The 65,682-nt window shown below is 44.1% G+C and overlaps 1 protein-coding gene and 2 long non-coding RNA genes across 3 annotated transcripts; 2 read left to right on the forward strand and 1 right to left on the reverse strand.

The window, feature by feature from the left end:
- Positions 1-9,093: 9,093 nt before the first annotated feature.
- LOC111872748 lies at positions 9,094-44,457 on the forward strand. The gene is made up of 3 exons (XR_002844290.2): positions 9,094-9,108; positions 41,894-42,117; positions 44,207-44,457. It is a non-coding gene; the product is annotated as an uncharacterized LOC111872748 (long non-coding RNA).
- LOC117282967 lies at positions 12,423-51,067 on the reverse strand. The gene is made up of 3 exons (XR_004513942.1): positions 50,842-51,067; positions 18,980-19,121; positions 12,423-13,134 (listed from the first exon to the last, which is right to left on the reverse strand). It is a non-coding gene; the product is annotated as an uncharacterized LOC117282967 (long non-coding RNA).
- A 5,910-nt stretch (positions 51,068-56,977) lies between these two features.
- Positions 56,978-59,079, forward strand: LOC111872660 (protein TsetseEP-like). Its single transcript, XM_023866761.2, has 3 exons — positions 56,978-57,080; positions 57,914-58,087; positions 58,601-59,079. The coding sequence occupies exons 1-3, from the start codon at positions 57,066-57,068 to the stop codon at positions 58,931-58,933; spliced, it is 522 nt and encodes a 173-aa protein (XP_023722529.1). The 5' UTR covers positions 56,978-57,065; the 3' UTR covers positions 58,934-59,079.
- Positions 59,080-65,682: the final 6,603 nt, after the last annotated feature.

Consider the following 65,682-nt stretch of genomic DNA (forward strand, 5'->3'; position numbering starts at 1 on the left):
CACCTCTGTCCGATCTGACCTCTTGTATTCCCACTAAATCTAACTTATATTTTCATACTTCGTTCGCGACTGTCATGAGCGAACCTGCCTTATGTAGATTTTTAACAGTGCCTCGACATGTAAAAAAATTCGCACTTGTTCGCAACCAGATTTTGGCCGTTATATCCGGGTCCGTTATGACCAGGGTTTACTGTATAACCCTCAAATGTACCCTGAACATGGAGGCAGTTTTTTTCATCCCTAACATGGTTATCTACCATATCCTTAAGATCACAGTATGATCCGTGGAACCAGATGAGCTACGGGACTCTTAGAACCTATCTCGATATTCATCGTGAAGGCAGGGCCTTTGTAAAAGACGGGCAGTCTGCAGGACCGTAACCTTCCGAATCAGATCAGCCATGCACTGCTCTGACGTACAGGTCACGTGTGTGAGTCAGTATGGAGGCACTGGGGCAGAAGTTCAGTTTTGAGTCAGTTCGAAATTCAGGAATTCTGCCTTTGGGATCCGACGCTGTACCTCCCAAATGCGGAGCAGACAGGGAGCGACATGAGGCTGTACGCCAAGAGATGTTATTACGTTCCATTCAGATAGCACGATACTGAAAATCGAACTCATACAGGGACACAACCGCTACCACATGAAGCCACGGGATCCCACAGACAGGGGGGTCAGTACTGTGGCATGGGTGGTTAGAACTTCTCAGATGGAGATTTCACTAGAATTATACTGCGTCGGTTGTTACTATTGTTATTGTTATTATCATCATCATCATCAGCAGCAACAACGATATAGCCGTAACGTAGTTGGTTTACGTACTACGCTACAAGNGCATCACCTTCTCATTGTATATATTAGAATTATACTGCGTCGGTTGTTACTATTGTTACTGTTATCATCATCATTATCATCATCATCAACGATATAGCCGTAACGTAGTTGGTTTACGTACTACGCTACAAGCCGGAAGAGCGCGGGTTCGAGTTCCGATGAGGGGATTGGACTTTTTCAATTGACTTTATGTTTTTTATTGATTCCAGTTAGCCTGTTGCTTTACTATAAGAGACATACATCACATATAAGTATAAGGGGAATTCCCCGCCAGGCATCCAATAGGAGAGTAGCGTTATGTCGGCACCTGTTAACACTCACTCTGTAGACATAATGAAGCTTGGAGACCGGGTGTCGTATCTTCGGACCCGTGACCTATGCTAGGTGTGTGGTGACGTCATGAATGTATGACAAAGAGGGAGATATGCTTGCATGATTTTGTACAGATTATTGGCAGTATTACCCGTTATAAATACGAACTCTGTTCACTGCACTTGCGCCATTGGACTGGTTGTTCAAGTTTCCGTTAAATGCCATAAGAAAAAGAAACGTGTTAAAAGTAAAGCTGCCCATATTCTTAACTAATTAAGCACTGAGCCATGAAGGCGTATGGGAGAGTACATGTATAGATGTATACGTTTTCTTGATTGCGACACAAGTAGGAGATGTGCAAGTAAATAAATAAAACAATTAATTTACTACGAAACCTGACACACGGCACGTGTCTCAGCGGTAGCAGTATAGTATCCCCTCTTCCATACCACCGAGTACAGAACATTCGGTTAGCCCCGTTGTACCCTACGTACCCACTAGATCGACTTGGGGTAGTTACACAAATATCACCAGAGCCGAAGAGATCGGCTCATCTCTAATGACAAAGTGTAGCATTTTTGCCAAAGATGGCATCACATGTTACATGCGGGTGTTTAGGGGAAACAATGGGGATTAACACAAAATAATTTTAAGGTGTTCTGAGAAACCGCATTTATTTGTAAGCATTCTTGGCATTTCTAGGTGGTAGTTCCATGGTAGGACCTGGCATTTAAAGGGTAAATAACCCTCCTTTACCTGCCTGTAAAGCGGTAGAGAATATAACTGGACAGCGGTCTTCTCTGTTATTTTTGTGTGTTTCTCTTCCATATTCAAGTAAGACTGACTGGGTTCTTTTACTGTGGAACGCCTGGAGTGACGGTCCGGCTTTGCTTGACACAGACCAGTTCTCGTCGCCAGGTAACTGCGATTCTCTGGCACACAGCACCCCCCCCCCACCCTACTGTATGGACCCAATATCGCAATAGCAGGATGCAAGAATGCGAGACTAGGGGTGAACAATTATTTTTGTTCTGGAGCCTGATGGGGCTGTTTCGAAGTGGCCAGGGACTGAACAGCCTCGTGAAATAATTCTGACCCTGCAAGTCGGCTTCAAGCGGTAAAGCTCTTGATATGTACTCGGGATGTGCCCAAATCAGATCGGCTGTCGTGAATGGTACTGCTCGTGGCTCTGCTCAGTGCTTGGGGTTAATTTCGGGATTGCGCCTCATGTTTTCCTGCGACAGCTTCCATTTCACCCTCACTGATCATACTGCCTTTCGAAGTAAAGTAGTCAGAGTCACTGAGAGCGATGTGAAATAAGCAGTAAATATGTAACTAACTATTATTTTTTTAATGCTAGTGGGGTGTGAGTAAGTCCCTTGTACTGCGGCCTCTTCTGGCCTATTGTACCAGTCCCAGATGATAGGCGAGGGTGATTGTGGAGCAATTGGTGGAATGAAGATTGACAGGGGAAACCGAAGTACTCGGAGAAAACCTGCCCCAGCGCCACTTCGTCCACCACAAACCCCACTTGACCAGACCCGGGATCGAACCCGAGCCGCCTCGGTGGGAAGTCAGCGACTAACCGGTTGAGCTATGACGCGGCCCTATGTAACTAAGTAACTAACTTCATGGAGCTGAGCCCTTCTTGAGAAGCCTCCAGTTGTGCAGCTACTCAGTAGCTTCCCAACATTTCATGGAAGCCGAAGTTTCATCATCGTGTTCACAAGAGCCCTCCACTGGTCTCTATCCTGATCCAGTCCATACAAACCCATCCTATCTCTCTAAGAGCCATTTTAATATTATACACCCATTTACATCTTGGTCTTCTTAGTGGTATTTTTCTTTTGGCTTTCCTACCAGTATCCTGCATGCATTCCTCTCCTCCCCTCTGCATGCTACGTGCCATGATAATCTCATCCTCCTTAGCTTAATTATTGCAATTATACTCGGCGAAGAGTGCAAGTTATGGAGCTCCCCTTTATGCAGTTTTCTCCAAAATCAGTAAATAATATATAAAGGTAAAGTTGTCCCTGTGCTTAACTAATTAAGCTATAGACCATGAAGGCGTATGGGGGAGTGAATGTATAGATCCAAGTTTTCTTTACCTCGGCACTATGTGAAGGTGAGTTGTCAGCTTCAGACCCCGGCAGCTTTACCCCCGGGGAAAGAGCCCCCACGGTGCCCAATGGGAACGAGGCTGGTTAGGTCCAGAACCGGTCTGGACGATGTGGAGAAGAGATAATTCTTGACTCTACCGGGACTCGAAATCCGATCCCTCAGTCATCCAGCCCGTACCGACTGCACTATCCCCTCGATTGGAGGTACTTAAGCAGCTACAAATTCCAATTTTTGCGACGGTTTCAGTAACTGAGCTATATTGTATCGAATTGTAGGACGATAGGTAAACAGTTCATTTGAATTTTGAAGGAAGTGGTCGTGGCGTAATTCAGATAATAACCCTGCACTATTCTAAGGGTCTAAGGAAGTCCGTGAAGAACCTCAGTCAGGATAGCCGGTGTGCGAGCCTAGATTCGAACCGATAACCTCCAAAATACAAGTTACATCTTTACTGTAAGGCGAACCTCCTCTACATCTTTACTGGAACTGACTGCACGTAGCTTTGAGAGAATGTGACGTCATGTAGTCCGGCAGAAAGGAACATACTGGCTTCAGCTTCACAGCACAAACGATTTATACCCTGAAGATGGACGCAACAGGTTCCTCTGAAATGTTTGTTTCTATCTACCAAATTACACTGCGTCACATCGCAGATAACAGTAACTGTCATATTTCAATATTACATGCATAACATTCGTATGTTGGATGCCCTGAATCCGGATGGCGTCCTTCAGTAACAGGACGAGAAGGCCTATAGGGTTGTGAGACGTTGAGACATCCTCATTTTCTGGATAATCGGCTCACAGATAGCGGTGAGGTTGTCAGCCCTACGCGCCGGCAGCCCTTTACCCTGGTACTCATTTGCTTTAGGGGCTGAGTCGACCACCAAGGCGGTAATGCGGCTGGAAGGATTAGGTCCTTTGAAAAATGTAGTGACCTTGTGGGGAATCGAAACCGCGACACTTCGGCTTGTAGCATAGTGCCTCAACCAAGTACGTTACCGCGAGCCACCGTTGAAGCAAGTAGTGCGCAAAATTAACCAAGTACGTTCCCGCGAGCCACCGTTGAAGCATGTAGTGCGCAGAATTAACCAAGTACGTTACCGCGAGCCACCGTTGAAGCAAGTAGTGCGCAAAATTAACCAAGTACGCTACCGCGAGCCACCGTTGAAGCAAGTAGTGCGCAGAATTAACCAAGTACGCTACCATGAGCCAGCGTTGAAGCATGTAGTGCGCAGAATTACCGCTCTACTTCAGAGGTTGAGCCCATTCATGCACAAGAAACGGAAGAAATAAGGAGAACATACTGTTACGTCACCGCTGGCGGAGAGGGGATGTCCTCCTTAGCGCGATACGTCACACAATACAACAGTATTTCAATTTGTGTTTTCGAGATCGGGAAGTGCGCCTACTAAAGGGATAGATCTAGGAAATTCATTCGAGGATTTCTCTGTGCTTTATAAGGAAAAAGCTTCTACGCTCTTGGCTATACCACGTTTTTCTTTCAGTAATTTCAGTTTGTAACATCAAAAGTGCAGGGACCGGTAATCTTCTGAAACATTTAAGCAATTCGTCTGCATTCCTTTTCCTTCCGCGCTTTATGAGTAACAATATAATAAGTAATACGAATCTTCAGTAGCTGCATTTTTGATGTGCTAGAAGAGAAATCGAGCCAGGATAACGGTATATAGTTTATTTTACACTGGGTACATTCAGTCTACAATCTGGTATACATCTCATTTGTACGTATAGTGCTGTGTTCCGCTGGCGACATCTCCAAGCCATGTCACATGTTGGTATAACTGCACAGGGTGTGACTCACAAGACAGGAAGCAGCAGTCACGTGTTGTCCACGTATAGACAGTCATGTTGCACGATCCAAGTTCACAGGGAGATTAGGAGCTGATTACAAACCAATCAGATTTCCTGTTTTGTGGGATATACAGTTCCCAAACTCTAATGAGTGCTACAATGTTAAATTTAACTCTCACCCTGAAGTAATTTGAAATAATCTGAGATAAAGCTGTCCCTGTGCTTAATTAGTAACTATGTCATGACGACATGGGGGAGTGGAGGTATGGCTCCACCATTCTTGACCTCAAAACTAGATGGGAGTGAATGGTGAGCTTCACTCCCTGCGATTTACCCCCGGCAAGGGGCCTCTGATACCCAATTTCATAAGAAGTCATTTGCTATGTAACCATAATATGGCAGGTACGGGTACTTTCAGAGGAGGAGACCAAGCAGGCATGTTCCTGACCCGGAGTTTTGGAAGAGAATGTAATTAAAAATTGAAGCAAAGACTCCAAATAATAATACAAAAAAAAATCAAAGTTTTAATCAACAAATACAGTCTTAAGTGACTTAAAATTAATTTTGTAAGCGATTTTTTCTGGCTTGCTTCTTCTAGAAGCTAGCTATAACTTCCGCCCCTTTTCGAAGAAGTGCAGGTGGTGCCCCGATTGTCTTCAGACACATACATATATTGATCTCTAATGAAGGTTCTCATTTATCGGAAAATTTTGTTTGTCGAGTTGCCTAATTACAGGCGTGCTAACTGTGACCAAGATCACAAAGGTGAATTTATGGAGTGTGGAATGGCAGTCCAGCTAACGCTGGAAATCACAGTAATCATGCTGGCTTAAATTAGACAGGAGGATCTTCCGAATAGAAAGCCGGAGCACTAGTTGCAACGTCATGGTGCCCCATTTGCTTGACATTACGCAATAGTTACATTTCTGTTAGCAAACTTGACCTGTAGACGACTCCTGCTCCATTTTCAGCACACTCCGTCCATGACTTGCTTATCAGTTCATTAGAACTTGCGTCGTGTCTTGCTTGGGCGTGGATTAGACAGAATTTTGAGTATCGAGTGTGTAACTGTAGCATTTTGGTTTTACAGCATACTCTCGCTAATCCGGATGTCGGATAATCCTGATCAAAACATGAAAAATGAGAAAGTCTGTTCATAGTTGAGTACGTAGTACAAAAGCCTGTCGCATTTAGGAGCGAGAGGAATTTCAGACCGTGTTGAGGGCAGCTGGAGAGCCTGAAATCATGCAAGAAAATATCAAAAATTGGCTTGAGTTGTATGAAGTAGACCCTGGGTCTCAGATTCTGAGAGAGGAAGAAATTTCTGCAGTGATACATTTTATTTATTTTCATCAGACTACCGATATTATTAAATTTCCAATTTATTTGTGTTCTGGGGGTTTTTTTTTTGTTCTTCTAGGGCTACGTTTTGCTTCATTCATCCGGATTATAGATTATCCGGATGATCTCTCCCCCAATTAATCCGGATTAGCGAGGGTTTAGTGTATTGCATTGCCTTGTATCGGCCTATTATTTACACCAGGAGAATATGTGGTTATTTTTAAGACAATTGTTTCATAACTAGACTATATTAGATATTCGGTTTGTTGATAATTGTCGAAAACTTGTATGTATCTGAAATACAGTACGGCGACAGATAACTACATCTGTCTTTACGTATGTGAAGTATTCACAGATAGAGACATTTAACTTGTTTACAAATTTTGCTGTGTGTGATCTCATTATATGCCTACTGTAGACTGTGCATCATGTTTGAGGGTAGCTCATACATTGATTGCACAACTTTGCAGAAGAAAGCCTTATGTCTGACGAGATCTATAATATAGCATCTTTGGTTCCTATGCCGTGTTGAAAACACGTGACCAAAATTAATAAAAGTTGTTGCGTTGATGGTTGAACTTGTACGGTAATATCTTACAAGTTCTTTACATAAACATTTAGCTTATACTTTTATTCAGAAATTTAATATGAAGACAGGTCATATGTCATTAGTAGACATTTGTTTAACATTTTTACTCACTGGTATCGATCTTTGATAGCCTGGGTTTGAGCCATTCTAAATACAATTTAATCAGTTTGCAGGTATGTATCTTAGTAACATTTTACGAGGAATAGCATTCGAAAAAAAAATATCGCTGTAGGAAACCTTATGGAAAGCGGCCTCCATAGTCTAGGGGTAACGTTCCCATCTCATGACTCAACGTACGCGGGTTCAAACCCGGCGGAGGTCGTGGAATTTTTAAGGGCGGAAAAATTCAGGGAACAAGTCCTCCGGGACGGAGGCACGTAAAAGATCCTCATGTCTCTAGGAGACCTCTGAGCAAAATTAGGTAACAAGTTTCCCGCCCAAGTAGTTTCCAATGCCTCTGGTAGATGGGGGAAATATCAGGTACCGAGGGCCGACCTCGTTGGCTGCACGGGGCTGATAGCACGCACCAGTATCGGTAGAGTATGGCGACAGTAGAAATTAAAGGACCAATAACTGGTCAAAGTGCATGGGGAAACCCTCCCCCTCTAATAATAATAATAATAATAATAATAATAAACCATATGGAATGAGGATGTCAAAAACTTTCTCTGTTGATTATTTGAGGTTATGTTTGGAATTACATTTCCAGTAACCGAAGAATCAAAGCCAAGAACATTGAGTTTTTTCGAAGCGAATGTAGCGTGGCCTGGAAGAATACACTGTATCACATGAAGTCATGCAATATTGAGCATTAATGGGAGCAGTAGCTGTTTAAGATGGAAGCTGAGTTATTTCCCTAGTCAACTGTCGTATGAATAGTTCACACATGGGCCGTTAGAATGCGGATCACGTCCTGCACCCCCCCTCCCCCCTGCGAAAGGCCACCTCGGCCAGCAGTCATCACATTTTATGAGCTGCTGCCTCGATCAATGCACTTTACATTTGTAACTTTCAGATGTATTTTCCAAAACTACGTAACAGTGTGTACTTTGTTCGACATATTGCATTTAAAATATAAATCACGCAGATGTTAGATATACCAATTGATAATTTCCGGGAAGCAAAAATTCACTTTCTTTATATAGTTTTAACAAGTACTGAGGATAAAGCTGTTCCCTAAGATTGTCTTCACGGCTCTCAGCCTCAGACCTGACTGACTTCCTCCCTCTGAACTCTGTCACTAGCTTTTTTTTTTTCTCCACTTCCCTATTTTATTTTGGTGGAGTTTTATCTCCACTCTGCCAATGACAGTGGCCGCGCGGTCTAAGGCATGAACTGTCTTCTCCCGCTCGAACGCTGGGATCTGGTTGCGTTTATTCTGTGTGTAGGTAGCGGTCTTGCGTCGGGCTGATCCCCGTCCAAGGAGTCCTACCTACTGCGTATGGGATTAAGAAATTTAAGTAATTAAGCACAGGGACAAATTTACGTTTAACTTTTACTCATTCTGTTTCGCTTCCCATAACGACGCGCAGTCTCCTGATAAATTCAGTGGCTCGTAACGTGAGCATCATTGCTTTAAAATCCGATTCGAACCAGGAAAGAGACACACATCACTTGAAGACTTACTTGTGGGATCTGGCGACGTATAGTTCGCCAATATGTCCGAGGAACTACTGATTCCATCATCATGGTCGAAAATGTTCTGAACTGGTGTATAATCGCGTCACGGAAGTGCAGAGCGGTGTCCTGGTGCTTTTTAGTGTCGGAGCTCCTCTCGGACTCGAGTTTTATAGACACTAATATCAAGCGAAATTCTTTTAGTTTGTTTAATATCCAGCCTGAGACATAGAGACGTTAGTATTCTGAAATACGTTTGTGTTTTTCATTCAGTTCTAGCTGTAATGTCCTGTTTATTACTCTGTGCCACTCCCTCCTTTCTGCTCTTTCACCCCTCTTTTCCTACACCCCCTTCCTCCTCCCATCTGACCCATTTACCTGTCCCATCGCGGCTGCTGGCCGGTGGGGCCGTTGGGGCCGGTGTACTTGTATTCCAACAGTGCTTCGAGATAGTACGGCTTTGCTGGCTTTCAAATTGTGTTCTGGTGAGTTTGCCCCACTTTTGTTTTGTNACGGGCCCCAATTTTCTGAATTTGTAGGCCTATATTTCTTTATAATCCCCCCCCCCTTTGCTGTGTCACTGTGTGTTCTTGCAGGGGTTTTCTGTTTATGGCACGAATTCCAGCTGTTGTTTTTGTTAAATTTGTTATTATCTTGTGAGTTTTATTTAAAAGTTGTTTGTTAGATTGGCTCTGATTGTCAGCGTTATCTACATTACCGGCTCTGACCGACTCTGACATCTGAGTAGCCGCTTTTTGACTCCCTGTAGCGAACGTAGTGTACACTTGTCGTAGAGTGACTGTAACGGTCATGCATAATGATATACATACTTCTATTTCAACCTGGAATTGCGTTCCGGACCGTAATGACACTTTTTTACTTAGCGCTGCACCTCCTGGGCGGCAAGTTCAATGTAATATTAGAGTCAATTTTACCGACCACGCAACATATTTTTATTATTATTACACTACATGTTTCGACCTCAAGAGGTCATCCTCAGGTGTACGAACACAGTTGTATAATTACACATAATAATAATAAAAATATGTTATGTGGTCGGTAAAATTGACTCCAATATTGATTAAATACACAACAGGATGCAAGAAACAATTAAAGTTCAGTGTAGCTAGTTTTTTCTCCAGTTGCTCCCTTAGCATATATTTTATCCTCAAGATGGAGATAGTACGATCCTCCGAAACGTCGGTTAGCTGCTACAGAGTATTCGGTGTCATATCCCACCAGAAAATTATCCAAATTCGGCTCCATGAGAACTTCCGTCCAGTCACCTATCTTTCCTTGAGCTCAATACAGTTAAGAAGATAAACATGTCAGCCAGTTGGGCGCGGTGCACTTGCGGGGCTTGACCACCGGTTGGGTGACAGGTGATATATCAGTAATAACAATTCCTACATTATGGGAAGATTTCTTTCTCCATTGTGGCACGTTTGCCTGTAATGTGTCTTGCAGGCCTTTGGGGAAGTTCTATTCGCTGCTCACAGTACTGCATTGTTTTGTGTAATTATACAGGCTAAGCCAGAAGTCCATGTGGACGAGAATATTCAAAGTCCTTGTACAGTAATTATGTACGTACTTCTCCGGGATAGCTCAGTCGGTATAGCGACTGGCTATGGGCTGGACGACCAAGGGGTCGGAGTTTGAGTCTCGGTAGCGTCAAAAATCTTCTCCACGTCGTCCAGACAAGTTTGTGGCCCAACCAGCCTTTTGTCTAATTGGGAACTTTTCTCGGGGGTAAAGCGGTCTCTGTAGCCACCTGTTTGCTCGCGGATTTTTATAACCTGAAGTGGAGGTGATAATTCCTCCGAAACGTCCGTTCACGCAAGATCTACATGGCGCCACATCCCAGAAGACGGCATTCTTCATAGTCACCGCCGTGAAAGCTCTTACTTAAAAGTTTTTTTTTTATATTTATATGATTCATCAAAATGATCCGCAGAACAAATCGTGGTTATAAAGAGAACCAAAGTTTCTGACCCATCAGACGTCGAGGTTCCTTTTCTTTTGCAGAAAAACATCGGTTGCTTCTTTCTGAAGATGATACACAAAGTTGCTCGTAACATGTGGACATGATTCACAGCTTTACCGCACGCAAGTAGTAACGTTGTCTATTCTATTACAAATATGGGCGGTTCAGTTTCCAACAGCGCCCCTAAGTATCTTGTATTACGCGTAGTTCCTAAATCTTGACGACTCTTCAAAATCACTTCAGCAAGGTCACAATCTGCTTTAGACCTCGAGTAACCTAAATATTGCTCATCTAACTGCAGAAACATTAGACCCTTTGTGTAACACGTTGTGTACTGCAACTACCACAGCACTTTGTTTAGACAGTATCCATTTTCTGTGCGTTACAGTTATGAACTCTGTTTAAAGAAACCAGTAATGAGATGCACTATACTGAAAATCATATCAGGTTATTATCTAGGTCACTAAATATAATAGAAGATTTGTCATTTTATACAGGGTGTACTGTTTTAAGAGGAACACAAACTGCAACAGTATATGCAAGTTTACAGGCGGTATCAGTATTGGTTTGTAAAGGGTTCTGACAGTGGTGTATAATACTAAGAATTACTGGGTTTTTGGACTTTGTCCATCGTCCGGTATTCTAGAAACTAGTAAACACAACTTTCGGAAACTGGATCTGTTTCCACCCTCAGGTGAGGGGGCACTGAAGTTAGCTTCTTCTGAGTGACCCAACAGAGTATGTCTGAGCACAGAAACAGATCCAATTTCCGAAACGCCGTTTTCTAGCTCCTGGAATACCGGACGATGTACGAAGTCCAAACCCCCAGTAATTATGGGTATCAGTATTGTTGATTTGTTATGCATGTCCTTGTCACTACAGGGATCGTTACATCATGCTGGTTTCTGCGGAAATGGCGACAGCAATAGTCTAGCAACCAGGGTCACGTTGACTTGAGTGTCACGAGAAAGTTAGGAGATTCCGTTAGATGATGCAGACAGCTACTAATTTCATTTCTTTACCCTAATACGGAATTGCTGTTCGGATTGATTTTTGAACAGCACACTCTGTATAACTAATTTTCTTTACATCGTATTTATTAAAACTAAGGAACATTTTATCGACTCAAAGAAATATCCGATTTCGACGGTCAAAAAGAGACGCGCATTGATGTCAGGTTATTGTGGATCAAACGGATACAGTCAATAAACTGGCCAAAATAATGAGACTTATTTTATAGGAGACTGATATTCGATTCTAGAGCTTAAATATTTCGAATACACTCGGATGTCGCCCTGCACAGTGACATCTCTGTGTGAGGAGACGTAGTGAAGATCTGCACGATGAATATCCCGTCTACATACTAGTCTAGAATGGAGTATATCCGATAGCATGCCGTCCTTCTGAACTTAACTGACATCTGCTGCCAGACGTGTAGTCTTCTCAGTGATGAGTAAGTTCCTGTCGGTTCCATTGTAACGGAAAAACTCAGGTCACTCTAGAATGACGCAATTCACCCGTAACGCTTGCAGGATACTCCACTTACAGCTTCTTATCAAAACAAAAGTCACTCTTTAGTATTATTTGCGTCCAGCCAGTAGAAGTCGAATAATCGAGTTCACCATACATAATTTGAACACACTGTATGTACCAGTATTGAAAACACGTTCGCCACAAAAACTAGTGCCGAATATAGGGTTCGTAAGAATTTTGCAGATCGACGGAACAGTATTCTCGCCACGTGGACACTTGCGTTCTTGTGCGTTTCTTAAAATGTGAACTAAGAGAAATGAAACAGAATGAATCAGGAGATAGTTCACATGAAGATAACGACGATATATTCTGTACAGACGCCTACATGAATAGTGTGTATTCAGCCGTTCCTTTAAAAGTTCGGTCATCACAACAATCGACGTTCACAGGTTTAGCAAACACAGCATTGAGCCTCAGAGTTCATTGTCAATGTGGCACTGTTCATTGCAACAGAGATTAGTGTTTGCTTCCAGAACACAGAGGCTCGTGCAATTGCCACAATAAATATCCAATTTACACAACAGATCATCAGAATATCAATAAACGCTGAAGGCGATTCGCAGTGATTTCCTCATCTTTATGTAATGTCCTTAAGTTTAATCTATGTACGACACAAGGAAATTGAATAATTTATGTCCGTTAGAATCTATTTGAAACCCACCACCATTCTGAAAGGTATAATTACAGCTAGTGCCGAAACTTCAAAATTCCAAGAAAGGCCTTCCGTAAACACTTCACGGCCTGCAGCGATTCTAAGACGGTGGCGCCTCTTGTGGCAACTATTTCATTTGCTGTCGAAGCTGAGCGCCACGGTCGTGGCTGGAAGAAATCCATTGTTGCTATGACTGCCCGTCTCGCCGTTAGTGGAGTGACGATCAACAATATCTCCGTTATTTCCCAGAGTGCAAAGCGGTTGGAGAGAGTTGCTCATACCGACCACAGGAAGCGCTGACGTTCGAACGCCTGCCGTTCCTAAATGGCCAGTTGTGGTCGTCTGCAACATAAGAATGCATAAATTATAGAGTGATGATAAATATTGTCATATAAGGCAATTGAACTGTTTCACAAAACACGAAAATTTGATCCAGATGTACATAATCATAATCTGAGTTTTCGTCCGGGGATTTCTTTCAAACACGGCTATTGCCGGTAACTCTTTGTGTGTGTATTTATTTCGAAGACAGAACTTCAATGCTTCACGAATTCCTTAAGTTTTGCCTTTATTTCTCTAAAACTTTATATACGAAAAATGGTTCTTTCTCTCTACTCTGTGGTTGCTACAACGTGTGACGCCTATACTCTCTGGTTGCTACAGCGTGTGAAGCCTATACTCTCTGGTTGCTACAGCGTGTGAAGCCTATACTCTCTGCTGACAGAATCAGAATTCGACGCAGCGTGTCACGCCTATCACCGACTGGAATATGCGTTTATTTACTATACACGCGATATTCGCAGAACAGTTTCTCATAATATTCCGGTATATTTCTCATTCGAGCTGCATGGCCGCTGCATTGTTACTACTGTTGCGAAGATACATATACACATATAAGATAAGTAATTTTTAATCATTTTTCCACCGAAGTGAGACGCAAGTTCCGTGAATGGTTTTCAGCGGTTTGTTTTCAAATCCGCTCAGGCTGTGTTTCCTCAAAGTAGAAAGAAATGTTTCATAACAGCGCTTAAAGTAATATTTTCCCCGTGTTGAGGCACGTCAGTGCACCTGCACCGTAGCCCAGCGAGTCGCAGAGGGCGACGAAAAGGGGACCCGGTGCTTGAGGGTGTAACTGAACCACTCTGTCACTGGGGGACGTAAATACAGAGATCTGTTCCCTCCAGATTTGGGGTCGGACGCAAGCCTGACGGCTTTCCTTCGTCAAAAATTATTATTTACGAAATCCAAAAAAAGTGAAAACCAAATCAAATCTGCAAAATGTTCTAAGGAAGGTTATGGCTCAAAAAGTGCCGTTTTGCCAGTGATTATGATGCGGATATTTTAGGAAGGGGAGAAGATTTAGATTGCGAACACTTTTAAGAACACAACGAAAATAATTGTTTTATTCCTGGCTTAGAGGAATATTCTCTGGGGTCGCGGTAAGAACGTAGCAATTGCAGCTGGAATTACACGCAGAGTCTCTTACTTTCCTGGGACCAAAAGAGGGGATATCAGCAATTGTAAAATTGCATCAAGTAAATTCAGACGCATGTGAGACTCGCGCCTTAGTAAGACAGTCTGAGGGCTCCTGTGGATGAAGCTGCAAATCCGAACTGCGTGTTCAGCTAGCACAGAAGAAAAAGAAGAAAAAATCATTACGGGGAGGCAGTGCAGTAAACTAATGTTGTAGGGTTTCCATGTTTGGGGCTCATTTGTCTGGGGTGGGATCTAAACTTCTCTCTACCCTTCTGATCTGAAGCCTGCAAATTACCCAGCAAGCGATGCAGGTGGCCGAGTTCCCAAGCAGAGGCCTTCTAACACAACGCGCGCGCCAAGCACCGCAGACAAATGACACGCGATTTTAGCCAATTGAGAGCTCAAGCTGCGCGCACTACAGTCGATCAGCAGCGCAGAGGCACAGTCGCGCGACTATCGGTTTCAGTAAATGCAGTGATGTGGTGCCACTTAATTCCCTAAAGGAAAGAGATGACAATCGGTGATACTTTGCATTCCCAAATAACTTCTTCCTTTCATGGTGTGGGTATGTGCTATTTCACAGCATTGCGAGTGGTTAATACTATACAGCGGTGAATGGTACGACAGATGAAGCGGAAAAGATTTGTTAGTAAGCGGTAATGGCCTATTCTGCATAATATCCAGGCATTTATCTGAAGGATGTGAGAAAATCAAGAAAGATATTAGGATAACTGGCGTTCCAGCCGAGATTCGATCCAAGCGCCTACGGAATACCGCTACATCATCATCCCACTCGCTACGAACACCTCATGAACGCGCCGAGTAACAGTGGTATAATTTAAGGACAAATTCACTCACACTGAAGTTGTGGCTGACATTTGGAGATTCCTGACACCTCGTAACGAATGAGATCTTCGAAGTGCGTGAGACTCAATGTTTACATTCGCCACATATTGCAAGGGTGATGAAATGGAATGCACGTGTTGGGGTTTCTATGTGTATTTGCGCGTGGTTGTGTATGTGATGCGTATTGGTGTAGGTGCTTGTGTGAATATGTTAGTGTGTGTGTGCTTGCGCACGCGCGCGCTTTTGTGGATTTATGTGATGTATGTTTTTGTGGCTGTGTTAGTGTGTATTGGTGTGTGTAGGTTCGTGTGATATATGTTAGTGTAGGTACTTGTGTGGATATGTTAGTGTGTGTGAACTTGTGTGTATTGGTGTTGTGTAGGTTCGTGTGATGTATGTTAGTGTAGGTACTTGTGTGGATATGTTAGTGTGTGTGAACTTGTGTGTATTGGTGTTGTGTAGGTTCGTGTGATGTATGTTAGTGTAGGTACTTGTGTGGATATGTTAGTGTGTGTGAACTTGTGTGTATTGGTGTTGTGTAGGTTCGTGTGATGTATGTTAGTGTAGGTACTTGTGTGGATATGTTAGTGTGTGTGAACTTGTGTGTATTGGTGTTGTGTAGGTTCGTGTGATGTATGTTAGTGTAGGTACTTGTGTGGATATGTTAGTGTGTGTGAACTTGTGTGTATTGGTGTTGTGTAGGTTCGTGTGATGTATGTTAGTGTAGGTACTTGTGTGGATATGTTAGTGTGTGTGAACTTGTGTGTATTGGTGTTGTGTAGGTTCGTGTGATGTATGTTAGTGTAGGTACTTGTGTGGATATGTTAGTGTGTGTGAACTTGTGTGTATTGGTGTTGTGTAGGTTCGTGTGATGTATGTTAGTGTAGGTACTTGTGTGGATATGTTAGTGTGTGTGAACTTGTGTGTATTGGTGTTGTGTAGGTTCGTGTGATGTATGTTAGTGTAGGTACTTGTGTGGATATGTTAGTGTGTGTGGACTTGTGTGTATTGGTGTTTGTAGGTTCGTGTGATGTATGTTAGTGTAGGTACTTGTGTGGATATGTTAGTGTGTGTGAACATGTGTATTGGTGTGTGTAGGTTCGTGTGATATATTAGTGTAGGTACTTTTGTGGATATGTTAGTGTGTGTGAACTTGTGTGTATTGGTGTGTGTGGGTTTATGTGATGTATGTAGGTGTGGGTATTTGTGTGGATGTGTAAATATGTATGGACTTGTCTGCATTGATGTGTGTGAATATGTTAGTGTGTTGGTTTATGTGATGTATGTTTGTGTGGCTGTGTTAGTGTGTATTGGTGTGTGTAGTTTTGTGTGATATATGTTAGTGTAGGTACTTGTGTGAACTTGTGTATATTGGTGTGTGTGGGTGTGGGACTGAACTCGGTTCGCCGCGGTGAGAAACCGGCGACTAAGCGCCTGCGCAATGACGCCCTGAGGGTTCCCATTACGTCAGTGGTTCCACAAATTAGAAACAATTCCGGACACCTCAAGCAGTGATCGTGTGTAGGTGCCCGATGGAGGGCTGGAATCTGATTAATGACGTAACAAAAGAGAAGAGCATTGTTGGCCGGATCACGTGGGTCGATGCCTGAGCGCGGTAGAAGGATCTCTGGGCAACTGAACGATATCAAGTTTCACGGAAACCTGAAACTTTCCAATAATCACACGCGGCCTGTAATTAGGGGTGCATACGGTGTATTTGTGTGCCGTAAGAGAACCTAAGCAGGTCCCAGCGGCGAAATGAGAGCAGATTAATAGAGCGACATCCAGATGACGGCGATGCACGCGTCCAAGGGTACACATTTTTAAACAGAAAGCGCTGAAGAAAGGTATTGTGACACGTAGATTCGTTACTAGTCAACGACCGCGAAATACTACAGTCGTTGCTTAGTAACGGTTCCGCAAAGAAACATGCTTCGACGGCAACAAATGCACTGCAACACAGAAACGGTGTTTTCTGCGCTGTCCGTGCCGAGATGTTACAAGTAGGACTGTTATTGAGGAGTCAGTGAAGATTTGGTTGGCGAGTTAGTGAGTTAAGGAACTGCAGTTCAGTGGACGTCCGCCGTTGAAGCCGCTACCGAGAAACGGCTAGTAGAGTCTGTAACGGTCTGAGAACATTAGTCTGTGTGTAACCATCATCATGTACTGTAGCGCTATATAGAGTAGATAATGACAATGTCATGAGGTAAATCAGAAAGTCGGCTGCTTTCCCACTACTAGGCCGACTGAGCCTTCTTACGGCTGTTACAGAGCAATCCATCCATCATTTCAGACGGCTTACTTTTTCCTTTCCTGTTGGTTGACACATCTTTCTGGGTTCCTCTTAGGGCTCATCCCCCCAACCCGTTCTCTCATATTTCGTCTCTACTGTACTATAAATTTTGTTAGTTACTATAGGATTCTGACGATGGTGTATAACACACTGATNATAAATTTTGTTATTCGTGGAATTTGTAGTCAGGTGTAGAAAACCGAAATTAACGGCCGTGGGGATTCGTCGCGCTGACCACGCGACACCCTCTCGCTGGACAGCAAAACAAGTAAAAAGCTGATATGAAAATATATCCTTGAGGGCTTTCCTTAAGAAGTTAACAGCCATTCAAATTTCAACTTCCATTGTCAAAACTTGTCACTAAATGCTTTCTAAGCAAGGCCCCCAGTACCATATTCAAAATAAACATTTTACTTATTTTGATATGTGGAAATAATCCCATAAACCAAGGCATGTACTGGTGGGAGCTACTGTGTATATATTATTTTTCTCCCCACATATATTTCAAAATATTTTTGCTTGGATAATATTTATGGAGTTACGTTCGAGATATGCACAGAAACGCGTGTAGATCTTCATGTAAAGATGTCTTTATTGTTGTCCGATTTTTAACTAAACTTGAAATATTTAAACAAAATTAGTAAAACGACTGAGTATCAAATTTGTTTAAAATCGGTGTAGCGAATCACGAGGTGATGGTGACGTGGTGACACATGGCGACGCTGATAGATGAATTTCTGCAAACTGGCGACAAGAATTGCCAGTAGCTTTTTCGTGCACATGTTGTCTAATCGAGCGTTTAATTATATTGTCATATCTTAGTAACTAGACACGGAGTTCGCATTGATAGTTGAATATAGTTGAGGCATATAACTCGTTGCTTGGTAGCGGCTTTCAACGTTGGTCGTTCCTCTTCCTGTGGGTTTCCGACCTGTCCTATATTTTACTGCCTTATGCGTCCTGGAAACTTCGGAACTCCTTCTCTCCTCACCAACTCAAATCCAATCCGGTCAAGTAAATTGCTGCTGTCCCTCGCCAGCACAGTCGTTATTGGTATAGGGTACTGTCGGGACCCCTGAACATATTTTTGTTCTTTCCAGACTTCTGGGGCCTTCTCTTCAATGAGGGAGGTGTCTGACTATTACTGGGTCACTTCCTTTCTACTTGGGAGTGACTCTCCTGGAGCTCACTCGCCGACACGGACCGCACTGAAAACGGCTCTTTTATTATTGCATGTTCTGTCGTTACCGAGGAAACGGCGTGTTTGCAGGGCTGTTCCCGTGGAACGGCTGTTGTACTGTCACCTGTTTACACACCTGTTACTTGGTATTGGGTCTGCATGTCACAGTACTGCACATCCTTCAACAGATATTTCCACCGATCTCCATAAAATGAAAGACAAGCTCGGCGTAATTTCATGGCATTTCATACAGGAACTACTGTCGTTCCGAAGCCCACTTCCGCAAGAGTTGGCCACAATGTTACGTGGCTTCGTATTTTCTTCCTATTTGCAGATGACTACGCTACCTGGCGACGGCATTAAAAGGAGGGGCGAAGGGGCGGGCAGCGTACCGGGGGCGGCGGCAAGTGTCGCTTGATGTGGGCGATGCTGGGAGGGTTGTACGCCATGTTGGCGAAAACGAGTCGCTCCTCGTAGTCGTACTCACAGAGGATCTTGTTCTCACACAGGTAGAAGCGGTCGCCCACACAGAACCTAGAACAAAAGAGAAGCGATGTTACCTCTAGCGTAAGACGCACTCAGAATTAGCTTCAAACTGAGCCAGAAATGGAATCCGACTGTCAGGTTCTTACTGATCTCTGCTAGAGTCATGTTAAACAACATGGATAGGGATGGGTGTACTGAGAGGCCGTCACTCTCTGGTTTGAACTTCAAGGAGAAGAGACTGTGTTACTACCAGAACCTACCCAAACAATTCATAATGCAGCAGAATGATCGAGGGGACGGGATAGCTCAGTCGGTATAGCTACGGGCTGCAGTGCAACAGTCTCCTCTTCACTATGTCCAGAGAGGCTCTGGGGCTCACCCAGCCTCCTATGCCTCCAACCATGTGTCTTCATATCAGTATGTTTAACTACATAATCACAGGGACAACTTTACCTTTTACTTGACTCATGCTCTGGCTGTTTACTTCCAATCAGTTCTTCTTGGCCCCAAGCCCCATGAGACCCCACGACCAGTATTTTTTTAGCTGAACACTTGGCGGTTATTGTTCCTACGTAAGATCCTCTCTGACGAGAGGATGGTTCTGCCGTTTACAATTGCTGCTGGCTCTCGCCAGCACAGTCGTTCTCAGGTCAGAGTCCCACGGGACTCATGACCACGTTTTACTGTCTCACACTCGAGACTCCCCCAACCGGGAGGGCGAGATCCCCATATTTATATCCCCCAGAAACAGGGTGGTCCAGTTACACCCCCCTGGCACTGGGTTCCATTTTCGTTGCCTACTAAGACTCGCAGGGCTACGGTGGAGGTATTCGAACCTGCCGCCACGTTGGCGCAGAATGGTGGGAATGCCGGACGGTGGAGAGGTTAGGCAGATGGGTCTGTGGGGGCCCTGTCTTCTCGCAAGGGCTCTGTCCGTTTCGGTCCATTCTCAGGAGCTAGGATTTGAAAGGAAGCATTTGCGACGTAATCGTGATAATACAGTATATTTGTATTGAGGGACTGAGGGAAGTGAAGAAAAACCTTACTTTTGCCAATGTCGGGGCCGAAATTAAAAGTGAACCCTCCCGAGTACAAGTTCATACCCTTACTACTGCCTCCCTGGATACGGGGCTTTGTGTGTGCTCTTACCCCCTTGTCGTTAAGAAAGATACAGTGTTTCGGCGCGAGAGAAACGAAACACAAGATTTTGGTGAGAACTATTTTTAATTCGCTTAGTGGGGGTGGAGTCCAGCTGGGTCCACTCGGCATGGCGACCACTGATTGGCTTATTGTACCTGCCCCGGGTGATTATGATGATGGAGAATTTGGTGGAACGAAGATTGGCAGGGGAAGCCCAAGTACTCAGAGAAAACCGGCCCCCAGCGCCACTTTGTCCACCACAAATCCCACTTTAAGAGACCCGGGATCGAACCCGGTCCGCCGCGGTGGGAAGGCAGAGACTAACCGCTTGAGCTATGGGGCGGCCTCTTGGTGGCAACTGAAGAAGGAGGCGATATAACGGACGAAGACAGTGGTGCAGTTATAGAATGAGACAAATGTTCAAATGTTGGATTCTGGAGAGGTTTCAGTTGCCAGGGCTTTGTGGTGAGGTCCGTTGCTGTAGCTGAAGCCAAGTGTCTGTGAGTGGAAACAAGGAGATTGTGAAGCCGCGCGTCTGATACGGCGCATCAATATTTAGGATGTTTAACGCACTGGGCCCAGCTGCAAGGGAATTAAAACGAACGGTCTGGAGGCAGAGCACAAGGCAAATAGCACACAGCTGATTCTGGCATAGCACGGACATCAGTGCAAGGGGTCCCACAGCGACCAGTGTTGCTTCTGGTTTGTATTCTGCAGGAGTTAGTTTCGAATCTCTACCAGGTCTGTCTGTAATGGTTCTGATTAAGGCTGTGCCATGTTCAGACGGTTAGTCTCCGGCTTTCTATCGCAGCGGCTCCTGTTCATCCCAGATCAGATCAAGCGGGATTTTTGGTGTGGCACTGGGACTTTTTTTGATCGAGTACTTCAGTTTCCTCTGGCAGTTCTCATTCTACAGACTGCTCCACACTCATCAACATACGGGGCTGGCAGAATAGGCCAAATATTGACAGACGTAACACGTGAACTCAGGCTCATCCCGCCCCAAAAATTCAAAAAGTTTTAATTAAACTCTTCTGACGGATGTTTCATGGTTGTCTTCTCTTCCTCCAGGCATAACCGCTGCCAGCAAGCCATCTTAGCCTGGCTATAGGTAATATGTAATTTGAGCCGTCAGATGCGCCACAAACAAACCAGAGGCGTAGGTGCGATTGATTACAAAGTCTTTTAAGCCTTTAAATGTCAGTAGCTGCAATATGTACCGCGTGATTTAACACTGAAGAACTCTGTATACCTGCACAATGTATTCATCCGTTTCATTGGATTAGCACACTGGCTGTACTGACTCTGCTTCTATATGGTTGTCCTCAGTCACTGCACATATATTTCGGTATAGTACGTCGAATAGGTCACGACTGCGGCTGTCTAAATTCGTTCCAATTCTGTATTCATAGGTTGTCTTACATGTCGAAGGTATGAGCTCTGGAACAACCCACAACAAAGCCACATACTTGAGGCCGCGCCATAGTTCATTCGGTTAGTCGCTGGCTTCCCACCGCGGTGCCCCGGGTTCGATCCCGGGTGTGGTCAAGTGGGATTTGTGGTGGAAAATATGGCGCTGGGGTAAGTTTTCTCCGAGTACTTCGGTTTCCCCTGCCAATCTTCATTCCACCAATTGCTCCACAATCACCCTCACCTATCATCTGGGGCTGGTACAATAGGCCCGAAGTGGCCGCAGCGCAAGGGACTTAGTCCCACTCCACTAGCATTAAAAAGAAAGCCACATTATGTTTCGACAACGGGACAATATCACATTTGGAATTAATTTATCGACAATTATGTTCAAGGATCATACCTTGGGAATTCTAGAGTACAGAACGTTTATCTTTTACTGTGATTTGTAGTCACAGGATATTAAATGTATATTGATTTTCATATTTAATTAATTTTCCGTGCAAAATGGTACAAGCTCCGCTTATATGTATTGTAAAGTGAACATTTTTTAATAGTTTAAAATATTTAGTTACATCAGATGATTGAAGTCATGGGACTTTTCAACTGACTTAATCCTTGCAGTCGCATTATGACTGAGCCTCTAGTAGAAATGAGTACCAGAAATATTCCCCGGGCTAAAAGACGGCCAGCGTATAAGGCTGAAAACCTCATCGTCATCTGTGAGCTAATTTTCTAGAAAATGTTGGAACCTCGACGTCTCACAAACCCATGAGCCTCCATGGTCTGTCACAGGGAATGCTTTACCTTTTTCATCAGATGCTTTTATTGGGTTGGTTTTCCATTTGGAAGTGTTTCCTGCTGTGGTTTGTTGGAGACGCCCTTTCAAGTTTAATTCCCGAGAGCACCAGTTCTGGTTAAGGGAATCACATCCAGAAATAATTATATTATCGTCAGTAATCACCCATTGCTGTATAATACAGTACATAACTTTCCTCTTGAGGCACCTTGGCCGGCAGTTACTTCGAAATAAATTTATCTGTGAAGAAAGCAGTCTTCTGGGATTTGGCACCGTGTATAAGTGGTGTTAACCGACGTTTCGGAGGAATGTATCGCCTCCATCTTCAGGGTAGAAGAAAAAGTATAAGAAATCTGCAAGCGACAAGACCGTGAGAACGGTAAAAGCAGGTCTTGTCGCTTGCAGATTTCTTATACTTTTTCTTCTACCCTGAAGATGGAGGCGATACATTCCTCCGAAACGTCGGTTAACACCACTTATACACGGTGCCAAATCCCAGAAGACTGCTTTCTTCATAGTCACCGCCGTGAAAGCCTCAAATCTTACAACTTTATCCGTCCTCCGCGTAAAAAATAGTGCGTTGTTCTTGGTCTGAATTGTGGTCTCTTTTGTTGCAACAGCTTGAATATTTTGAGTTCTGAAGCAGTTTCTGCCCCCCATCCCTATTCACACGCATGCCTTTGCAGCTGTAAAAGCCATACATTTCGGCGTTGTTCCCAGCTCAGAAGTTTACATTGCAGAAGTGTTAATATTATTGATGACTGAGGAAAGATGCTTAGGTATGTTGGTGTATTCAGTAGCATAACGTCACTTCCCAGTTTCATGAAAATTGTTCAGTCCACGTAAAAATTATTATTAGTGGATCTACTTCCTACTTCACGAGCTCTCATACAGGGATAGAGCAACTAGTAGGCTTAACATTGTTTTCTCGAGGCTTGGTTCACGGTGCCATATTTTAAAAATTGTAAATTACTCATGTAACTAATAAACAAACAAAATAAATACATATGTATTTACTTATTTAATTTGTTTATTAGTTACTAACTTCGCCGACAAGCCGCGGTCTCTGTAAAACCACGGAGATTGTTTGTTTTCTTTTGTACTCACTCATGGAGCTGAGCCCTTCTTGAGGAGCCGCCAATTCTGCAGCTACTCAAGAATTCCCCAGCATTTTATGGAACCTGAAGGTTCATCACCGTGTTCACAAGAACCCTCCACTGGTCCTTATCCTAAGCCAGATCAATCCAATCCATACCATCCCATCCTGTCTCTTTAAGATCCATTTTAATATTGTCCACCCACCTACGTCTTGGTCTTCCCGGTGGTCTCTTTCCTGCTGGCTTTCCCACCAATATCCTACATGCATTCCTCTTCTCTCCCATTCGTGCTACATGCCTTGTCCACCTCAACCTCTTGACTTGATCATTCTAATTATACTTGGAGAAGAGTACAAGTTATGAAGCTCCTCATTATGCAGTTTTCTCCAACCTCCTGTCACTTCATCCCTCTTCGGTCCAAATATTTAAACAAGAAAGAACATCGAAAGAGACTTATCGGCGTATAGCAAACAATGCAGAATGAGAATTTGTGGTTCCGTCTGTAGGAGTTCTGAGAAATTACATCTAAGTCGATGACGGTGGTTCGGAAGCATCGGGACGGTGGCACCGTGAAACCCAATGGACTAGGGGTAATTAGGAACAATTACAAATGCTAATGGAGTCAGCAGCGAAGCACGTCAGGTGCGACAGTTAGCCCCCAGGGAACAGCGGGAGCCGCATTTACCTGTCAAGAATCCCGGCCTGCTCGACAAAGCAACACTTGGCGAAAGTTCGTTAAGTCAGTCTCAGAAGCGAGTTCAACCGAGCCGTCGAGGATGTGGCAACAAATGAACAAGTTGAACGCGCAAATGCCCCACTTGGAATGGCATTAAGATGGCGCCTTTCATTTACACATGACGTCTGTCTGCTCTTTAGGTACACGCCGCAATGCATTGCAAACCGAGCGGGAGACAAGACCTTACTTGCTTATTCTAGCTCAAATTATAGTATCTACTGGTATAGTGAATTATGAGCCGGAAATGAAGTGGAACGAAGCGGACGTCCGCTGTTTCAAGGTAATTCGTCTGGAGGGATAGAGGAAAACCTCAAGACTGTCGGGTTCTCCACCTGGATTCGACCACAGCACCTCCTGAATGTAAGTTAAAAGCGCTACCACCTGGACGTTAAAGAAAGAATAAAACTGAAATTAGGCATTTCAGTTTCCATATGGAATTAAAAAGATTTGAATGAGAATCCGAGTTGCAACCAGGAGACCAACAGCAGTTGCTAGGAAACAGCTCTGTGGACACGTTTTCCCGGAAACATGAGATGCTGCAGCAATGGAAGAGACGTTTTCTGCGCGGTTCGTGTCGGGGTTATACAAGGAAGAATATTAGTTCATTTGTTGAATCCCGTATAGAGGCGAGGTCGAATAACTCTGCGTTAGCCCTGCGAGGCCTAGGGGATGACGAAAATGGAACCCAGTGCCTGGAGCTATAACCGGGCCACCCTCTTCCTGGGGGTTACAAATACGGGAACCTGGCCCTCAAGGTTGGGGACGTCTCGAATGAGAGTGTAAAATGTGATAATGAGTCCCGCGAGACTCGGACCTGAGAATGACTGCGCTGGCGGGGACCAGCAGCAATTGTAAACGTCCGACCCATATCTTCTCGTCAGAGAGGATGTTAAATAAGGACTATAACCGCACGTGTTCAGTTGCAAAATAATATCTGGTCGTAATCCTCAAGGGGCTTGGCGCTAAGACGAACTGATTGGCGGTGAACCGCCAGTCGCAAAGCAGCCCTGACTCTGAGTTGTAGTTGAGGCAGTTGTGAGAAGCTGGTAGCTGAGGCCGTGGACAGTTCGTCCCAAAAAGTCTTCACGATATGGTGCTGAATTGATAAGGCTCAGGGACGACTTGACTTCTTAAGGTGTACCCTACGGAAACTGAATGTTGAGACTTAAGGTAAAGGTGTCCCTGTGCTTAATTCATTAATCACTGTGTTCTGACGACGTATGGCTCCATCATTTTTGACCTTGGCGCTATTTGGAGGTGAGTGGTCAGCTTTACGCCCCGGCCACTGAAGTGACAGTTCAATTGAAGACTTGTATCATACAGTACAGCTCTTGGTAATATACATGGCAACGAGTACAGTCGGGGATGCCACTCAGAGAAATGATGATGCCGTGTGGTGTTACATTTCTGTTGGATCCAACTGTACGTCTGCAGAAGGGGGTATCCATTACGTCGGCTTCCACAGAAGTTTCTGCCTTTTGAGCTTCTGATCTGATCACTGCCACCTCTCCCCTTCCCCTCTCCGTCCAACACATCCCTTCCCTTGAACACGAACTCGATCCATCTCGAAAAGTTAGATCGATCTTTGTGTATCGAACAAATCAGCTGACGGAATCACAATGGCTTTGGCGTGACGTCAAGGGATGAGTGTCTCTGGGTGTGGAACTTGGTCTCACTGCGAGAACAGAGAATGAAGGAGCTATATGCTGTCTGAGGTTTCTGCTGCGGAGCGTATTGAGAGTGTATTCTTGTAGATTGTGACGCCATGTAGTTTGGTAGATAGGTGCCCACGTTTCGGATTAACTTGCTGTCTCTGCCCTGATTATGTGGGAGTAGTTTGCTTCTCAGTGTGTGAGTCTACCAGGCTGTATGGCGTCACAAAACAAGACAATCTTAGGCGAATGAAGCTCGTGAGCTACAGTACCTGCTCAGGAGTGCGTCTGGACTTGAAATGGAAAGCGATTAGGTCACCTCATCAGTGGTTCGAATGTTGACCAGGGAATCTGTTTTGGGGTTTCCTCAGTTTCTAGAGGCGATGGTGGAAACAGCCTCGACCCCTGTCTCCCTCACCACTTTGAATCCACTGCCCCTCTCATACTGAAAACTGAACACTAAACACTGGAGAAGTGAACTGCTTCTCAGCACGTAATATAGACAGTTGAGTAATTATGGAAAGTCCTAATTTCTGGGGCGTGACGCCGCGTACTCAGAAATTTACAGATGTTTCGAAGGAATGAACTGCCTCCACCTTCAGGATCGACATGGTGATCTAACCATTTCTTTAGGATTTGAGAAGGTTCTGTCGTGCAAGGGCCTTCACATGAATAGACAGTGGTATCAACAGGACGTCTTTTCGTTTCAGTACTGAATTTTTCGCCGCATACTGTACAATAGGCCAATCAGTGGCCACCGTGGCGAGTGAACCCAGCTGGACCTCACCCCCCACCAATCTCGTTTTTATTTTAAAAGTCTCTGCATTTTGCTTATGAAATGTATTTACCTAGTTTCGATTTATTTTTCCTGAGTTTAGGAACAAGCGCCTAATTTCCCTGAACGGCATTAACTTGTTGGGCTTCGTAATGAAGGAACAGTGCTTTCGTTGGGGTAGGAATTGATCTTTTAAATATTATTCAAATGAACTTCATGGTTTGGAGGGATAAACTGTATAATTGTATTAATTTCATGTAAAAAATAGAGATGTAACATGACCAAATTTCCTGGGTTGCAGCCTCTTATGGCCACCCGATTGGTATATATCTACGTCCACTAAATAGACACGATACAGGAGTACAGGACCTGTTCAAGAGGATAATTCAGCTAGTTACCGGTCAGTGGAATAAAGTAAGAGAAGAAAATGAATAGACTGAGGACTACAGAAAAGAATAATAATAAGAGATTAAAGAAGAGAAGAGAGACAACGAAAGAGCGAAAACAAGTCTGGAAATGGAGGCCTGTGCAGAGGGTAACAACTGTGGAGCCATCTCTCGCTGGAGAGACATTATCTCTCGCCTTACGGATGAAAATGCATTTAACATGAAGTGCGTGTTTCCGTTCCCTCTGCAACTTTCGGTCGATTTTTTTTCCTTCGCTACGATTCGGGAGTGACGCTTGATATATGCATGTAAAAACAAATTTAGGTCTTCAAGCAAAATGTCCGATTTTTATCCTTGATTTTAAACATAACTGGAATTTATTCCATGTTATCAGCCATCCCACATGTGACTTGCTTTTTTAAAACATTTAAACGTTTTAGGCTTTAAAATCTCTTCTCCGTCACTGGTGAATGCACACTGCATGTTTCGACCAAAGCTGGTCATCTTCAGGTGTCTCTAAAATTGGTGATGAAGCTGCTGTACTTCCGTCCTTAAGTTCAATTTTGGGATATGCCCTCGTCTGTGCGCTCACGTGTCCTGTGTAGCTGTTATGAATGCTGTTCTAACTTGAATGTTTCTATAAGGCTCAATATAATTGATCTATATTAAATTTCACGAAAATTCATTAGGCGGTATTCGAGTTCTTTCGTTTGGAGAGACAGACGATATGTTGAAGGTAACTGGCGAGATTTTGCACCTTTTCTTGCTGCCTCGCCCAGAACAGAATAAAAGCATAAAGAAATAACTAAGGTAAAATTGTCCCTGTGCTTAACTAATTAAGCACTATGCCATGAAGGCGTATGGGGAAGTGAATGTATAGATCCATGTTTTCTTCACTTCGGCACTAGTTGGGGGTGAGAGGTCAGGTCCCTCCAAAGAGCCCTCTGTACCCACTGAGTAGGAGGCTAGAAGGCCCAAGAACCGGTCGGATGACGTGGAGAACAGAAAATTCTTGACCATATCGGCACTTCTCTGTTGTCAGTAGCTACACAGACCGAGCTATCCCAGCTCCCAAAGAAAGAAAGAAAGAAAAAGGTGGGAGATACGCCTAGTCGTCTTATTAGGAAGTTATTGAGTTGGTAACAATATGTGTACTGGACAGTATTCCCAGAGTGGCTGAGTAAAACGGGGAACAGTTCTTCCTGAGGCTGTGGACATAGCTGTGTTGCTGTCGGCAGTTTGGAAAATGGAGGTCAATTTCGGATGCTTGGGGCTGCAGACCGGGAGGGTAAGGGTGGATATCCCACACAGCTTATTTGTTGGCAGGGCCATGAAACATTCAGGGACAGTATCCCCAAAGACCCCCCTGCAACTGTCGAGCTCGTGTGCTTTCTCTATTGCCCGCGAGCCGCTGGTTCGAAACCAGGCAACCTCAACTTTTAAGTGAGAAAGTAGATTAATTATGGGTTCATTTAATGGGGGAAGCGGTGAACGTCTTAAACGAGGGAAATATCACGTGAGCGAATGGAAAGCAGGAAGATTCTGAAGAACGTTCTCGCATCCAACCCAAGGAGGAAACGGCACACAGGGCACCCACAGTTATGATATTGCGATGAGCAAGCCCTGCAAGAGGACGGAACAGACCACGTATGGCCTAATTCATGAATATGATGATTTAATGACGTCGTTTCAAACATATGTTTTACAATATAGATGGTAGAATGAGGTTCCTCTCCTCTTCTGTTGGACTGGGCCCTCTGGATCGTTCCCATTCAAAATCAGACCGAATCTATGAACCTTACGGAGAGTTACTAGGACTCCTTGGATGGGGATCAGCCCTGTCGCAAGGCCGCTACCTGCACAGGACAACACAGAGACAGAAAAAGTGTAGACATACTTCCATCTTTCGAGTGAGATCGAGCCCACTATCCCTGTGGTTGAGCTGGAAAATGCATTTAGTTTCTGAAATCACACGGCCCCCGCAGTCCGTTGCCAGGAGGATTTGTATGTATGGAAGGAAGTGGTTGTGGCCTACTTAACACTTTAAATCATATTGTTTGCTAAATACAGCACCTGTTTTCACATTATAAGGTCCGCATTCTGCCCACACAGTGTATTCATGTTAAGTGATTAATCTCTATAACTGATATGCAGTGTGTTCGTTTCGAAATAGGGACTGGTTTCTTTAAATGTAGTTACATTATATATCCGGTTTTGGGGTCTAAATTCGAATTCGGGAACTCTCGATACCCCATCACGATATCACAGGGCTCGGCCTCAGCATTTTTTTTATGCTCTTCTTGTGGTGGGGTGGGACTGAGTGTGTCGGCCACTACTGACCTATTGTACCAGCGCCAAATGATAGATGATGAGTGTGGAGCAGTCGGTGGAATGAAAATTGACAAGGGAAACCGAAGTACGCGGAGAAAACCTGCCTCAGCGCCGCTTTGTCCGCTACAAATCTCATATGATCTGACCTGAGCTCGAACCTGGGCAGCCGCGGTGGGAAGCCGGAGTCTAACCGCTTGAGCTATGGCGCGGCCTCAGCCTCAGGCTTTCTATTTTCACCGTGTGGAATGTAACCACTCTCTACTTACACTCTTTGACTGAGTGCGCCAAACGTAAGAAACGGACCAGCCATACTTGCACCAGTGCTTTGTAAATTTGACGTCAGTTACTGCTGATCGTGTTTTAAACTGGGAATGAGTAACGAAATGAGAAGAAATCTGAACCGTCAGGTTGGCAGGACTTACTAACTACATGGATCTGAACCCGTCATGAGAAGCCGCCAAATCTGCAGCTACTCAAGACCTTCCCAGCATTTTATGGAACCCGAAGTTTCATTACCGTGTTCACAAGAGCCCTCCACTGGTCCCTATCCTGAGCCAGATCTATCCTGTCCATATCACCCAATCTGTCTAAGATCCATTTTAATATTGCCCACCCAGCTACATCTTGGTATTCCTAGTGGTTCTCTCCTTCTGGCTTTCATACGAATATCCTATATACATTCCTCTTCTCCCCAATTCGTGCTACATGCCTTACCCATATCACCATCCTTGACTTGATCATTCTAATTATACTTGGAGAAGAGTACAAGTTATGAAGCTCCTCATTATGCAGTTTTCCTCCAACCTTCTGTCACTTCATCTCTCTTCGGTCCAAATATTCTCAACACCCTGTTCTAAAATACTCGTTCTGTGTTCCTCCCTGAATGTCAGAGACCAAGTTTCACACCCGTACAGAACCACAGGCAAAATTATAGTTCTCTATATTCTAATTTTTATGGTTTTAGACACCAGACATGAAGACAAAAGGTTCTGGACTGAAAGGTAGCAAGCGTTACATGAGTTCAATCTTCTCTTAATTTCCTCCTGAATCAAGTTTTGATTTGTTACAGTCGTTCCCAAATATCTGAACTGTGCCACATTTTCAAAATATCTGTTAGAGGTAGACAGGACTGCAAAAAATAAAAAAAAGAGAGAAAGAAAAAGAACGAAATAAATTTTTTTAAATTATCAACGAAGAAGAGAAATAATTTGGGGCAGACTTCGAAGGGCTGGAAGAATTATGTTTTTTAATAAGGGCCACAGGTCCCCAAACGCCTGATGCTGGAAGGAACGTGCTGACAGATTATGCCCCGACACGTTTCCGAATATAAAGTTTCGATGAAAAGGAAAATACGTTTGGGAAGACTTCTGGAACAACAGAAAATTTAAAACTTGAAGTGAATCTTTCGAAAACCAAACAACGGAAGTACGTGTATTACTCAACTTTGTTATATACTGATTGACGAATACAGAATTATTTGGTGTCATGTTGTTGATGTACCTGCCGCTGCTGATAGTTATTTCGTTAGAAACGCCACTGATTTCAGTTATTCCACGTAATTTTGCAGATGCACCAGCCATTGCTGCTAGATGTCTAGTTTGCAATATACCAGCCGCCACTGACAGCTGTTATCTGGTGTATTGTGGGCCTGTCACTATAACTTTGCAGATAATTCCCTGTCTGTCGTCTTCAAGTTGAGCAACTTAACGCCCGCACATTATCATGTCTGCCCACTTGTCAACTATCTGGCGGTGTGTCTACCTGTCAGCACAGTTCAGCCAGACACACAGCAGAGCTGCTAACTTCGCCCGGCTGCGTCTGTCTGTCTGTCTGTCTGTTCGCAAACTGCCCTCTTTTATCTCAACGTCCGAACTCAGTTTCTATAGTTCAGAATAATTAACAAAGCTTGACAACATTTTTTTTCTCCCAGAGATTTCAAAATGACAAAAATGTTCAGTTTGCCTCCGGATTGCAGAATTTTCTCTTGTCATCGTCGCAACATATCAGAAGGATTCCTCCTGGAAGAAGGGACTACGATGCTATCATATTTTTGTAACATTGCGTACTATAATTAAAAAAGAAAACAGAAAAAACATGCAATCAAGCACAAAATTGGAAGTCCTCACGGCACTGAAGATTCATGGTATTGCCTTCTGTGTTATAATCCCGTATGATCAGGTTGGGTAGAAATGCAAAGAATTGAATTATTTGAACAACGTTAAGAATGTTTATTGTTCTTGGAGCACAGTGGGGATTCAAACGGCTTAGCATGATCCAACATGTTTCCCATGCTTAGATGTTCATTTTCAGGTAATAAAATTTGACATTTCTTTTTATCAATTTGTATTCATTCGGGAGCCTAGAATGTAACAGCGAAGCCAAATTCGTTCCTGTTTCCTACTTAATTAAGCACTACTACGTGAAACCATATGGGGGAGTAGAGGGGTAGTGGTTAGCTTCACGCCCCCGTCGCTTTACTCCTGGGGAAAGAGTTCCGGTGCCCATTGGAGAGGAGGCTGGGTGTTCAGAAAAGCCCTCCGCTGGCCCCTATCGTGAGCCATATCAATCCAGTCCACAACACCCCATCCTATCTCTCTAAGATCCATTTTGGACCCACGTTTTGGTCTTCCTAGTAGTCTCTTTCCTTCTGGCTTTTCCACAAAAATCCTATATGCATTTATTATCTCCCCAATTCGTGCTACATGCCCTGCCAATCTCATCCTCCTTAACTTGATCATTCTAATCATTCTTGACGAAGAGTACAAGTTATGAAGCTCCTCATTATGCAGTTTTCTCCAACCTCCTGTCACTTATATCTCTTCGGCCCAAATATTCTCCTCAACACCCTGTTCTGAACACCCTCAGTCTATGTTCCTCCCTTAACGTCAGAGACCAAGTTCCATACCCATACAAAACCATAGGCAAATCAAATTTCCGTCTTAAATTTAGGAATGGATAAGAATTGTGTTTTCTGTACGGTAGGAACCGAATTTTAAAATATTACATAAATAGATGAATTTTAGACTTGAGACAACTAGATCAAGGTTTTCTGTGGTTTTCTTCTGTCCTCGAGTAAATGTTGAATTCGTGCCAGATTCCACATTTTGCTTGCAACCACCCCAATACCAACATCATAAGTCCACCCAAACACAGCATTGCCGTCTTCAATATGATAACTCCAAACGAAAGCAGTAGACACTCTCTTCAACTTTCTTAGTCGTTTCATAACATACCTCATTTCCCATCGCTGTACCTTCTGTCGAAGTATCCTTACCAGAAAGACTAGCGGGCATTGTTTGCGAATTTTCAAAGACGGTCACATTCTCTTTCTCCCATGAAATATTGTAACGATTTTATGGAGTAACTGTAGAAGGGGTTTGGACTGATAATTGCTTTTATTGAAAAGTAACTATAGCGCTGTGATTAGTTCACTATAGCACGTATTAAGTCTTCTCAGTCTAGTGTGTTTTCACCATTCGTCGTCTGGTAACGGCTTCCAACGCCGTAGATCCCGAACTTCCATATTTACTGCTTCACACAATCGCTGGCTGTCGCTTATCTCACTGCAACTCCCTAGCTGAACTAACTCTCTCATAACGCACAGTCGACTCCTCGTGTAGCCTCGTCACGGATCGCATTGAAAACACTCTCAACAGTTCTTTTATTGTCGCATCACTGATTCGCTCGTACCGCGTAGAGAACACCATACCTCTGTTGCAGTTTACGGCCATTACCTATTAACGGCCGTTGTTTAGAGAGTCACTACATAGCAACGTGTCTACATGTTACAATGTAATATATGTGAGCACTGCCCCCTCCGTTTATCTTCTCTTCTCCCTCTTCGAGGGCTACAGTTCAAATTGACTGCGGTTGTCATGGCATCAGCTAAGCGACATGATCTCCTACAGGCAGCCTAGGGCTGACAGAGGCACTGTGCATTCTATGTACAGTAGAACCTGCCCATAGAGAGTGGAACTTATTGGTCGCTATAGACAGGTGGTCGCTGTACACAAGTTACTCCCTGAAGTTGACCTAAGTTTACATAAAATGACTATATTCAATTCTTAGCGCTCAGTGAGAGTTATGAAAATGGCTCTGCAAGCCCTTTGTTGGGCCTTGGCCGCTTTTCAGTTTTTTTAATCCTGTACACAGTTTGTAGGACTCCGTGGGTGGGGAATCAGCAGGCCGGAAGGCCGCTACCTACACACAAACACAGAATAGAAACACACAGACATTCACGGCTTGAGTAGGATTCGAACTCACGATCCCAGTTTTCGAGCGAGCGAAGACCCTTAATGACTTAGACCTCTCTGTCACTGTGATCAACGTGAAGGTGAGTAATTAAAAGAAATACGTAAAGGTGTTGTTCTAATTACAGAAGCAATAATTTTTAATTTCAAGCACAATGCTGTATTTCAGAAACCACTGCATACATCCTTTGGTTTAACGTGTCTCCGTTACGGTTTCACATATTAATCTAATATTTATCGAACAGTTTCTGTCTTGTTTCTAATTATAAGTTGATTCAAACAGTTTTCAGCACCACGACGTAGCGTATCATTGTAGCATTTCAGTGCTCTTCCGCATGGCGAAGGCTCAAGTTTCATAACACACAAAATCTCCCAAACAGCTCCTCACATGTTCAGGGGTTCAGAAACGTGTTAATTTCCTTCTTGCTCTTCATCATGCTGTCCCTTTTGTTGCGCCGTTTAATGCACTTGTTATCGCATCAATTTCGTTGATAATATCGAATACCAGAATATCACGGGCCCCAAAATGCGACAATGTATTGCTCTCATTTTGTGGAATCAACAGAGAGTAGCTGTGTAGGATTTGAGGTTCTGACAGCGGTGGTTGTGAAGATTTATATCTTCCGGGATATAAAGCCAACCGACCTTTCGGAGGAATATGTCGCCTCCATCTTCAAGGTTGAAGAATAAGCTGGGCAAAGAAACTCGCGTCAAAATGGAGGCGACGTGTTCCTCCGAAACATCTGTTGACTTTCAACAGACTACACGGCGTTACATCCCAGAAAATAGAACTCTGGAAGCGTAGCTTCATGGATATAATCCTTGCTGGTGTGTCTTTTTTTCTCTGTAAAGTTTATCATTTTTATTTTTCACCCGTTGTAGTTACTGTTTCTTTGTATTGTTCACACGACTCTCGCTAATTCCGGAAACTTCTACGGCTTTTCTCTCACTGCAGTTTTCTCTGTTTTCTCTTCTGGGTCTCGTGACATCTTGGCTACTGATGAAGTTATCTTTTGAACAGCTGTGCTGTATACACAGCACAGCGGGTCAAGAATCATAACGGACTATATTAAGAATCTCCCTAATCAAGTTACATAGGAGGCACAACATCGGCCACCTTGAAGAGAGACGACAGGGGCTATTGACACGAACCGTAAAGTTTATGAATTGTAATTTTTAACAAAGTTTTTAAAACTTTAAAACAACTTTAAATATTTTTATAACCAGGAAGGCTGCTCTGACTGATAGATGGAACATTGTGTACTTGGACATTACATGTGTATTTGATATGACAACTGTTGTGATAGTGGTTTCAAAAAAGTGTTTGGTGCCTCTGAAGATGATCCAAATGGATCGAAACATGTAAGGCTAGTGAATCATCAAGTGAGAAAACTGAAATAGTCACATTGGACGGACTTGTCTTTTATAATTGTAACTGTTAGTGTGACGGACCAAAATGAAACATATATATATAGCAGTTGTGTTTTGGCTCAGGTAGTAGTTGCTACCAGGCCCTTAATGGCTCTGACTTCTACATTCTTCACAACTATCATGAATTGTCTCTCGTACTGTACATGTTGTGGTGCCGGGATAGCGTAGTCGGTACAGCGACCTGCTACGGGCTGGATGACCGAGGGTCGCAGTTCGCGTCCTGGTAGGGTCAACAATTTTCTCTTCTCCAAGTCGTCCGGACCGGCTCTGAGGTTCACCCAACTTCCTATCCAGTGGATACCGGGACTATTTCCCCGGAGGTAAAGCGGCCGGAGCGTGAAGCTGACCATTCACCTCCAGCAAGTACCGAGGTCAAGAAAATGTAGATATATACATTCACTCCCCCATACGCCTTTATGGCGCAGTTTTTAATTCGTTAAGCACAGGAACACCTTTACCTGTTTACTGTACATACCGGTCGCCATATCTCTTGTCCGGACCCTGAATTTTGGCCACTTAAGGCAGATGTGGTCACATTAGCAGGTTCTGCTGCACATGTGACTGTACGAGGCGGTCAAGTTTCCGGCCGTTCAAATGACTAGCTTAGGCACTCAAGTAAGCTAAGCACGATCTACCGCAGACAGAGTTGCTGTCTGGGCAGAAAATATGTTAAGCACTACGCCATAAAGACATATGGGGGAGTGGATGTATAGAGCCACGTATTCTTGACCTCGGAACTTGTTGGAGGTGAGTAGTCCGCTTCACGCCTAGGCCGCTTTACCTCCCGGGGAAAGAGTCCCGGTACCCATTGGATATCAGGCTGGGTGGGCCCCAGAGCCGGTCTGGACGCTGTGGAAAATAAGTACGTAGCCTATATGAATATGCTGTGGGACTAGATGTAGCCCAAGTACAAACGTGTCCCTGTGACAGGAAGCGACACCTGAAGACCAGGCTGTGGTGGACCAGACTTTTTCAATTTTAAAATGTAATCATGAGCCCTAAGAGGGGTTCGATATGAAGATGGACTGACTCGCCGTCAGTCGTGAAGAGACGCCCGCCGAAATTCTAAAAGTTCCCCTAAAGATGTTTATCTCCTTAACATGAGCTCCATATCAGGGATTACATCCGCCTGTTCTGCTTCACGCCTCAGTCCCAGATCTTCTCGTCAGTTTTCTCGATATATGCGAGATTCTAAGTTCTCGTAACCGCTTCCTGGGCGTGGCGTCATATAGTCTGGTGGGTAGTTACAAGTGTTTCTGCCGATCGTTCTGTCTCCAATTTCAGGGTTGAAGGCTGGATACAACAGGTTCCTCCAGAATGTTGAAAAATAACTCTGAGAGTATGTATTGTCACATTCCAGAAGCCAGTAAGGCACAATCTGTAGTGACAGATCGTGCCTCACACCCACAGAGAAGGTGTTAAATTATAGATTTCACTTTCTACTTTTTTAATGCAGGCAGGGAAAATCATTGTGTCTGAATTTCGTTCGGTGTGTTTCTGGGGGACTTCCGGCATCCATATTAGTAACAAATTATAATGGATGGAGCAGGTTCCTTCGAAACGTCGATACCTCCCCAGAAGACTGTAAACCCGTGTTCGTGCTTCTCTTCAGTTCCTCCAGTTATGTGATGCATAAACGCGATGTCCTCCGGTAAGTGACCAGACGCGCAGCGCGACAGCTCCAACTTCTGCGGGTGACGCATTGCTAATTGCACTTGTCGACCACAGCAGAGACACCTGTCGGTAACAACTGGCACCCTTCAACCCCGTTATAATGTCTGTGATGTAACATTCGTTTCATTATCGAATGGCAACCCACAGTTCCTCCCGGCGATGTAACTCATGCTGCATGTTTGCGTGTAGCAAGTTTGCCAACTTCTGCAGTAAAGTTCGAATTATATCAGGATGATGACGACCATGGGTTACAATAAATTTCAGAGTGGCGATCCTATATGTATTTCGTTCAGAACTATTTGTAATCCTCGTCGAAAATTCGCCTGAAAGCCCCTTCACTGATTGTTCACGTTTTAAACATACTTTAAATATACAATTAGGTATTAAATGCCTGCGCACGTGCATGGCAAGAAGCTCAGGACGTCCCGTCATCTTGACGTAAAGTTCAGCGCGTGAGCTGATTGGTCTCTCAAGAAAATTCATTCCATATATACCCACATTCCCCACACAACTGTTTCCCTTTTCGGTATCTGTTTCTCTCATTTCTCCCATACTCTTTTTCCCATCCATTTCACTTTTCCTTCCCTCCTCTATATGAAGATTTTACTTTCTCCCTTATCCGTTTCCTACTTTCATTTCTCACTCTTCTTTCCCCAATCCCCTTTATTTTTCCGTATTGTCATTTCCCCTCTTCCTCGTCTTCCCCTGCTTTACGTTCGAAAGGCTTATATAGTCCTGCGATTAACGCCATCTGTCCAACACGGAAACAACTGTACAATACATAAAAGCCGCCATTTTCACTGAGGCTCGCTTCTCGTATGGAGGCGTATTCGAAGGGGAGCCTAGTGCCTGGGGGCATAACTGGGCCAACCTTTTCCTGGGAGATAAATACGGGAACCTGGCCCTCCAGGTTAAGGGAGTCTCGAACCTGAGACAATAAAATATGGGTATGAATCCCGCAGGACTCGGACGTGAGAAAGACTGCGCTGGCAAGGGCCAGCAGGAATTATAAACGACAGACCCATCCTCTCGTTAGAGCGGGCGCTCCACATCAACAAACCCGTAACTGTCGGACAATAACAAAAATCTCGTCTTGGGACCAATATGGGGCTTGACATCTAGCCACACTGGCCGACTGGTCGTCAGTCGTAATATTATGTCACGTGTAGGGAGTTTCGCGTGTCTTATAAGCGGGTTTGGATTGAATTTATTCAACTCAGTTCTGCAGGCAATCTTAGCATTACCGCTATTTCCACACTTTACAGTTCACCGTTACACACGCACTAGGGTTCTCAGTCTTCACTAGTCGTATCCTGGCAACGGATTTCCACGCTGTAGTTATACCAGTCTCACTGTAACTGCAGCACATATGAAGTTTTCTGTGCACAGTCTAATTCCTTTCTTGCCATTCCTTCTCAATCACCTTGAACTTCCATCTCCAGAACTTCACATAATTTTATGCTGCAACTGCCAGCATCGAAACTCGACTCAGTTCTTCCCAACTACATTTTCTTTATAAGCACACAGGCTCTCTATTTTTGGGAAGGCTTTTTTTATAGCGCCGTTATATAGTAACGAAAGTTACTTGATTGTTGTAAGGTTTGAGGCTTTCACGGCGGTGACTATGAAGAAAGCAGTCTTCTGGGATTTGGCACCGTGTATATGTGGTGTTAACCGACGTTTCGGAGGAACGTATCGCCTCCATCTTCAGGGTAGAAGAAAAACTATAAGNGCTTACTGTAAAGAACTGTGAACACATCAATGAACCCTCGGGGTCCGTAAAGATCGGAGCGCTTTTTGGCTACCTGCTCTGCTGTTAGCTTTCCAAGCAGCACTGCTGCGTGAAATCGTACTGGTATGCAAAACTTGAACCAAACAAAGGAAAGTGACAACTTGAGTGAACTAGAGCGTCTTAGGGAATGCAGAATTTATATGGTTCGGAATGGAGCCCTGTGGCAAATTTTTTGCGAAACTTTTTAGTACCAAAAATGGCGCAAATTTCGTGGGACTGCCAGTCTGCTAAGAAAGCCTTTACTCATGTGCTTTATGCAGTTGCCTGTGTGTACGTATGAGTCATTTAAACTACATACGCAATCACATCCTAAATGTCTTTCTTCCCTTGGAAAGAATCGCCGTGCAGGTACGGCATTTTCTCCATCTCCAGTGTAATGCGGGTAGATAGTACTTCAGGCGATCCCATTGCTGATGTGCTACTATCCTCCAAGATTATTTCCACTCTAATACCTCGCAGTTCCAGGTAGAAGTATGTATACTGCTGCAACACTGTGCTTGTTAACATCGCGTTCTGTGGGTGAGACGTATTCTGCTAGACATTCACTACACAGAGCAGTTTTTTAAAAGACAGACGCATATTCTAGATAAGTAATTCTGTTTTAGTGTGGCGAAAACGAGAGAGAAAACTGAGGGAATTTGCTGACTCTGCAGTTTCTGGGGGAAACAGAAAATATATTTCTCTGTTGGTTCCCATGCAGTGCTCATTCGTCCGTGTTTTAAAGTGTTTGGAAGTGAATTAATGTGTGGTTATTCGGCAGATGAAAGGAGTTGATCAGACTCTTTACTGCTTTCGAATTGTTGAGTGAAATACGCCTAAATAATACAGGGTGATTCAGAAAGATGGACACAATTTCAGTTGGCTATATTTCCTGAATTATATGTTGCATTTGAATTCTGTAAATTGCACTTGATTATATATACATGGAAGTTTATAGATGTTCAATGTGCCCCCCTTCCTCCGGCTGCACGGATAACATCTGGACGGTAGCTGAATTCATCCTACACTCGATGACAAATATCTTGCGTCACTGAGTTCACCGCAGCTGTGATACAGTTTCCTAGGTCATTCAAATTTGTGGGAAGAGGTGGTACACGCCACACAGTTGTTTGCGATAGTCCAAGTTCTCTACTAGCACTACGGGTTGACTTCATTGGGCTGCGCTCAAAGTTCACTCGAATGCACTCCACGTTCTCCTCCGATACACGCGATCGACCCGGGACGCAGTGATGGAGGGCACTAGCGGTAGTACTAGAAACTTTGTAACATCCTCTTTCAAATGTACTTTACAGAATTCAAATGCAACATACAGTTCAGGAAATATAGTCAATTGAAATTGTGTCCATCTTTCTGAATCACTCTGTATTGTAACATGTAAACCCGTTGCTAAATGACTCTGCAAGCAACGCCCGTTGTTAGGTAACATAACACGTACCAACGGACTAACTTAGAAGTGGTGTTCTTTATGCAGTCCGTGTGACACCTGCTTGAGGCAACGATAGAATAGCTGTTGGGAGAGGTGTTCTCTGTGTGATCCGTGCCGATGTGTTATAAGCAGGAGAGTTCTGGATTTTAATTAGTTGAGGGACAGTCCCCGGCCAGTAAGGATGTGAACACGGAATCAATATCCTGGGCCACAATATTTCCTTTACAGTAACAGAATTTGAAGCTACTCGCAGGCTCAAATACCGGTGCGTGAGACAGAATCCAGTTTCAATAATGTTGTGTTTTAAATAAACACATGATGATGGATAATGTCCAGAAACACATTGATTTTATTAATATACCCTCATTACAAACTTATTTACATAACCAGATGGACCTGGTGTTGTTGTTGTTATTGGAGAGGGTGGGTTTCCCCATGCACTTAGACCAGATATTGGTCCATTGTGCGTCCCCCTATGATATTCTACCAGTCTCTATACCCTACCGGTACTGGTGCGTGCCATCGGTCCCGACTCAGCTAGCGAGTTCGGCCTCTACTGGCTCAGCGGTATCTTGATGCTTCCCCCATCTACCAGAGGCGTTAGAGGCTACTGTTGGGCGGGAAATGTCCTGAATTTGCCTCAGAGGTCCCCTTGAGATATGAGGTTCTTTTACGTGCCGTAAAGCTACGACACGGGACCCACGGCTTAAAGTCCCTCCCGGAGGACTTGTTCCCTGAATTTTTCCGCCCTTAAAAATTCCAGGACCTCCGCCGGTTTTGAACCCGCGTACCTTGAGTCACGAGGTGGGAACGTTACCCCTAAACTACGGAGGCCGCTTGGACCAGGTGTTTATCCGAAATTATGAAATTTGAAGGTGTTAAGATTCAGCTGGCTAGGACTTCCAACCATCTCGCTTTTCTCACGAAATGCAAGCCTCATGATATTGCCCCAAAGGCGTTACGCTGAAAGCTCTATAAGATAATTTGGACAAGGAATGTACAGCTGAATCTTGAAGGTACAAACTTCCCCCTGCTTTGTGGCCTTGTGTAGGGAGTTCAGTTGGAGGATTTGCTGTATTTTGGGAAAATCAAAATCTTTGACATCTAACATAACTGGTAAGAAACCTACAGCGTTGAAATCTCTAAGAGCTTATAAGGAAATAAGACTTCTACAAGCTCATAGAGGAAAATGCACAGTAGTGTTCAATTCTAGTGAAATTCTACATAAGGATCCCACTCCTTATGTAGAGAGGAACATTGTAAGCAAAAACCTACCCTTCCCGCTTCCTTGAAACATATGTCGACTCCTTATCACGGTAGACCACCTCACCTCTACAGAATGTGCGTAGATCAGGCACCTAGTATGAATATACAGCATATATGAACTTTGTCTGCTATAACTGACGCATGGGTTCTACTCGTACAATCACAGTTTGACTCTCGGCAGGAGAATTGAATCATCTTACAGCCGCTGCGTCTAGTCCAGCGTTGAGATCATTCAGCCAGCCTCCTATTCAACTGGTTCCGGGCACATTATTCAAAGTGTGCCGCCCAGCTACTTTGCAGACTTACTGTCATCCTTAGAGTAAATACATGTTGCGTTCCAAGGTAGCAATAACTGCTTGTTTTTTTTTTAACTGAGACGCAGTTATGTTTTCTGCGAGGTGGAAACTGAATTTTAAATATTATATGGGATTACTTCTTGCTTGAAATGCCTAAATTTTGCTTCACAATTTACTGGACTTCATTTACATAACAATTCAATACACAACGTCGAACAAAAGATCATAAATAATAAAAAATTGAGAAAAACACGTGGATGGGGTAACAGGACTATTAATTTCAAGAAATAAGGCTACAGTTATATCGAGTATCTCCGTGGCAGCCATTTCTGTTTATGGTCGTAACGTGTCTTTTTCAGAAATAGAATACGGGTTCTTTACCGACTGAATTACGTTCATGTGACATGCGTTTATATGGACACAACCGACCTGTAAAGGCTTTATTGCTCCTAAGCCGTCAGTCGTGACGCAAACAAAACATTTGTGCCAACAAACTGAGTGATTTACGAGTATTATATGCGAGCTGTCGCACGCCGAGTCGTACAGCCGTCAAAACAGAAGGAGCAGCATGTACATCTACCTAGTAAGTAGGACACTTGCAAATTTACTGTAGTTCTACAACAACATGACCAAGTACACGATAAGCAGGAGGACTTTGCAAATTTCCTGTAGTTATGCAGCAACATGAAGTGCACGTTAAGCAGGAAGATATTGCAAACTTCCTGTAGTTCTACAGCAACATGAAGTACACGGTAAGCAGGAGGATGTTTGCAACCTTCCTGTAGTTCTACAGCAACATGAAGCACGTGGTAAACAGGAGGATATTTGCAACCTTCCTGTAGTTCTACAGAAACGTGAAGCACATGGTAAGCAGGAGGATATTTGCAACCTTCCTGTCGTTCTACAGCAACATGAATTAGACGTTAAACATGAAGGTATTTGCAAACTTCCTGTAGTTATGCAGCAACATGAAGTATACGGTAAGCAGGAGGATATTTGCAAACTTCCTGTAGTTCTACGACAACGCGACGAGGTACATGGTAAGCAAGAAGACATTTGCAAGGTTCCTGCAAACCACTATATATCCTGCACAGAATTACTGGGGTTTTGGACTTTATCCATCGTCCGGAATTCTAGGTAATGGAGGACACGACGTTTCGTGTCCTCTTTTAACTAGAGTGCCTTCCATTACCTAGAATTCCGGACGATGGATAAAGTCCAAAACCTCAGTAATTCTTTGTGCCATCCACAATAGTCAGAACTGTAAGTACTCTACGCCCATCTACACTGCAAGTACGTACGGGGAGTTCTTGCAAGCTGTTGCAGCACTTTGACGAAACATGTTGAAAGTAATCGTCCTATATATTCCGGGCGAGTTTGGCCATCTAAACAGTACTCAGAAGGATTTCTGTAATCAGTCTGCTAATTCAGTTATCTTGTCCAGCCATTCTATATGTACGTAGATGGAAAATTTGCAAATTTGATCCAAGTTCTGGAGTTATGTGTGGTTCATATTGGAAATTTTCAACCTTCATCCAAATTTCCTTCTTCCTCCTTCTTGGCACTACAGCCCCAATGCGCCTAGGTCTACCTGGTTTTTCTAGATCTTACACATTCGGTAGGACTCCTTGGGCGGGTGATCAGCTCGTCGCGAGGCCTCTACCTGTACACAAACACAGAAAAACGCACACAAACATCCATGCCCTGAGTAGGATTCGAACCCACGGTCCCGGCTTCCGAGCGAGCGAAGACGCTGCATGTCTTAGACCGCTCGGCTACCGTGACCGGCAAGTTTCCTTGTTATCCATCTGTATATTAACACCGCAGGATCTGTGTTCAAGCCAGCTGAATGTTATTCCACTGGCACGAGCAGTTTACTGTCGAGTACAATGATTAACTTTCGAAACGACAAATCGTCCAAGTAAGTATAAGACTAATCGGCTTTCTAACAAACTAACCAACCAATCGACTATTTGTCAAAACCAATATTTTTTTAGTTTCGCGGTTTCGGGTGAAACTGAGTCCGCTTGGTAAGTTGACCACCAATTGGTCTACTGTACCAGCCTCGAATGATGGATGAACATGTAGAATTTTTTGGAAAGAGAATTGGCAGGGGAAACGGAAGTACTCGGAGAAAATCTGCATCGGTGCCATTGTGTCCACAAATACAACATGAGTTGACCTAGGATAGAGTCCGGGCCGCCGCGGTGGGAAGCCGGCGAATAACCGCCTGAGCTATGGTACGGCTTTTCCAAATAAATTAACTCAGCTACCAACGAAGTAGTGTAAACCACCGCAGTGGCCCGGGTTCGATTCCGGGTCTGGTCAAGTGGGAATTATGGTGGACAAAGTGGCGCTGGTGCGGGTTTCCTCTGAGTACTTCGATTTCCCTTGCCAATCTTTATTTCACCAAATTCTCCATCATCATAATCACCCGGGGCAGGCTACAATAGGCCAATCAGCGGCCGCCGTGCCGACTGGACCCAGTTGAACTCCCCCCCCCACTAAGCGAAAAAAAAGTAGTGTAAATAGCTGACAAAATAATCGTTCTTACACTTGCCTATTAGATATGAAATATCTGTCCAGTTGATACATCGACTTCACAACAAGTCTTCTCGCACTTTCCCTGGTCCTGCTGTCTGCGGAGAAGTTAACAAAGTTTTACGTTGCAGGCGATCGCATTCTTGGCGCTCAGCGTGTGTGTGGTCAGTGGCCAATTGGGAGGTTATGGCATCCTGCCTTTCGACATTAGCAGTCTTACATTTTGGCTGACTCGCCGAGAAGCAGAAGAGGAGTAAGCCGTTGCGCCGCACCTACTGCGATTGTCCCGTCAGCCGCCCTACACGACTCCACTAGCTCTGGGTTCAGGACTGACCCTTGGACAACTCATGTAATCAAACAGACAATAAATTGCTAAGCAACATCTCCTGTCTTATTTGTGGCCATTCTTTGTCACTTATTAAACCAAGCAGCATACAGTATTATGCTTCAAAATGGAACGGTTACAGTAACGCTGTGACATTAATAAAATCTTAATGGTAACACGAAGTGTATTATGATTTCTCATGTTTCTCAGAAATAACCGTAAGTACTTTCCTGCGCGTCACTGATCGACTGTTATTTGTATGTGTATATTGCGGCGACGGGGTCTGAACTGTCTCATATGTTCTAGATGAGCTTCATGCTTCAAGGGCCAATAGGAACCTAGGTAAAACAGGGACATCCAAGAGGACATGGCTGTATCAGCATCGGAAGCTGAACCCAAAATCATTTTGGTTATTAAGGATATTCTTAGCGAATTGCTATATTCATATTTTTTCTTTATTTATATGTGATTAATTTAGCTAACGTGTCAGTAACTCAGATTAAGTAGTGAACGCCGGTCACGGTAGCCGAGCGGTCTAAGGCATGCACTGTCTTCGCTCGCTCGGAAGCCGGGATCGTGGGTTCGAATCCCACTCAAGGCATGGATGTTTGTGTGCGTTTTTCTGTGTTTGTCTACAGGTAGAGGCCTTGCGACGAGCTGATCACTCGCCCAAGGAGTCCTACCGTATGTGTAAGATCTAGTAAACCGAAGTGAAACGGAGAGTTTCATGGAGGTAGGCCTAGGCCCAAATTGGGGCTGTAGCGCCACAGGAAAAAAAAAGTAGTGAACAGTGAAGCGGGAGGGTTGTGGAAGGAAGTGATTATGAACTGATTTCATTTATCCTATTCCAGTATTTGCGCTGAAGTGGTCAGGAATAGGAGAAGGGGGAATTTGCTAATGATAAATAGGTGTACACCGACGCTGGCAAAGGGCAGGATGACAGTAACTAATAAATTGCAAACTGTGCGCAGACACTATCCCTCTGTTTGCCTAGAGAGTGGGGGAAAGCATAACTCTCCTCAGGACAGTCGCTTTCCGGGCTTATACAAGATGCAGCTGAAAGGTGCGAACAAACTTTCGGCACGAGTTCCACATACCAAACCGAGACGAGAAATATTCTAATTGTAGCGTGTAGTACCGTTGCTATGCAACGATCGCGAGATGGGCGGGTATACAGACCGGTTTCTGGGCAACAGCTGGGTAAACACGTTCCCATTGCTAAGCAGCAAATTCTTAACAATGCAGCAGTTTGAATTCAGAAATGGAAGATACATGGTTCGTTGAGATTCCAGTTGTGAGACGTTAGCCAGCCAGGAAAGGCATGAGCGCGGAAGCGGAAGAAACTCAACTGGTAAAGCCGTTACCAGAAAGCGACTGGTGAAGACACTGCAGACTGAGAAGACTTTTTTATTGCTAGTGGGGTGGGACTAACTCCCTTGTACTGCGGCCACTTCTGACCTATTTTACCAGCCCCAGATGATAGGTGAGGGTGATTGTGCAGCAATTGGTGGAATGAAGATTGGCAGGGGAAACCGAAGTACTGGAGAAAAACTGCCCCAGCGCCACTTTGTTCACCACAAATCCCACTTGACCAGACCTCGGGATCGAACTCGGGTCGCCGCGGTGTGAAGCCAGCGACTAACCGCTTGAGCTATGTTGCGACCAATGAGAGGACTTAGTACGTGCAGCAGGGCTTTGTAAAGTGTGGAGATTAGAGATGGCTCTGTAATTACTCGTATTTCCGAGTCGTGTTGTAAATTTGTCAATAAATCTAGTGACCAATCCAAACCCCGTCTACAGTCACACACACTACGTGACAGTATCAACGTGTGTCCAGAAATGTCTAGCGTTAACATCTCGACCGCGAGTTTGGGGTTCTCGCATGCCCAGGGTTGTTGGATGCTTAGGGAGAGTGGTGACTAAGGCCTGGGGGTGGAGCAAATATCTGTTGTGCATATAGAGAAATTTCCAAACACATCGACAAATTCTCTTGTGGCAGACGTCACGTACCTTTCAGTTTATATGCTGTGCCATAACGGCTGAAAACCGGAATGGTGGAACCGGAGCAGATGTCCATTGTCGGGCAACGGCTCGGAAATCACATTCCCGCTACAACGAATAGCAACGAACGACTCGCTGCCGGGTAGCAAGTTGCTAAACATGAGATATTTCGTAGCAACTGATAATACATAATAACAGAGGTCAATTGACTGTTGGACCTGGTGACTTCTATTCGGGCCGCGTGGCAGTTATAAAAGAGAGTTCATTCGTGCATTCTTCATAGAGATTAGTCAGACAGACGTCGTTCAGAAGGAGTTGAATATGTGAGCTGTTAAAATTTACTGTAAATCCAGAACCCATTGTTATTAGTCACGACAATCATTAATACGTGACAATACTTTCCATACACATTCGCAGGCCCAGATGTCGAAGACATAAATATACATGTCAGCTTAGCAATTTTGGATTTTGAGCCTTACGTATCCTGTTCTATATACTCTCATCCATGTGCTGTTGTCTCCTCTTTCTGAGAAGACTTCCATGTCTTCTGCCATAGGCTTTATAATATGGCGTCAGTTCTGGTCAAATATTTCCTAGATTCCGTCTGTTTTCCTGGCAATTATGCATCTCCTCATATACATTATAAACTTCCAAACTATCCGTGTTCTTTTGATGGTCCAATATCCTGAATCCAAGGTCTGGCCTAAGAAATATCAGTAATGTTCCATCCAGACCCCTAACATCCCCTTACACATTTCTTCCTCTCTTATACATACGTATTGTTACGTATTCTGGTAACGCGACAAGCAATTAATGCGTTCCGAGTTAGATGAATCGACTTATTGCATATTCACCAGACCGAACTACAATTAGTTGTAACACAATCTTCTCTGTGGTCTAGTGGTCAGAGTTCCTGGCTACAGATCCAGAGATCCCGGGTTCGATTTCCGTCGCTACTAGATTTTATGAGAAGTAGTGGCTCTGGAACGGGATCCACTCAGATTCGTGAGGATATTTGAGGATCTATTTCAAGTAAATAGCGGCTCCGGTATAGAAAACCGAAATTAACGGCCGTGGGTATCCGTTGCGCTGACCATGCGACACCCTCTGTCCGCTAAAGTTGGCACTAACTTCGCCGAAAAGCGGTGGTCGCTCGGTCGGTATAGTTCGCTTGCGGACTACAGGCCACGGAGTCTGTTTTTGTTTAACTATAACACTTCGTAACTACGAACAATGATGACATTCTGAAGTTTACTGTAACTGCACCACATAAAATAAAGACTTCACTTCTGACTTCTGTTCGTCTTATATCTTCTGTCGTGTTGTCTCCTGGATCTTCAGTAATCTTAGTAATCCTCTTGAGGTAGCTCTTGGTTTACTGAATAAAGGACATCCAGTCGAACAGTTGATTTTTCTGTTCTCATGAAAACGCAGTTTCCATTGCTGTGAGAATAATGTTTACGTAGTCGTTCTAATGGAAACCTGTTTCTGTGTGCGTTGCCTAGGAAACGTCTTCAGTAGTTCCTCTGTTGTCGTGATTATTGAGACCTTGCTACTAAGTAACGGAAGTTCTGTTAGTCTTGAAAGATTCTGACGATGGTGTATACTGTACTTCTTTTGGCTTATTTTGGACTTCATCCATCGTGTAGTATTTAAAAGACAAAAGACCACGACGTTTCGGATTGAGAACAGCTCTTTCTAATGGGTCCAACTGAGTAGGTTTATCCTTCCCTACCCACCTGAAGACGGAGACAGATCCAGTCTCCGAAACGTCGAGGTCTTGTGTCTTTTACATGCTAGACGATGGATGAAGTCCAAAAGAAGTACGGACGTTCTGTTGTTGAGCGTTTTCTGGTTCAATGCGTTGATGCTTTGAGCAACCCTTCACAGTATACAAAATGCTAGAATGTGTTTGTATTTTACACACTTCTACATCTTTGCACTTTTCCCGACCAAATTTTGTATGCTGGTGGGGCATCTCCTTGGAGAGTTTTAGACATATAATGCGTAGCCAATCCACCTTATTTCCCCATTATGTCCTCTGCAAGAAGAAAAGGTGCTGGGTTCATGATAACAGTGGCGTCGTTGCCTGGCTGCGGGTGCAAACACAACCTTCTCATTGCTAGATCCACTATAATGTTTTGTTTCTTGTAGGAGTGCTTTAAGCCATTTTAATGCCGAGTAGATCTGCTGGTTTTCCGTTATATCATGTATATACCGTAAAGGAGTAAACAGCCATTTAAAAATGGGTCATTATAGTTTGAGAGGGACATTGCATACAATTTCCCAGGATACTATGATCTATAGTCAAGCATCATAAAATATAATTAAATTATCCTGAACATGTTTCGGATATGAATCTTGAGAAATTATAGACAGACAGAAGTACATTATCCCATAATTATGCGCTTTCACTGTGCATAGAATATCGAACGGATGCTACAATTAAGAGACAATTGACTGACGAAAAAAAATACAACACATATTCCTTTGAACTCACTGACATTAAGGCAGGAACATGGACTGAGGGTGTTTGAGAACAGGGTGCTGAGGAGAATATTTGGACCGAAGAGAGACGAAGTGACAGGAGGTTGGAGAAAACTGTATAATGAGGAGCTTCATAACTTGTACTCTTCTCCAAGTATAATTAGAATGATCAAGTCAAGGAGGATAAGATTGACAGGGAATGTAGCTCGAAAGGGGAGAAGAGGAATGCATATAGAATATTGGTGGGAAAGCCATAAGAAGAAAGACCACTAGGAAAACCAAGACGTAGGTGGATAAACAATATTAAAATGGATGTTGGAAGGATAGAATGGGGTGGTATGGACTGAATCAATCTGGCTCAGGATAGGGACCAGTGGAGGGCTCTTGTGAACACGGTAATGAATTTGGGTTCCGTAAAATGCTGGGAAGTTCTTGAATAGGTGCACAACTGGCGTCTGCTCAAGAAAGGCTCAGCCCCGTGAAGTTGGTTATTCCTTTGAACAGTTGTGTTGTGCAGTTCAGTGGCGAATATCAGGGCCCCGAGTGACGCACACAGGACACCTGTGCCAACACACATCGTATAGCATATTCTTGCAACAGAACAGAGGACACAACAAGTTCAACCAAGCTCCACATGGCTTCATGAGCCAGCGAATAATTAGCGGGAAGGCAAAGGTGTCAGCAGACTGAATTGTGCATACAGCAGAGCAATGTAATGCCTGATCCTAGCTGTTCTGAGGTTGAAGGTTGTTGGTAAATTTTCTGCACTTAAGTCTTTCGTAAATTCAATTTTAATTTATGTATCTCATTCCCAAGCACATGATACTTCCTGTGCTTTCAGCTGAGTCCTTCTCATCCTTGTCACCAATTTGTCCTGCATTCTGGTGACAAGATATGGTGATACATGTTTCTTAGCTTAATACTCGTAATTTACCATCCTCATTTTGGAAAGAATAAGATTTATGGGATCACCATGCTGTCTGCATATCTGCACATGGCTATGTGTCTGTATAATGTGGCATATAGACCCGTTGCTAGGCAATGACTGCAAAAGAAGCTATACAAAAGCCGTTACCGAGTAACGGCTTCGCAATCAGGCATGTTTTGGCGCAATAATTGGAAAGAGAAACAGGAAACGCTGTTTTCTGTGCTGTCCCTGCCCAGATGTTACAAGCAGGACAGTTAACTGAGAGTCGACTCACCCGTGTGGAGGTAGGAGGTGATAACTCCACTGTGACCATACGAGTCGTTGGAGGCGACGAAAAGGGATGCCGCAAATCTGAGACAGTAAAATATGGTCGCGAGTCCCGCTGAGGGCCAGCGGCATGTACAAAAGGCAGACCAATCCTCTCGTCAGAGAAGCGCCCCACATCAACAAACCCGCAAATGTCTGCTAGTACTAAAAAGTGGTCTTGTGCCCCAGATGGTTGCTTGACACCAAGGCAGACTGGCCAACTGACCGTCGGTCGAAACATAACTTCGACCCCTTGCTTTGACTTTGAGATTCGCCAGCCGACAAGAATGAGAGTATGGAAACAGAGGACATTGTTAGGATCCGTCACCAGGCAACGAGTTTTGAGATCATAATAAACAGAGAACACTTTACGTGTGCTGTGGTTGCGGTGATATTTGTAGTGTGTAAGTCAGTGAGACTGTTGTAGTTATTTGTGATTACATTATATTTGTGTTGAATAAATCAAATCACCAAACCAAACTGCGTATAAAATCACTCAATCACATAACGGTATGAATCCCGCTTAACAAGTTTTGAATGCCTGAACGAATGATTATGAAGCTTGGATTGTGTGTTATGCCACCTGAATCCAAGTAAACCATGTAATTCATACATCCGTTCATCAATAATACGAACACTCCAAACTCTCAAATTGTTGAAGTAATAACCATAATATTACTATAATTCCACAACCGACCGTCATGAAATGTGATACGTACGGTATATGATGCCATCTGAGACCATGTCAATGATTTACTTCTTAAATCCTTCTTATGAGTTGTACCAATATTGTTCTGTTACATCCTCTGTACTTTGTTCATTAACCAAGAAAGAAAAAACATTAGCCAAAGTATACTCATGCGCACACGTGCATTTGAGAACAAAACACAATTTCTCATCCAGATGGTGAAATATTCATGTAAATAATTCAAGGTGTGAAAACAAGGAAAACCGAACAACTTCTTTATAATTCTTTGTGAATTCAGTGACTCACGGGTCTCATTACAAAGGTCTGACATCTGCACAATAGTTGCCCGGACCTGAGGGACACGTGATCAAGCCAGATGTTTCCCTCATATAAGGCAAGGCACAGGCGAGTTACTGTCAGACTCTGCAATGGCCAAATATTTGGTAAGTGCCATGAGTATGAGGTGAGCGTCGGGACGTCACTGGTAACGTGGGCGCAACGTCCACCCGGCAGCACAGGGGAATTTATGGGCGGAAAATGACACAGGAGCCCTTTCTCCGGGAACAAGTAATGTTTTCCATTTTGTTAGCCGAAAATTTATTTCTGTTGATCTCTTATTCATATCGTGACCAACTGAACAGGCGGGCCCATGACGTGACGATCTTGACTTGCATTTGGAAGGAGTCGAGTTCGAATCTCGGTCAGATCACCAACTTAACTCACTGGGGGTTTTGTACGATTTTCATAAGCAAGATCAATCAAATTGCTTGAAGTAGCTCAAGGTCGTTGCTTTCCAAAAATTCTCACCGTCATATTCGTTAGTTATATTGTCTTCGACACTGTGTACACAGAGCTACTGAATGCTCCGATAAACCATAAATATCGGGACCATTAATCAGCAATAATCGACATATGTTTTGCACATATGTAACTGCAGCATAACTTGTTACGAATATGTACACAAAGCGCGCTGTTCGTGGTAGTGTGTGAAAACACTGTGCAGTGACACGTACCAGCCACACTGCACACTCGACAGGCAACAGGCCTTCCGCAATACACGGGGCATAGGAAGGAGAACTACACAGAATTCACTTAGAAGCACTGTAGATATGGAAGGACCGATCGCAGTAGTGCGGAAGGCACTGCATTTTCCACGAATTTGAACGCAGCCGAGGGTGGCCTAGGAAGCGGAGACATCTACTGCAGTGAAAAGGATTTAATTATAAATCTTGGTATTGCGCGGTGAATGGTAAACAGAGCTACCGAATAAATTTTGTACCAAATTTTAACGAAGTTTTAAAAAAAATCGACGTCTTTTATGTAACTAGAGGTGAGGGGAATTTTCGTTCCCTAGGGAGAGTTTAGGGTTCGATAGAAACCTCCATGTAAGTGAGAACACCTCTCTTACTATACCGTCACCCTCACCTCATGTGACATACATTTTCCTGATAAACGAGGTTCTGCAGACCGAGTTTCCGCGATGCAGCTTGCTACGTACTAGTTCACACCTATATCCGAACATGGACTCGCTGTCCATTGAGAGCCGCATTGTATCAGGACTTTCAGCATACTCTTCTGCGGATTGAACCCGCGTGTGGCCCTGCAAACTGACTTCATATCATATTCTCTGAATACGGAGTCGATCCTGGTTCCTTAAGCGAGTCGAGGAGAGCTTCCAACCATGTCATTTCCAATCAGTCATTAACCCTTATATTTTACAATGATTAAAATATGTGTATCATTAATAATTCCTCTGTGACATGAAAGCACTCGTCCAGCATCTTGCTCTGGAATTCGGTATCCCAGGATAATGCAGGCCATAATGTACCTTATGCTCGGAATGTTCCAGGCAGAATCGCATAGAATTTATTTTTATGCTGTAAGTAGTTTCGTGCTGTCAGCGATAGACTTAACAGATTCTTCATCCTTTTGGCAAACTTTGTTAATTATTGTTCTATATTTCTATTTCAGTCCTGATAAATCGCCGAGGAAAGAAATACTGAGCAATCGAAGTGTCGGTCAATGATGTAAAACTTGAACAATTGGTGTAGGTCACTTTTCTCTGGTTTGCAGGTACTCTTTGTAGCCACCTTCGTCGCCTTAGTATTGGCAGAACCAAATGGGGGGCCACTGTACCGCGGAATCTATCGCGGTGGCTTCAACCGCCCTCCGGGTCGCTTCTTTGGCCGGCAGATAGATCCCAGTGACTACAATGTGGAGGACTTGCTAGCAGCTGCTTCTGTTATTGGGGCGCCTGCACCAGCTCCCATCCCTGCTGGCCCTTCGGTGTAGAGGACTTCTGCTGCAACCCCGGAGCTCCTCGTGTCCTCCGGACTCTGTAGACTCATTCCCTACTGCCTTCTGCACGGCTGATTTTGAGAAATAAAACGTATTTTGCTTCCTACTTTTCGTGTCATCATTTCAAATTTTGTGTTGAGAGAAATAAATACGCAGGCTGGGCCTGTATGTGTCTGTGTATCTTATCGTCTTCTACAATATAGCTCCGTGTAGTGCGCTGAAAGTACAGAGACGTTTCGGTGAGCTCCTAACGGACTACACGGCGCCATGTCCGAGAAGGTAGTATTCCTGAATACACGGAAGCCCGTAGAGTAATTCAGGATATCGTCTGTCTTTTATAACAGGATACGTTCCTGAACGCAGATTTCGGATTCTTACGAATGAATGTTCGGTGGCGTTTCACCACAAGGCGTTTTGCACGAAGCCTATATTCTGCCCTTAATAGGCTCAATGAAATGTGCCCTTTCAGGCAATCCATCCAGGATTTAAATCTGCCCGATTCCCTTTAACTTTTAAATATAAAGCCCTTTGATGGCTCAGTGATTGACATTAGTTCGTCTTCCCTTTGTTATTTCAAGTGCTCTTGTTTTCTCTCCTCCCCAACCACCATGAAGATGGAAGTAATACCTTCCTTCCGGCCAACCAAAGTAGCCGGCGCCAAATTGAAGCAGACCTCAGAACTGATGTCTATACTTATCCACCATTTCAGAGAACCAGATCTGCCTGTTTCCGTTCATGTATGCACGATTTATATGCCAAAGTGTTCAGCGTAGACTGAATTAGAAAAGATTTTGAGGGAAGTCATTGTGGTCAAATTTGAGTTATCAAAGAATTTGCCTAACGGTACCGAGTAAAACTGTGTTACGATTGCCGGTGCTCTGGCCATCATTCGAGCTCGGAACCTCCTGAGTACGAGCCGGAATAACTCAGTAGGTTTAGCGGTGGGCTGCGGGTTGGATGGCCCGAGTTCGATTCCTGAATTTGCAAGATTGTTCTGTTCTCCACAGCGTCCAGTCCGGACCTGGGCCCATCCAATCTCCTATACAGTGGATAAAGCAGCTGCAGTGTAAAGCTGACCACTCACCTTCATCTAGTGCTGAGGTCAAGAATGATGGAGCTATGCTATCACCCCTTAATATGCCTTCAAGGCGTGGTACTTATAAAATTAAACACAGGGACAACTTCACCTTTCCCTCCTGAATATGGATCAGGATTGCCACTCAGCCGACAGGAACTTTCAGTGGAATTGTATGTTCCTCAATAGCTCCATATCCGTCACCGACACGACAAAAGCCCAACGCTGAACTGTACACTACGTCACAGTCCGCAGTTTACACAATCCATCCTGTGCTGATACCGCACCGTTGTGGATCAATCGCTCCTTCACTCATGTCCGTCTCTCCTTTATTGTAAAATGTCATTAAGACCACATTTAATTGCAGCGTGTTTCGGCTTTACAAGGCCATCTTCAGGCAACTGTTTCGTCTTGTAATGGCTGACATAGTCGCTGGGAGCCCGATCAGAGACATGCATGGCACAGTTCCACACTTCTACTCGACAACATTTCAGCATTCACAGGCATGCGCAGACAGATCAGACCAACCAGCTAAAACCCATACACGACTCAGGCAGTTGTGACGGAAATTCATATATTTTTCCTTGGTTCACTGCGTCCATCAACTGGGGGAGGAAATGGATCCATTGTCTCGAATGGTTAACATGGACGTACGAATTATGCGCAAGCATCGAGGAAAATGGCTTAAAGGCTTATCTGTGCAAGTATTTCACTTGATAAGCAGTTGAGTTTGAATTGTGAACTTAAATTGTTTTCCTAATATAAAATGTAATTGATGTTCACTTCTGTTTAAATCTATGCCATTATTTTTCATCTATTCACATGTTTACACGTATCTTTAAAATGGTAGTTTATCCTTAAAAAAGTAACACTTTTGTTCATACTGTAGCCTTACATTTTCACATATTGTGATTCCTTATTTGTCGCAAATCTCTAAAACATGACACGAGTCCGAAGTTAGGAGGGGCCCCTATGCAAATATAGGTTACCATTTTGGCAGTAACTTCCTTCACAGCATTGTGGTTTCTGAGTAGCTTTTGTACAGTATATACATAAGATACATTGAGAGGGTAAGATGTACTCACCCTCGCAGTGGACAAGTTGGGCAACCTGCACGCCACTAAGTACTAATGGTTCACGGTTCTGTTAACAAAGATAGCGCCAAACGTAAGCTTCTTGAGCCAGTGTGTTTTCTGTGAAATTCCGAAAAGTGAGATCACAGATGAATTAGATGTAAGAATAAATTTTGAGGGAAGCGGTCATGGCCTGCTCGAGTTATCACGGAATTTTCTTGAGGCGAGTAAGGAGAACGGTGGGGAATCCCAATCAGGGTGACAAATATGCATTCATTCAATCATACATTTACGATTCTACAGCCCTTTGTTTGGTCCATAACGCTTCTTAAATTTCGTAATTCTCTATAGATAATCGCTAGGAATCTTTGCACGGGGGATCAGCCAGACGCAAGGCCTCTGATTATACACAGGACAGCACGAAGACAGAATAAACGCACACATCCATGCCTCAAGTGGGATTCGAATCCACGACTCCAGTCTTTGATAGGCGAAGAAAGTTATGCCTTAGAGGGTGCGGTCACCGTGATCGGCAGGTTAGAAATATGCCGTCCGAAATTCGAACTGAACGCCTCCCGAATAGAAGTCCAGTTGGCTGAGTATGAGGGGTGAGCCATAAAACCGGCCCTCGCACCGCGACCTTCAATGATCTATTGTGCTTGGTCCAGTTGCTTAGTACTGCACCAACCTGATCAGTTAGAAGCTATCTAGTTTCGACGGTATCAATTTCCTCCATTTTCAAGGAATTATATATTCTGTCTCCTAAAATATTATAAATAATTTACCAGACAGTATGGCACAACCTCCAGAACACTAACCATCATATGTCCATAGGTGTAAGAACCCGAATAATACCATTCCAGTTAATATGTTCTGAATAAAACATCATTCCCGCTCTTCCGAAATAAATTTGCATAAGTACAGAAAGCTGCATCGCCTTCACATGCATTTTGTTTAATAAGCTAATGAGGGAAAGTATTCCCTTAATTTATTTCCTACTCTCATGTATGAATATGTGATAAAAATTACCATTTTCTAGGCAACGGCTCGGATAGACACCTCCTAAAACCCGGAATAGCAACGGACAATGGCGGAAGTTCATTTGCTAGGCAACGGTTTGCTGGTATCCATTTCCGCTGCGACGAATATTAAGAAAACATTCCGGTGATAACGGGAGAATGACAAATAACTGTTCAATGTGGTGGCCACCATTCGGTCCTCCAGAAATTATTATATGAGAGATCATTCGTGAATTAGTGAATTCAGAAGTCAGTTCGATAGTTGAGTGTTCAGCTGTGGAGTCTTAACCAGAGGACACCGGAAGCTGAAGAAGTGGCCGACTCGTAAATCCGAACCAAGTCAGTCACGCAGAACAAAAGACTCGTGGTCCAGCAAGGAATGAAGACAGTCGAATACAGTCAATGATTGTAAGTTTCTGTAATTGATTTCAATCGTAAAGAAATGCCAGTAAACCCAATCATCAAAGTCACTCACTATTATATTATTATTATCCGCCACGCCAACCCCTAATACGTGACTATATATATATATATATAATGAGTGCCCATGAACAGAAAATAATTTGTTTGTTCAGATGGTGAGGTGCTGATGTAAACATTTAAGGTGGCAAAACAAACATACGTGATGAGACGGTTTCTTTACGCCTCTGTATCAAATTTTGTGATTCAGTGCTCCCAATTCAGCGGTTTGCCACTTCCGAAATGGATCTCGTAAATTGAGGGACACCTGCTCAAACAGACGGGTTCCTATATAAGACACGACTCTGCTGTATTGTCATTGGACTTCGCCATGGTTCGTTACGCGGTAAGTGGCAGAACAGCCTCACGACGAAACTGGTAATATGAACGCGGGTCACTGTAGGAGACCCCAGGGGGCGCCATATTTTACAGACATTTTGCGCTTGTTTGTTGCTGTCTACTTGCTTGGCTTACTTTTCTATTCTGAAGTTGGAGACGGTTTATTCCGTCCAGAATCTGGTGAAATTATACTGGAATACACGGCGTAACCCCCCCCCCCACATCCTCCTTTGTCTATTGTTAACTGAGAAATAATTTTGCAGGCTTATTGATGATATATTGAAAGTTTATTACAGTTATCTGAAATTTCATACCAAGGTTCCATTAAACTGATTTACGAATTAAGACACCAAGGACGGTATTCGTGACCATGTCCAGAAATAGTAACCAATTGTGACGATTTTTTTAATGTGTTTGGATTTATGTATCCGGGCGGGAGAGGAGACGGAATTTTGGTGCTCTTGGGGAACTTCCGGTTTGATTCTACCGTGATTTTACTAATAAAGTCTCTCTTTCCCTTCCCCCGACCTCACTTCAAGGGCTATAAATTGTTGGAAGAAATGAGTCTCCGAAAACTAATGATGACTGTGCGGCTTGTTTTGGCCTTAATCAGACCCATATCCGAACATTGACTGAGAGCGCATTGTGGTTGTACTTCTAGTTCTGTGCTGTCAGTAACAAACTGTGTATAGTCTGTCATCATCTGAGAGAAAAATTAGATTTTTACTTTTATTTCAGTCCTGATGAGCCGACGATCTAATAACTACAGAGCAATCACTGGGCCAATATATATACAGGGAATGTGAGTAATGGTGTACCTAACTTTCTTCTGGGTTGCAGATACTCCTTGTTGCCGCAGCCTTCGCTGTCGTGGCGCTCGCCGTGCCACTAGAGCGGGACAACTTGGGAAGGTCACCACCTTCTGACGCAGAGAGAGTCGAGAGGCCTGAGGAACCCGCGAGACCCGAGGAGCCCGAGAAGCCTGAGGAACCTGCGAGACCCGAGAGGCCCGAGTGGCCCGAGTGGCCCGAGTGGCCCGAGTGGCCCGAGTGGCCCGAGTGGCCCGAGTGGCCCGAGTGGCCCGAGTGGCCCGAGTGGCCCGAGTGGCCCGAGTGGCCCGAGTGGCCCGAGTGGCCCGAGTGGCCCGAGTGGCCCGAGTGGCCCGAGTGGCCCGAGTGGCCCGAGTGGCCCGAGTGGCCCGAGTGGCCCGAGTGGCCCGAGTGGCCCGAGTGGCCCGAGTGGCCCGAGTGGCCCGAGTGGCCCGAGTGGCCCGAGTGGCCCGAGTGGCCCGAGTGGCCCGAGTGGCCCGAGTGGCCCGAGTGGCCCGAGTGGCCCGAGTGGCCCGAGTGGCCCGAGTGGCCCGAGTGGCCCGAGTGGCCCGAGTGGCCCGAGTGGCCCGAGTGGCCCGAGTGGCCCGAGTGGCCCGAGTGGCCCGAGTGGCCCGAGTGGCCCGAGTGGCCCGAGTGGCCCGAGTGGCCCGAGAGGCCCGAGAGACCCGAGAGACCGGAGAGACCTGACAGACCTGACAGACCTGACAGACCTGACAGCCCAGAGAGACCAGAGAGACCGGAGAGACCTGACAGACCAGAGAGTCCAGAGAGACCTGAGAGACCGGAGAGACCCGAGGAAGAGGACAGGGAGGAACCTGCCAACGAACCTAACGAGAAACCCAACGAGGAACCTGTCAAGGAGCTCAGCGAGGATCCCAGCGAGGAACCCGTCAGTGAACCTATCGAGGAACCTCTCGAGGAACCCGTCGATGAACCTGTCGAGGAACCTCTCGAGGAACCCGTCGATGAACCTGTCGAGGAACCTCTCAAGGAACCTAGCGAGGAACCTATCGAGCAACCCAGTGAATAATCCAGCACTGAGGTTCCTCCGGAAATCTAACAGACTATACACTACCTGCTGCAGTCATTGGAAATCCTCGTGTTTTCTTGGGCGTTGTAGGTCTCCTTTTGAATTGTCTGTTACACTTCAAAAATGAAATTAAATTTTGCATGTTACTTTTGTGTTCTTATTTCAGTCTTCGTTTTTAAGAAAATATGTCCCACGTAATTGTGACCCACTGTACCTTGTTTACGATTTTGTAAGCAAAATTTGGGATTTTTTAATTGTATATTAATGATAATTTTTTTCTAACTGACCATGCAGGGCTCACTCATAATACAGTTATAAATAAACATACAATCTTTCATCTATTCCACCCTTCCATTCCGTTCTTCCTTCCCTGTATTTTTACTGCTTTCTTTCTGTTACTTTGTACAAGTTCTTTTGCTTTTTCCGCGCACAGCAATCAAACGTAAGGGTACCTTATCACAATTTCCCAATACAAAATAATCCCTTTTAAAGGGCCGACCACCATTGCCTTGGCCGCATATCATACTTTCACGTATAAGCACTTTGGCGTGACTAATGATAATGGGTTCGGGATTTGATGACTGGGTTTATTCGCAGGTTGAAATCTTTCGGAAGGACCCATACCTGTCTGAGGAATCTCTCGCAAGATCTCAGGATCTCGGATTGATCTCTAGCATGGCTGACTCTTGCTAGTCAGAGTCAGTCAGTCGGTAAGTCTTGGTGTCGAGCCTCATCTGGGACTCATGACCAGATATTTATTACTGTCTTCTTTTTGTGAAGCGCCCTCTCTTACGAGAGGACGGGTCTGCCTTTTGTATTTGCTGCTGGACCTTATCAGCACAGTCTTTCTCGGGTCCGAGTCCCTAGGCACTCGCGACCATATTTTACTGTCTCAGATTTGAGACTTCCCTTTTCGTCGGCTCCTACGACTCGCAGGGTCACGGTGGAGGTATTCGAACCTGCCTCCACCTGTTGCGGATCGCAAACGGGAACACATATTTAAACGGTTCGTTTTTTGTGATCTGCTCATCCTTTGCTTCTCGAATGCATGCTTACCAAGCCGTTGTCCAGCAACGGTCTATTCCGCTTTGGAACGGGAATGTGATTAGCGAAGCGTTGCCTAGCAGATGGTCATATTCCGGCTTTCAGGCATCATGTCACAATATCAATAAATCACATGAAATTTCCATCACACAGCTTATTTTATTCCTCTGGAGTTAGAAACACTAGAATCCTTCAGAACGTAGGTATATATCTGTAGATACACGATGTCACCTATCAAACAACCGTAACTTCTATGTTCACACTTTATCCAGAATTTCAACGAAGTAATTCCCTGGTATATATCTATTTCTTTGTTAACTTATTTATTCATTCTAGTAGTAAGGACGGTGTAAGAAAATGAGATTGTATAGCGTTGAATGACTGGATTATCATCGATTAATAAATTGTAAGGGATGTAGATGGAACTAGACGTTGTCTACTCTGAGGTACATTCCTCGAACTCGCGGGGAAGCAGAAGAGATTCGACGCAGAAATTCTGGCAAGATTACCGGCTTCCTGGCCAAGGAGATTTGCTTTCCATCCGAAAGCGAGGTTCAGTGAAAGCCCATTTTGTTCAATGACTCCTAGTTCGTCACCGCTGTCACAAAAGCAACGCAGCCTCACATCTCTCCTTGCTCTTCATCGGCAAAGTCAGACAAGCGCTGATACGGGAACTGTAACTGCATTCTGATTTGTGCAACTGCTAGCTAGTGGTGAAAAGAAGGTAAAGCTATCCCTGTAACAGGCCGTGAGGGCCCTTATGGTTTTAAGATGTCGAGGTCCCCGCATTTTCTCTAGAAAATGGGAACACAAATGGACATAAGGTTGTCAGCCTTAGGGGAGGGGGACTCGTTTTTGTTAGAGGCTGAATCGACCACAGAGCCGTAGTGTCGCTGTATTGATTAGGTAAATTGAAAAATCCACCTCATCGGAACTCGAACCGCGGCCTTCCGTGTTGTAGCATAGTTCAACCAACTACGCTGTCGCTTGCCACACTAGTTACTGTACACGATAGTAATGTTGTATCTGTGGTTTCAGTAGCTCAGAGTACAGAGTGTCGAAAATACCTTAACTGACGAGTGAGGTGAGAATATATGGAAAACAGAGGTTGTTGCCTGCTTCAATGAATTTCTTTGAAAATGTTTATGGAAACCGTAGAAAATCCTCAAAGGGTTAAGTTGGTGTCTCGACCGAGGTCCGAACCTGGCTCCTCTCGAATTTCATCACGTCATAGATCAACTTCTCGGTTCGCCATGATATGAAGAACAGATCAACAGAAATCGATTTCGGTTAACAATATTTTTTTGTGGGGAGGTGTGAGTGTTATGTCATTTGCTGCACTTAGATTCCCCTATGCTGCCGGGTCGACGCTGCGCCCACCTTACCAGTGACGTCCCGACGCTCTCCTCAAACTTCTGGCACTTACCACGTATTTTGCCATTGCAGAGTCTGACAGTAACTTGCCTGTGCCTTGCCTTATATGAGGGTCCCATCTGGCTTGATCACGTGTCCCTCAGGTCCGGGCAACTATTGCGCACATGTCAGACCATTGTACTGAGACTCGTCAGCCTCTGACTTCACAAAGGAATTACACAGAAAATTCTTTTGGTCTTCGCACACTGAACAATTTACCGGGATATTTCACCACTTTTATGACGAACTGAGTTTAGTGCTCAAATACACATGTCCATATGACAGGTGTCTCTAGATTACGTTGCCTAACACTTTCCCCTTCAAGTTTATCTATAAAGTGCAACGTATGTAACAGAACAATTTGATAGGCTGTAGTGTTTGTAACTCATAAGAAGGATTTACGATGTAAATCCTTGACATGGTCTCAGATGGCATCATATACCGTAAATACCAAATTTCATGACGATCGGTTCAAGAATTATAGTAATATTATGGTAGTTAGTTCAAGAATATGAGAGTTTGGAGTGTTGGTATTACTGATGAACGGATGTATGAATTACAACGTTTAGTTGGGTTCAGCTGGCATGATATACAACCAAGCTACATAAAGATTGTTTCAGGCATTCAAACTTGTTAAGCGAGATTCATACTGTTATGTGACTGAGTGAGTTTGTACGAAGTTTGGATTGGTAATTTGAATTATTCTACACAAATAGTATGTAATCACAATTTACTACAACTGTCTCACTGACTTACACACTCCAAAGATCATTGTAAGAATAGCACATGTAAAGTTTCCCCAGTTTATTATGATTTCACCACTCGTTGCCTGCTCACGGATCCTAACAATGTCCTCTGCTTCCATACTCACATTTTTGCCGGCTGGCGACTCTCAAAGTCAAAGCAAGGAGTCGAAGTTATGTTTCGACCGACGGTCAGTCGGCCAGTCTGTCTTGCTGTCAAGCACCGATCTGGGGCACAAGACCAAATTTTTATTACTAGCAGACATTTGCGGGTTTGTTGATGTGGGTCGCGTTCTCTGACGAGAGGATTGGTCTGCCTTTTGTACATGCCACTGGCCCTCACCGGGACTCGCGACCATATTTTACTGTCTCAGATTTGAGGCATCCCTTTCCGTCGTCTCCTACGATACGCTCATTGGACTCTAAATTATCTGTCTTGCTTATAACATCTCGGCATGGACCGCACAGGAAACACCATTCCTCTGTTTGTGTTAAAACATGCCTTCTTGCCAAGCCGTTACCCGATAACGGTTTTTGTATAGCTGCTCCTTTCACAGTCGTCGCCCAGCAACAGGTTTATGGGAATTAAAATTGCATTTAGGAAAGACAAGTGCAGAAAATTTACCAAGAACCTTCACCCTCAGAACAGCTAGGATCAGGCATTACATTGCTCAGCTGTATGCACAATTCAGTCTGCTGACACCATTGACCTCATGTGAATCCAATAACTGACGTGACTCATTCTTCGGATAATTAAGCATTTTGGAACGTTGCAACAAGATCTTGTCCTTCAAGAAGTAAGTTGTCGGGTTGCTAACTTTCTCAAGAATCTTAAGAGTATAATAATTTTGCTCTTACATTCTCTTTGTCTTTCACACATTCTCTTACAATCTTCCCTACACTTTCATTTGTTTCAAGTTTTTTTTATTGCTAGTGGGGTGGGACTAAGTCCCTTGTACTGCGACCACTCCTGGCCTATTGTACCAGCCACAGATGATAGGTGAGGGTGATTGTGGAACAATTGGTGGAATGAAGATTGGGAGGGGAAACCGAAGTACTCAGAGAAAACGTGCCACAGCGCCACATTTTCCACCACAAATCCCACTTGACCAGACCCAGGATCGAACCCGGCCCGCCGCGGTGGAAAGCCAGAGACTAACCGCTTGAGCTATGGCGCGTCCTGTTTCATGTCTTACGTGATTCCACTATTTTCATTTGTTTACTCTGGATGCTTCAACTGTTGGAATTTGCCCTTCTTTTTCGCTGTGACAGTTCTCTTTATGCTGTTATATCTCAAGAGACCTACAAACTCATTGTCTAAAATATTCATATTCTGTCTAGTATACTTCAAACTCTACTGATGAGCATATTCACAACCATTATCTCCGAAGCTAGAAGGTTGCTTGAGAAATGGACCTCACAGTGTTCACTAAATCCCACATAATTTCACAATAATATTTCGCTCTCTTCCTTTGCTAAATGCTCCTGCCCCCTTCAGCTATAGATTGCTAAGTAACTAACTTCATGCAGTTAAGCCATGTTGAGAAGCTGTCAGTCTCCCAGCCACTCCAGAATTTAGAAACTTTTTGTAGAACTGTGTTTATTGTAGCCCTCCACTGATCCCAGAAATCAATCCAGTCCATGCCAATCAATCACATCTTCCCTTGAGTCATTTTAGCTTACATTCCTAAAGCAGGTCTATGCTATCTCCTTGCTGTCTGTGTGTCTGTGAATCCTCACAACAAACTTTGATTACCTGAACGAGTCTTTTTTAAACTTGGTATGTATATCATGGCACCTGAGCTCATCTCAACAGCCTACATCATAAATCACTCCCATAGGAATTATTTTCTCTATGTATATCACTCATACCGTTGGTAGGCAACTGCTCGGTAAAATGTATCCCTCCCCTCATTACTAGAACACGTCTCGTCAAACACGTTCCCGCGCAAAGAATACACACAACAAGAAGAACATCAAAATCCTATGTACATTCCTATTCTCCCCATGCGTGCTGTGTGCCTGCCCATTTCATCCTCCTTGACTTCACTAACCAAATTCTACGTACTTGGCCAATAGTACATTTAGACAGCTTCTCCTTGTGTAGTAAGTGACGTCGCAAAACAACGCCGCAAAAATGAACAGTGAGTCCCAACGAATGAAGGGAAGTTGGCTTTATGCATCTCTGCGAATTCTGTGCATAATAACGGCAACAGTGGAGGGCCAGGACAGCTCTGATGGGTCGACCGGTCACGTGATGAATCAGTAGCAGTTTGAGTATTGGCGGTTGTCTTACTTTGGCGATGAAAATCAGGGACACCTGTGAGGCTGCGTTGCTTTTGTGATAGCGGTGACGAACTAGGAGTCATTGGACAAAATGGGCTTTCACTGAACCTCGCTTTCGGATGGACAGCAAACCTCTATCATAAGCAGGAGATCCTGGGGTCAAGTCTTGGCCAGGAAGCTGGTAATCTTGACAGAAGTCTGCGTCGAATCTCTTTTGCTTTCCCGCGAATTCGATGAAGCTACCTCACACTGGGCAGCGTCTGGTCCATCTATATATCTTATAATTTATTATTCGATGATAATCCAATCATTCTAAGCTACTGAATCTCATTTTCTTACACCGTCCTTACTGCTAGAATGAATAAATAAGTTAACAAAGAAACAGATATATACCAGGGAATTACTTCGTTGGAATTCTGGATAAAGTGTGAACATAGAAGTTACGGTTGTTTGATATGTGACATCGTGCACCTTGGTAGATATATGAATAGGTTCTGGAGGATTCTAGTGCTTCTACTATGAGAGAAGTGAAATAAGTTGCAAAAATTTGAAATGGTATGATATTTATTTATATAACATGCGAGAAAGCGGATGGTAGTGGTCTGCCCTTGAAAGAGCTCGTTTTGAAATTGGACATCGTGATCAGCAATCAATAATTTCGATCGCTTTGCGTGGAAAAACAGAAGAACGTGTAAAATGTAACAGAAAGAAAAGAGTAAAAGTACAGGGAAGGGAGAGCGTAATGGAAGGGGAGAAAGACGAAAGATTCCCTTTGGAGGGGGGGGTAAGTTTTATCTGCACTGCTCATAGTGCGGTGAGACTGAGTCCGCTTGTACTGCGGCCACTACCCACCTATTGTAACAGCCCCAGACGATAGATACTCGTACGGGCGATTGTGGAGCAATTGGTGGAATGAAGATTGGCAAGGGAAACAGAAATACTTGGAAAATACCTGTCCCAGTGCCACTTTTCCCCACCACAAATCCCAAATGACCTGACCCAGGCTTGAATCCGAGTCGCCGCTGTGAGAAGCCAGCGACTAACTGCTTAAGCTATGGCGCGGCCTTGTGTATGTACGTTTATAACTTCATTATGAGTGAGCCCTGCATGACCAGTTGGAGGAAACGACGTCATTAAAATTCCATTTAAAAACTCCCAAGGCTTTACTTATGAAATTGTACTCAATGTATGGACACAATGACAGAGGACATATTGTGTTTGAAATGGAGACTGAACAGAGAACACGAAATCTAAAATGCAACA

This window comes from Cryptotermes secundus, unplaced genomic scaffold (assembly GCF_002891405.2).
Source record: "Cryptotermes secundus unplaced genomic scaffold, Csec_1.0 scaffold1013, whole genome shotgun sequence".
In the NCBI taxonomy this organism is placed as follows: Eukaryota; Metazoa; Arthropoda; class Insecta; order Blattodea; family Kalotermitidae; genus Cryptotermes; species Cryptotermes secundus.

Excerpts from the sequence above, each read along its gene's own strand:
- LOC111872660 (XM_023866761.2), top strand. Across the intron at positions 58,088-58,600 it reads CGAGACCCGAGAGGCCCGAG|AGACCTGACAGACCTGACAG; the intron begins TGGCCCGAGTGG and ends GACAGACCTGAC.